Consider the following 72,089-nt stretch of genomic DNA (forward strand, 5'->3'; position numbering starts at 1 on the left):
ATGTATTGGTAACAGCGTGGTGATTTTTAGTCTGGTTACATTGAATTCTTTTAGTACAGCAATAGCATAATGCTTTGCAGTTTCGTTAGATAACAAAAGAATCCACACCTCCTTGTGCTTAAAACGTGCGATACTTAGGGACTACTTTTCATTTTTTTTAATTAAAGTTTTTTTAGTTAACTTATTTATTTTGGGACAGAGATAACAGGATGGGCAGAGACAGAGAGGGAGAGAAAGAGAAAGAGAGAATCCCAAGCAGGCTTCCACACTGTCATAGTGCAGAGCTTGATGTGGGGCTCCAACTCGCGAACCGCGAGATCATGGCCTGAACCAAAATCGAGAGTCGGTCGCTCAACCGACTGAGCCACCCAGGCACTCGTACTTTTCACTTTTTACATTTGTTTTGACATGATGGGTACGCGATAACAATACAAAGAAAAAACGTGGCGGTATAGTGATGTGCGTGACACTCCAAATGCTGCCTGGTTGCGACTTCATCCGTGTGATTTGTAGCAGCAGCGTGAAGCCCCGAGAACGCCACGCAGCTTGTCACCACCGCTCCACCAGGCACTGCGGCTGGAGTGTGAAAGAGCTGTAGGTAGCGCATCAGCACACAAGTACAGCTGTGTCCCAATAAAACTTCAGTTACGGTAAACGCTGAAATGTGAACTTCATACGATTTCCTTATGTTATGAAATATTTTTGTTTTGATCCCCCCCTCCCCCAGTCCCCGCCGCCCCCGCTATTCTGACGTCACAGGCAATACAAAAACAGATCTGGCCTCCTGGCCATAGTTGCCGACCTCTGCTGTAGCAAGGCTGTGCGTTGGATTCTGCTAGATCTCTGGGATTCATTCCAACCTAAAACAACTTCAGATTATCAGCCTGGAGTGTCTTGAACTTGATAATGCATATTCATACTCCAAATCCATGTGAGGTTACGGCTAGGGTTCTGATTTATGAGGGAGACTATTTTCCTTATTATTATTTTTTCTCTTTTTTCACATGGAGCTGAGCAGTCTCTGATAGACAAGTTACCTTTTGTGTTTCTCTTTACCAACAGGTATATTTTCTTCTAGCCTATTTATTTTTTTTTCTTTTTCTTTTTTAAAAATTTTTTTTTAATATTTATTTTTGAGACAGAGAGAGACAGAGCACGAACAGGGGAGGGGCAGAGAGAGAGGGAGACACAGAATCTGAAACAGGCTCCAGGCTCTGAGCTGTCAGCACAGAGCCCAACGCGGGGCTCGAACTCACGGACCATGAGATCATGACCTGAGCCGAAGTTGGCCGCTTAACCGACTGAGCCACCCAGGCGCCCCTCTTTTTATTTTTTTTAACATTTATTTATGTTTTGAGAGAGAGAGAAACAGAACGTGAGCGGGGGAGGGGCAGAGAGACAGGGAGACACAGAATCTGAAGCAGGCTCCAGACTCTGAGCTGTCAGCCCAGAACCTGCTGTGGGGCCGAACTCACCGCAAGATCATGACCTGAGCTGAAGTCAGAGGCTTAACGCACTGAGCCACCCAGGCGCTCCTATTCTAGCCTATTTCTTTATTAAAATTGTAGTCATCCTTCAGGGGCCCTTGCAATATGTCAGAAATCTAATCTAATTACTCATGCAAGAAATCTAATCCCCAATTTATGCAAGTCAAGCTCTTATCTCTTGGTCCCCATTTGATCATCAAACCTAGGGCCTCTATGGCTTTAAGAACTGCAGACTGCTCTCGTTGCATACAGATCTATTGTCTTTTGGGGGAAGGGATCTTTGCTTTCTTTTGAGTCCAGAAATATATTTATGAAAAGTTTGCAGTATTTTATCCAGAGTTTTATAAATTGTTTGCCTCAGGAGGTGTTTTTTTCAGAATAACTAGACTTACACATTCATAGATATGAAAGTCTCTTGTATTTTCTTAGCCCCCACTCCCCTTTTCTAGTTTTAATTCCTTTTACTTTGTCTAACTCGATTTCTATTTTAAGCCTTATATCCCATTAAGCTGGTGGAAAACTCTAACCCTAGTCGTTGTGATTTACCCCCAACTTTCTGGATTGTTCCAGGATCTTATGCAATGCTAACATTTAGAGTGGGATGACAGCATCTGGTTGTTGGGTCATCTGTTTTGAAATCCAGTCATCTCTTCAACATAGCTGTTCAAATCCAGGGGCTCTCTGTCGGAGTGGGGATGTAGGAGATTTTGCAAAGCTGCCTAGATTCTTATAAAGGTAGTCTTTTCATTACTGAAGTCTTTTCACTCCTCTAGTGGCTTTGCCTAGGACATGCCCTCTGTATTTAGACCTTTGGACCTCTCTGTTCTCATTATGCAAATTACACTCTAAAGTCTTGGGAATTTCTTTCCTGTTTTAAGGAAATCATTTTTCTTTCATGATTCTGGCCTAGATACTTTGCGCTCTATCTAATCTTCTAGTTTTAGTGATTACTCCTTTGGAAAAAAAGCTTGGGAGATTACCAAACTATTTCTAATTTTTGCTCTGCTATAGTCTCTTTGTCTCCGTCCCCTCCTACCCAGCTGGCAACAAAAACTGGATTGATTATTTGAATTGGGGCAAAGGAAGAAAAAAAGGACAGCAATAATTTTATTTTATTTAAAAATTTTTTAACGTTTATTCATTCTTGAGAGAGATAGAGAGAGAGAGAGAATGAGAGCACGTGTGCGAGCACACAGGCAGGGAGAGAGGGAGACACAGAATCCAAAGCAGGCTCCAAGCTATTAGCAGAGCCTGAAGCAGATCTCAAATCCACGAACCGCGAGATCAGGACCTGAGCAGAAGTTGGACGCTTAACCGACTGAGCCACCTAGGCATCCCTACAGCAATAAATTTAAAAGTAGATTAATAGTTTAAAATATTTTCCTGACACATGTTTTAAAGGCGATAGTAGATGAAAGTAGTTCTGATAAAAGCTAATGACGCTTAGGAGAGAGCTGGGGCAGTCAGGATGGAGGGATAAATACAGACTTGACATATATTTTGGAGGCAGAAAGAACAGGACTACTAACTGATAATGTGATGAGGCTGAAGACGAGGTTGGAATCGAGTGTGACGCCCAGATTTCTGTTGGACTATCACTTTGTGGATATTGACCAGTTTGGCCAATCTTGCATCTGTTTGTAAATTCACTTCAGCGCTCCTTACCTACCTAGAAATACATGGTTTTGGAGTTGAGTCAGTTGTAACATCTTACTGGTCCCCTCGTTTACTAAGGAGTTAAGTAAAACCTTTGCTATGCATTCATTTTATGAGTCATGACTTTTCCTTTTAAAATTGTTTTTAAAGAATTAATCACAACTTATGATATTATAATGTTTTTAGTCTAAATTCGTTTTTTAAAAATGTTTACTTATTTACTTTTGAGGGAGAGAGAGAAAGTGAGGGAGGGACAGAGAAAGAGAGAGAGAGAGAATGCCAAGAAGGCTGTGTTATCAGCCCCGACTTGGGGCTCTAACTCACAAACCATGAGATCATGACCTGAGCCGAAATCAAGGGTCCGATATCCAACCAACTGAGCCACCCAGATGCTCTGTCTATATTCTTGTTAGAATAATTATAATTATAGGGATGCCTGGATGGCTCAGTCCGCTGGGCATCAGACTTTGGTTCAGGTCATGATCTCACGGTTCATGAGTTGCAGCCCCACATTGGGCTCTGTGCTGACAGCTCGGAGCCTGGAGCCTGCTTCGGATTCTGTGTCTCCCTTTCTCTCTGTCTCTCCCCTGCTTGCACCGTCTCTCTCTCTCTCTCTCAAAAATAAACATTAAAAAAAATTTTTTTTAAAGGAATAACTATAATTATCATTAGTGTAATGAATTAATATAATTAATAATCTATCAAGGGTGGCAAAAATCTTGACAGCTTTATTGTCCACTGTCTTCATTTCACAGATGAGGAAACTATAGAACAGAGAAATGAAGTGATGTTACCAAAATTGTCATCGGTTTCAGAGAAAAACCCTCTCCAGCAACTTTTAGTTCAGTGCTTTTTTCATTCTACCCTTTAACTGAGCATACTTTCTTCACCTTCTTGTTTTTGTGAATGTGGGCAATCCATGAAGCTTGAGACAGGTTGCTTCAGAATGATAAATTTAAGCTCTAACCACTTTCTGTGTGCCTTCAGAAAAACAAACAAATAACAAAACAAAACAAAAAACAAACGTGTATCTGGAAAACAGAGGGGAAATTTAACTCTGAGGCTGAGAGGGAAAAAAAAGGTCATTCGATATATTTTCATGATATGTAACACTGTTACCACGGCTAACCCAACTGGCTTGGAAACTTATGTCCTTCCCTCTACCGTCTTTCCCTTTGGGTTCTATCATTGTGACTTTTTTGGTTGTTTTGAGCATAAAAATATTCTATTTATTAAAGCTACAAATGCTGAACCTTTTATATTCAACTTACAATTTTATTCTGTTTGTTAATTCTATAGACCTACGTAGACTATATGGCATTTTGAAAGTCTTTAGGTAATAGCCTCTTATGCAGAACAAGTTAAATATCTTAAGACATTAAATTCCATGGTGAATTTAATGTTTGTATTTCCCTTTTAGGTATTTCTGATGTCAGGCTCCATGAGCAAAACCTCTCCGAATTCTTGGATAATTCTTTTAAGACTAACAAGTTAAGTTTGCAAATAGTGACTCTTTAGTTCCTTTAGATATTCAGATAGTATGTAAACTGGAAAACTTTCTATTTAAAATCACCAATTTATTATTTATTTATTTATTTATTTATTTATTTTTAAGTTTATTTATTTATTTTTAAGTTTATTTATTTTGAGAGAGACAGAGTGGGGCAGGGACAGAGAGAGAAGAGGAGACAGAGAATCCCAAGTAGGCTCCATGCTGGCAGCTGAGGAGCTGGAGGTGGGGCTCATACTCAGGAACAGTGAGATCACGACCTGAGCCTAAATAAAGAGTCAGATGCTTGACCAACTGAGCCACCCAGGTGCCCCTAAAATCACCAATTTAAATGACCGATTTGTGTATTTTGAAAGAGAATTACAAAATGACTATACTAATAGGCCAAATTCTCTAAAGCAGTAGAAGTACACAGAATACAAAATATGTGGAGATTCCTAAACCACAAATATTATTATTATTATTGTTATTATTATTATTAGTTCATTATAAATGTAATTCTCTGACACATGTTTTTATACTTACCTTTAAATCTTCCTGGGATTAAAATATGTTTACCCACTACAGAAACATTTATCAAATCCTAAGGCATTTTAGGGATACCTTCTCACACATATGATGACTGAAGATATTAGCCAAGGTGATGACTGGATTCTTCTGTCAACACCAATTATTAGAAGGACTTCATAATGTAAAGTATTTAGGCTCCCAGTCCATGAAATCCACTTCTCTGCTCTGCTCATGAAAGCCTTCATTCCCATCCAGGTGGCTTAACTGAACCTGGTGTTTTCTTGACTGTTGACATAGTTGTAAATTCTTTAAACTTGACAGACCTTCTTTCAAATGCTTCTGTTTTGTGGAACCGTTCAACTCTTAAAGCTGTAAAAATGACATCCAGTTGAATCTTGGAAATCTGGTGCCTTTGGGTGACTATTTGATCACAAATTTTAAAGTCTAAAGCAATAAATGAGTTTGTTTGAAGGATATAGACCATCCAAAATTGAAGGAACATTTAAAGGTCAGGCCTCTGGAACCAGGAATCCTCCTGTGAACAGAAGGAACAAAAGGAATGGTTTTTGGCAAGGACAAAGGAGGTTCAAGAAGACTTTTCTTCATCCATTTTCAGTTAAGACTACCCACACGGGATTAAAAATCTTAGGTGAATGAGTTAATTGGCCTGCTCTGTGTCAAATGCCGTCCCTTAGCCAGCGAGGTCCCAGAAGGAAAACATACCCTAGGACCTGAGAAAAAAATCTGAAACTTGAGAGGCTAATGAAGATGGCCCTACCAGCTTCTGGGGATAACGATTGTTTGGACAGCTCTGATTTCTTTCAAGCCAATGACAATAGTCCCTTTTGGGTAATTGTTGGAATGCCAGTGCTAGTGTAAAACTAATCTCAATATTTAACCAATTTCGATGTTATTACCATTCTAACGGAACTCATGCTAGAAAGCAAACTTGGAGCAGTATAACTTTTCCCCCCAAATTGACTCCCATATAACTTAATCCTTAAAGCAGTAGCAAGTAATCTTTCCAGAAGAAGAGTAAGGTCACATAAATAATAAGGTCAACCCAACTGCCTTTGGCCAAAGAGCATAATAAATTGATTCCTTGAGGCCGAGAGGGTGTCACAAATCACCAGTGACCACATGAGTAACTGCGTCATCACCGCATCAGCAACCATTGGATGGGAGCATCTTGAGAATTCAGGAGAGCAGAAATGGTCCTCTTGGTAGCCACCGTCATAGAATCAGCATCACCTACTTTTGATGGTAAGCACTGCACATTTAACTTTTTTTTAATAATTTTTTTAAAAATTATTTTTGAGAGAGATACAGAGAACAAGCAGAGGAGGGTCAGAGAGAGAGAGAGAGAGAGGGAGAGAGAGCATCCCAAGCAGGCTCCATGCTGTCAGCACAAAGCCCAATGTAGGGCTCGACTCACGAGTTATGAGATCATGACCTGAGCCAAAACCAAGAGTCAGATGCTTAACTGACTGAGCCACTCAGGCACCCCACAGTTAACTTTTTAAATCAACGTGACCTCACAAGAATATTCTCCTTTGGTATTTGCATTAAAATAGGAATCCATTTCCCTATAGTAAATCCAAGGAAAGACTATGATCCTCAACTAATTTGTTTTGACTATTACTTGCAATATTATTTTCTGTTTATTGCACTTGACATTGGGGATACACTTGCTATTATTTAAGTGACATTTTGTGCCTGTAAAACATCCAAAGACATTAACTAGTAATTCTTGGCTTTAGATGTGGCAAGAGTTCACGAAAATCAATTAGAGATCCCTGTATTAGTTCTTCTCCTTGATGCTAAAAAAACCCATATTGAGCTATAGTTTAAAGCCCAGTGCCACCCAATTTTAAATTATTTACACTTTTATATGTTATTGCAAACTGTTTCTGGGTATACAGCCATGCTACATTAGGTTATACTACTGATAATTAAATAAGGGTAGGCTTGGTGATTAGAAGAGAACTTTGTCAGCCAAGGAAATGTTGAAAACACTTAGGTAGTTTTTTGCTGTATGTAAAATTTGACACCCCATTAAATAAAGCTATAACAATAACCCAATAAAGCTGAAACAGCTTCAAGGAGCATAAAGAGAGCTTTCAGGACTTTACTGTTAACAATGCAAAATGTCAGTATGAGAAAGGCCTTAATAGGGCCATGATTTCACATGCAAGATTGACTAGCAATGTGCGGATCCGAGAATTTGGGTTTCTGTGTTTTTGGTAGGGAGGGTTGTTTCGGCTTGAACTATCTGGGTTGGCCTGATTGTATGTTTGTGCTAGTTACATTTTAGACATCCACTAAGAATCTGGACTCTCTTTTTCACATGTCGTACTGTCACTGCAGGAAGGATGCTGAGACAAGGACTCCATTTCCCAGCACCTCTGCCTCCAGATACAACAGATGATTAATCCCTGTGAATGGAGTGTGATCAGAAGTGATCTGTGTTCCTTCCAAGCTGAGACTTTTAAAACATAGACGAGGCGGCTCTAACGCTCCCTTTTCTCCCTTCCCAGGACAGAGGGAGCCTGGGTTCTGACTCGCCATGGAGGAATACCTCCCCAACTAGGAATACCTGCATTAAAGTATTACGCGAGAAAGCCAAGAACTTCTATTGTATTAAGCTGTTATGATTTTGATGTTTTTGTTATCAAAGCCAGTGTTGCTTTGATTAAATACAGTATCTTTAGCAGGATACTTGTGCGACCGTCTCCTTTAATTGGTCCTATCCATCCGTTCATTCGACAAATATTTATTGAGTGTCTGTTATGTGCTAGGCAGTATGCTGGGCATACGTAATGAAGACATAGGCTGGATATTCTGTTGTTTGTAGTGTAAGGGGTGGATTCCTTGGAATGGACTGGGGGAAGAAAGAGGAGAAGACAGGTCTTTAGAAAAAGTCCGTTGTGGGAAGAGTGCAAAGAGAGCTACAGCTGCTAGGAGAGCATGTATGCAGGGGAACCTCATCTAATTAGGGAGTCAGGAAGGCCTTTCCATCAAAGTGGCCTCGGAGCTTAAGTTAGAAATGTGGGTAGGAATGAACCTGACAAAGGCTGGCAAGTAAGGGATGGAGGCAGAGGTGGGAAGCCCAGAGAGCGTTCTAAGCAAAGACAACCCTGTGTGTGAGAGCCTTTCGAGTAAGGAAAGAGGCGTGGCATTTAACAATCAAAAGGAGATAATGGCTAATCTATTATTTTATGTGTAGTGTTTTTTTTAAATAGACAAATTACAGCACTAACATTTTCCAAGGTGTTTCACGGGATGACCCATTCTCGTCAAACATCGGTAACCTAATCAGAGTAGTTGGTATGGCCTGATTAGCTGTGTCTTTCTTTTGTAAACTGTACTATTACTGTGTCAGACTAGGAACAAGGCAGCTAATTATGAGCAGACTTTCAGCAGCTGTCTTTTATTGGTGTGGCAAAGATGCATCTCTGATTCTCCAGCAGCGTCTGTTTTAAATATTTTGTCTTGTTATTTTTTCATAGACATGCACCTTTAAGTCAGAACCCAAATTGGTGAGGCCATGTTGATTCCACCTTATTATTTTTCCTGTGGCCTCCTCCTTTCTTACTCTTTCTCCTCCTTTTCCTTCCTTCCTTGCTCTCTTCAGTTATTATATTCCTCTGAGTAAAAATTATAGGCAAATACCAAAAGTACTGCGTTGTGTATCTCTAGGAACTCATAAAGAACAAAAAACAGTTAACAGTGATCCACGGAAGCCCCTGTCTCACCTAGTGGCTAGTATCTGGGAGCCTTGGATAATTGTGTACTAGAAATATTTATCATATCAAAAATACTTCTTAAAATGCGCCCCGCTACCGCCTCCCCAGACATTGATTTCCTCCTGTAGAAAACAGGCACAGAATCCAAGGGGGAAGCAAATCAATTCGGCAAACATCAGCACTGATTCATACTATAGCTTTCAAACCTATAAAAGCGCAAAGCAGCTGAAAGATTTGTCTCTCAGAGGAGAGTCAAGATGAATTTTATTAGACCTGGATTAGGTTGAGTTAACCCGAGAGAAACCAGTAATTCTCACTAGAGAGGTCTCCCCATTTCCCCCGGAATTACTCACTAGAGAGGTCTCCCCATTTCCCCCGGTCCTTTGTGGATCATAAACCCAACACTTATAACAGCTACCAGTGATCACATTCCCATGACGTTTGGGTTTCTGTTAAATTTCTTTTCTCCAACAACACAGGTTGGTTACCTAGCACTGAACGGGTCTGGCTAGTTTCCTGCTGCAGCCCCGGTCAAGAACAGGCCGAGGGTCAGTGACAGGATGAGGACATCTGTTGCTGTAATTACTACTTTCAGACAATGAAATTATTTTAACATTGGATATGTTAAAAATGACCTGTTTGGTTGTTATTATTTCAGGCTTATAGATGAAGAAATTTAGAGCTCGGAGAGTTTAAATGGCTTTCCCCAGTCACACATCTAATGAGTGACGGAACTCAGAAATTTCCTAAGCGCCTCTCCTCCACGTAAGCACTGCTGCTTCCTAAAGCTGCCGTTCACCAAGGGCCCCATGTCACTGTCAAGTGCTTTAGACATCTGCAACCTGGTTGAATTCCTCCTCACCTGGCCTTGCAAGAACTAATATGAGCCGAGGCAGCTGGTCCCCTGCCAGCTTTGGAGTAACTTCCCTCTCCAGCAGGTCCCCTTGCTGCATTCCATGACCCAAACCAGCCTGGCTTTTTAACCGAATACCTTTTTTATCAATTTGGATATTTTAGGTTTCTCCTGCTGAGATTTGGCAACTCAGCTTTTGCTTCAGCTTCTTGGCCCCCAAACCTCATGGTGTGGCTGATCTGGTTTTGGTTCTGGATTCCCTACTTGTGGGTTGGGCAGCCCAAACTCACCCCATAACGTGGAGACAAGACCCCTGGTTCCGGCTTTCCAGCCCTACAGTTCTTTTTTTTTTTTTTTTTTTAATTTTTTAAAATGTTTATTTTTGAGAGAGAGAGAGAAAGAGAGAGACAGAGAGAGACAGAGTGAGAGTGGGGGAGGGGCAGAAAGAGAGGGAGACACAGAATCCCAAGCAGGCTCCAGGCTCTGAGCTGTCAGCACAGAGCCCAATAAGGGGCTCAAACTTGCGAACAGTGAGATCATGACCTGAGCCAATGTCGGACACTTAACCGACTGAGCCACCCAGGCATCCCTCCAACCCTGCAGTTCTACTTGGTCCCTTCCCTGCAAGAGAGCAACAGCAGGTTGGCACAATAGAGGAGGAATGAGCTAGGAGTCAAAGTGCTTCATCTTTCCAGGGATCCACTTGTTATTTATAAAAAAAGAATAATAGTAATAATAATAATAGCCACTTTATAAGATCATTTGGAGGGTTAAAGAGGTGATAATTTTAAGTGGGTCCAGCACACAGCAGGCACTCAATAAATATTATTAGAATCACATAAAGAAGTTTACCTTTTCAAAGCGCTTGGAACATACTAAACTTTACACAAACGTGAGCTATTAATCAAACTTTGGGGGCCAAAAGAGACCTTTGAGGTTACCAAGTTCATTTCTGTTTTGTTATACTGGGAAATATTGTTTAAATATAGTGACACCTTGTACTTCCTTGTTTTATTTCGTAATTACAGTAAGAACATGCCTATATTGTTGAAGAGTGTGCATATTATAGGAAAAAAATCCTACCAACTTGTAAACGTCTGTTTACAATAAATGCACCAGGAATCAGCCACCTTATTAGGAACTATCCCTTTGCTCGCATCTTTGAAGATCAAAATCACATGGGATTTCACACTGCCATGCTATTTTACTTTAAGCACAGCACGTTGTATTGATACTAAGTCCTCTTTTATTTAGGCTAGTGAGATTTGGAGAACTGCTCAATATTAGTAAAAATTCTAATGAATGGCTCAGAAAAGCAGATATTTTGGCAACGACGCGATCAAGATGGCAGCATAAGTTGTTTCTGACGTCTGTCCCCCCAGTGGGCAGTGACCAGCCATTGACAAGACACCGCTGTGAAAATCTCAGAACATGGGTGAGGCTGGAGCACCCCCCTGGACCCTAGGGACCAGAGACAGTATTAGAAGGGTAAGAGGAATGCTGCACTCTGAGCATGTTACCCTCCCCCAGGATGGCACATCTCCATGCTGAGAGGGCCTGTGGGGAACTATGGTTTCTCTGGTGGGAAAAAGAGAACCCAGGGTGGACATGCTGCTCCCCTAGCATTGTGGCTTGCTTCCCTGGAGGCCAGTCAGGTGTGGCTCTATGGGCATCACGGGGAATCCGGCTGGACCACCAGAGATTAGATTGGTTACAGAGAAAGGGGACGGGGTTTACAGAAAAAAAGGCCACGTATGCTAAGTCCAGAGCTAACATCATAATCAGTGATGGAAGGTTGAAAGCTTTGCATCTAAGATCAGGAACAAGACAAGGGTACTCACTCTCACCGTTCTTTTTCTTTTTCTTTAAAAAAGGGTTTTTTTAAAAATGTTTATTCATTTTTGAGACAGAGAGAGACAGAGCATGAACGGGGGAAGGTCAGAGAGAGAGGGAGACACAGAATCTGAAACAGGCTCCAGGCTCTGAGCTGTCAGCACAGAGCCCGACGCGGGACTGGAACTCATGGACTGCGAGATCATGACCTGAGCTGAAGTTGGACGCCCAAGCAACTGAGCCACCCAGGCTCCCCAATTCTTTTTCTTTTTCTTTGTTTTGCTAGAGAGATAGAGAGCAAGTGGAGGAGGGGCAGAGAGAAAGGGAGACAGAATCCTAAGCAGGGTTTGTGCTGTCAGCCCAGACCCCAACCCAGGCTGGAATCAAAAAACTGTGAGATCCTGACCTGAGCTGAAATCAAGAGTCTGTCGCTTAACCGAATGAGCAACCCAGCTGCCTCCTCCCCCTCCCCGCTCCCACTCTCACGGTTCCTATTCAGTATAGCATTGGAAGTTCTAGTCAGGGCAATAAGAAGAAGAAATAAAAGGAATCAGTCAGAAAGGAAGTGAAATTGTTTCTATTTTAAGGTGACATGAGGGGAACCTGGGTGGCTCAGTTGGTTAAGCCTCCGACTTCAGCTCAGGTCATGATCTTATGGTTCGTGAGTTCCAGCCCTGAACTGGGCTCTGTGCTGACAGTTTGGAGCGTGGAACCTGCTTTGGGTTCTGTGTCTCCCTCTCTCTCTGCCCTCCCCTGCTTGTGTTCTGTCTCTCTCTCAAAAGTAAACCTTAAAACAAATTAAAAAAAATAAAGATGACATGATTTTATATATGGAAAGTTCTAAAGACTGAACCAAAAACCTGTTAGGTATAATTAATTAATTCAGTAATTTGCATAATACAAAATGAACATAGAAAAATCAGTACCATTTCTATATATTTGTAGCAAATTACCTGAAAAAGACACAAAGAAAATCCCATTTACAACAGCATCATAAGCAATAAAATATTTAGTAATAAATTAAACCAAGGAGGTGAAAGATCTCTATACTAAAAACTATAAGACATTGGTAAAAGAACTTGGAAGAAGTACAAGTAAATGGAACAATATTCTGTGTTCATAGATTGGAAGAATTAATATTGTTACAATGTCTGTAATGCCTAAAGCCATTTATAGATTCAATGTAATCTCTATCAAGATTCCAATGACAGTTTTTAATAGAAATTAAAAAAAACTATCCTAAAATTGGTTTGGAACCACAAAAGAGCCCCAAATCTAAAACAATATTGATAAAGGAGAACAAAGTTGGAAGCATTACACTTCTTGATTTCAAACTATAGTATAAATCTATAGCAATCAAAACAGTATGGTATTGGCATAAAGACAGACATATAGACCAATGGAACAGAACTGAGAGCCTAGTTTAGTGCTAAACCCACACATATGTGGCCAGCTAATATTTGACAAGGAAGCCAAGAATACTCAAAGAGAAAAGATAAGTCTTTTCTTTAAATGGTGTTGGGAAAAGCTCCTTGACAATGGTCTTGGCAATTTGTTTTAGATACGGCACTTAAAGCACAAGCAACAAGATAAAAAATAAATATGTGCAACTACATCAAACTAAAAAGCTCTGCACAATCTCAAAAACGATGAACGTAACGAAAAGGCAACCCATGAAATGGGAGAAAATATTTGCAAAACATATATCTGATAAGGGGTTAGTATCCAAAATACATAAAGCACTCATACAACTCAATAGCAATAAGCCAAATAATCCAATGAATAAATGGGCAAATGACCTGAATAAACACTTTCCCAAAGCAGATATTCAAATGGCCAACAGGTACTGGAAAGGATGTTCAGCATCAGTCATCATCAGAGGATTGCAGATCAGAACCAGAATGGGATATTATCTCCCACCTGTTAGGATACTGTCATCAAAATGTCAAGAGATAACAAATGCTGAGGGGCATGTGGAGAAATGGGACCTTTGTGTACCATTAGTGGGAATGTAAATTGTGGAGTTACTATGGAAAACAACACGGGGGGGTTCCTCAAAAAATTAAAAATAAGACTACCATATGATCCAGCAATTTCACTCCTGGGTATATATAGAAAGAAAATGAAACTGCTACATCAGAGATATTGGGACCCTCAAATGTATTGCAGCATTATTTACAATAATCAAGATGTGAAAACCATCTATGTGTCCACTGACAATGAATCAATAAAGAAAATGTGATACTTATATATCACATGGATGGACTTTGAGGGTATTATGCTAGGTGAGATAAGTAAGACAGAGAAAGGCAAATACTATATGATCCTAGTTATATGTGATATCTAAAAAGCTTGAGGAGGGCGTGGGTGACTCAGTTGGTTAAGTTTCCAGCTATTGATTTTGGTTCGGGTCATGGTCTCATGATTCCTGGGATTGAGCCTTGTGTCCGCTGTGTGCTGATAGCACGGAGCCCGCTTGGGATTCTCTCTCCCTCTCTCTCTGTCCCTCCCCTGCTGTCTCTCTCTCTCTCTCTCTCTCTCTCTCTCTCTCAAAATAAATAAATAAACATTTAAGAAAACATTAAAAAAAAACTTGAACTCATAGAAATAGAGAACAGATTGGTGGTTTCTAGACAAGGGGAAGTAAAGGGTGGGAGAGATGGATGAAGGGGGTCAGAGGGTATAAGGTAAATAGATTCTGGGGATGTGATATGCAGCATGGTGGCTATAGTTAATAATACTGTAGAGTATATTTGAAAGTTGCTAAGAGAGGAGATCTTAAAAATTCTCAGGGTAAGAAAAACAATTATAACTATGAAAGATGATGGATGTTAACTAATTGCAGTAATCATTTGGCAATACATATGTATATCAAGTCATTGTGTTATACACTTTTAACTTATATAATGTTACATGTCAGTTACATTCCAATAAAACTTGAAAATGTATAAAACAAGAAAAGTAGGTTTTTAAACTTTCAGATATACACAATAATTTACTTAGCAAAATACTTCTTTGTGGGTAAATAGCTTCAGTATTCTCCTTATCTGAATTATCAAGTATTCTGATTTTAAGAAACCAGTTAATGAAGTTTTATTATATATTTTCAAATTTCTTTTTGCTGTGACTTCCCCCAGGCAAGCATAACAAGAGATTTAAAAATCAAGACTTAGATTTAATGAATATCATGTTGGATGAACATAATTACTTATAGCCTTAAGGGCCAACCAATCTGGTTTTTATTGCAGTAACTAGAAAAGAACATCTCAAAGATGAAGATCGTCCTTAAAAAACTTCATCTGATCTTGCTCTAACAAATGCTCTTTACAAAATGCCTTCTCTGCTTAAATGTTATGTCCGTGTGCTATAGACAGAATGTTTGTGTCCCTCCAAAATTCATATGTTAAATCCTTATGCCCAGTGTAATGGTTTTAAAAGGTAAGGCCTATGAGAAGTGATTAGGTCATGGGATGAAGCCTTGAAGATAGGGATTAATAGCCTTATAAAAGAGACCTTAAGGCTCTCTCCTTCCTTTTGCCGTATGAGAACACAGAGAGAAGACGGCCATCTATTAACCAGGAAGCAGCCCTCACCAGAAGTCAAATCTGCTGACATTTTTATCCAGGACTTCCCAGACTCCAGAACTGTGAGAAAGAAATTTCTGTTGTTTATAAGCCATCAGCCTATGTTATTCTGTTATAGCAGCTTGAACAGACAAAGACACTGCGTTACAATAAAATACTTTTTATGAAGGGGTAAAAAAATAGATCTTTAGGCTTTGAGAAGCTATACAGATGGACAGCGACCAGACCATATATGACAACAGAACTTTAACCCACAACCTTGGCATCAACCAGTCCAGAATGGTCAGGATTTGGTCAATTACTGACAATTTCTGTATTTTTTTGCCTTGCTTCCACCCCAGGACCAACTAAGAAAAGCCAATATGCTCCCCAAACCAATTACGTATGATGCCTTCCTTCTGGTGAGCCTCTTTCCAGTTTCCCCATATGGACACCTTCCCAACATATCATACATGAAGCCACGCCTTTTTATTTTCACTATAAAACTTTCACATTCCCTTCCCTGTTTTTAAGTCTTTCCCGAACACAAGTGATGGTATTGACTCATTTGCTATATGGCAAACTTTGAATAAATAGCCTATGTTGCTCCCATTGGATGGGCTTTGCTTATTTGTGTTTTCTTTGTGGTCCTATCAAGATACAGTGTACGTTGCTCAATGCTGTGGATCCCCACCTTCAACCTGTCACAGTACCTGCAGAGTCCCCTCATGTCTTGCTGCTCATGGCTTGTCAAGTCCATGACAGGATGTTAAGTCAGGACCAGGTCTGAGCTCTGCTTTCTTTGCCTCAGTTATTTATTTACAGATCAGTACACGGGTTTGTTATTGGTTTCCATTTGTTTGGCATCCTTGGGAGAATCAAGTCCTTTCTTTTCATCCTGTTTTGCTCCCTCCATGATCTGTTTTGCGTTGTGCTATCTAATAGTGTTATTTGTCATAGATGGAGAACAAAAATGTGGAACAAAGGCACAGGAATTCCAGCTAGCCTCGTGACTGGGTAAAATTTGAAGTTGTCACTGGCCTGCTGTCCATTTAGATAGATTTTGGCATCAGACACCAATGAAACTTGCTAAGTTTCTCTTTTTGTCTTGACTTTTGGCCAGACAACTTGGCTTTGATTCAGAGAGAGCCCTGTCTCTCATTTTCTATCTGCTAGTAGTGGGTGGGGGAAACGCAAATTTTGGGGTCTGCATTCAAAGGTAGACAACCACAGTAGGTTAGAGGCCGAAGACACAAAGAGCATAAGTGTTGTTCGTTTGTTTGTTTGTTTTGTATATTGTTGGCAGCTCTCATTGGACCCTCTAAGTCTAAATCCTCTGCTCTTCCAGGGAAAATTCCTGCATCTTATATGCACTCTCCTTATCTTCATTATTCAGGCTACTGTATTTCTAAATAGCATAACTTCACCAAGGATGATTTGAGCCTTCAATGACCCCTCTGGGGAGCATTTGTCATAGACAAAATTGTTCATTGAGAGGCACCTCAGGAAGGAAAGGAAATAAGATTTCTCAAGGCTGATGGGCAGTATTCTTCATTTTAATGCAGAAACTTCCAAATCAAATGATCTCTGAAACAAAATAAAGCCTTTATTTAATAAATTGTCCCAGAGGTAATTCATGGAAGTGTAACCCTAAAATCCACAGATTAGACAGAGCCGTGAACCCTCTAAGACTCAATTTACATTCTCTCCCCCATGTTCACGTACAAGTCACAGAGGCAATCTCTAAAATCCTTGCTGAAGACTGATAAAGGTTCATTCCTCCTTTCCCTCAACAGAGACTTCAGAGCAAAACACTAGATTCTGATGTTGTAGATAAAAATATGTAGTGATGCAGAGCAACATTGTAACTAAAACAAAGCAAGTTATAGGGATTCATATTTCAACAAAATACATCAAAAGTAGTATTTGTAGATGTTGAATATTTCATGAATAAATTCCGAACTCCATTATCAGAAATGGTAATTGTTCTGACATTGTATTTAAATTTAATTACCATTTCATTTTCCGTTATTATAGTAAGAAAACTTGAGATCTACCCTCTTAACAAGTCTTTTAAGTGCATAGTACAGTATTTTTATGTATTTCTAATCAAATTCTAATTCTTTTTTTTTTAAATCAAATTCTAATTAGAAATTGTTTTTCCAAAAGATTCTTTGGCCAAAGCTAGTGAGCCATTTGACAAACTTAAGCAACAACCAATTACACCCATTTTTCTAATTTTTAAAAATGTTTATTTATTTATTTTGAGAGAGAGAGAGAGAGAGAGAGCCAGGGAGGGGCAGAGAGAGAGAGGGAGAGAGAATCCCAAGCAGGCTCCATGCCATCAGCACAGAGCTTGACGCAGGGCTTGATGTCACCAACCGTGAGATTATGACCTGAACTGAAATCAAGAGTCAAACACGTAACTGGCTGAGACACCCATGTGCCCCTAAACTCATTTTTCTAATGAACCCTCCCCCTTCTCCACCTGTTGCCTCCCTATATAGGGCATGCCTTACCTGAGAAGAAAAAATGTTCTCTCCTGATAAAGACCTGCAAACTTATCCTAGATCCCTCACAAAATGACACTTGGGAGGATTTCTAGGTTTAATTGGATATTGCAGACAGTGGACACCACCTTTTCTGCATTATTACACCTCTTTATGAATTCACAGAGTCCTCAGTAAGAGACTCTTCCTTCAGGGAGACCACACCTGATCAGGTCTTCTGGAACCTAAAGAAGGCTCTTCAACAACCTCCTTTCTTTGGAATCTCTATTAGTTTCCTGGGGTTACCGTAGCAAAGTAGCACAAATGGGGCTGCTTAGAATAACAGAAATTTATTTTCTCACTTCTAAAGGCTAGAAATCTGGGGCACTTGGGTGGTTCAGTGGGTTAAGCGTCTGACTCTTGATATTGGTTCAAGTTGTGATCTCACATTCCTGAGATCAAGCTGAGCGTGGAGCCTGCTTAGGATTCTCTCTCTATCCCTCCCTTCCTCTCTCTCTCTCTCTCTCTCTCCCCTCCCCCCTTGGCCCCTCTCCCACTCACTCTCCCTCTCTCTCTCTCTCTCACTCAAAATAAATAAATAAGCATAAAAAAAGGCTAGAAATCCGAAATCAAGGTGTTGTCAGGATCAAGTTCCCACTGAAACCTGTAGGAGAAAGTACTTCTTTTCATGTTCCTAGATTCTTGTGTTCTTGTGTTTGCCCTCAATCCATGACATTCCTTGGCTTGTTGATGAATCACTCCAATCTTTGCCTCTCTCATCACATGGTGGTCCTCTCATCAGTCATATTGTATTAAGGACCATATCTACTCCAGTGTGACTTCATATTAACTAATACATCTCCAACAATCCTGTGTTAAATTAAGGTCACATTCTAAGAAGATTAAGAATTCAGCACATCTTTGGGGGGGATGGTGAGGGGGACAGTTTAACTCATAACAGCATTCCCAAATCCAGACAGTCTTTTTGTCTATTTGTGTGCGGACAATATGGACAAGCATTTGTAGTTTTTAATTCAGCTTCCTGGGAACCATCACTTATTACAGCCTCAATATTGACCCAGTTGCAAGGACCCTTTTGTCCTAAGGTAGTAGGTACCACTGCAAAATTTGTTGAAACTTCTGCTGACGTAGTCCTAGGTTCCCTATTTGACTTCTCACACAGTATAGACATTCCTACTACTGCCTGAAAATACATAATATTTTTTAACCAGCCTATTAACTGCTTATGAGGTTTCATAACTTTCACCCCTGCACATTACTATTGACTGCTGTAGCATCCTGAATCCTGCCTCTACTGGAAGAAGGGGAATCTCACGATTGCTTGACATCTTTTCTCTGCCTCATTCAGATTTATTAGAGATTCTCATTGAGAACCCTAACCTAATACATTATTTGTCGATGGATCTTACCTTAAAACTGAAACTGGAGGTTAACAAATAGGATATGCTATTATTAATTTAAACTTTTCTTTAGAACATAGTCCTCTGTCTGAGGTAAAATTAGATCAGATGACAGAACTTTCTGCAATTCCCGGAGCTTGTTAAGCTATCCAAAGACCAGAGAGTAAACATATATACAAATGACAGATAGTATTTTGGAATAGAACATGCCTTTGGGAATCTTTGGAAACAAAGGGAATTTCTTCTGCTGGAACCTTAATCAAAACTGAATATCAATTCAGGAACTTTGAACGTACCCCTGCCTCCTGGAAAGGTGGCTATTATAAAAGTTGAGGCCCATGTTAAAAGGCATAATAGAGGAGGGGAAAGAAATGATCTAACAGATTATTATGCCAAACCAGCAGTCTTAACTAAACTTGTGATTTTGACTAAACACCCTAAGGATTAATATTTGGAGGAATTTAAAAAGACCATTATAAAATATCTACATTTAGCTCCTGATTTGAGAAAGAATAGAAAATTCTCCCTTTCACTCCGATCATCTCTGGCACTGTTAAGTTAGCTACTTGGTAACATCAGATGATTTCAAATGGATATTATTTAAATTGCTTCATAAAACTACTTACCATGATACAGACACATTGGCCATGTGTTATTAATTAATAATAAAATCTTGGGAAAACTGTAAAGATGGGGCATGGCCAGGAATTGACACTTAAGGACCCTCTTGGAACACCTGCAGATGGATTTTAGCCAGCTTCCTTTCTCCTTAGGATTTGAATGTGCTGTAGTTTTTACATATCTGTTCTCAGGATGGATTGAAGCATTTCCTTGCCAAACAGTTACAGACAGCTCTTATCGTTGCTGAAAAGCTGCTGGATTTTGTGTTTTAACCTGAGGTATACCAATTTTTATATCAAGGGACCAAGGGATACACTCCATGGGAATTATTATAAAATAATTCAGTAAGGCGTTACCTCTTACTCAGGAATTACAGTGCCTTTACCACCCACAATCTTCCAGAAATGTTGAAAGAACCAATGTTATTTGCAAATTAAAATTAAGAGCTTTCAGAAACCTTTGAGCCCCCCATGGCCAAAAGTGCTCTCCGCAGCCATTATGGCCATATGGTCCACTTCCTTGGGAACACATTGGTAATCCTTCTATGAATCAGTTACTGATTCAGTATGGGGAAGCCCATACATTTACGAATTTCACCTCTGCTACTAGACTTCCTCCTGCTGTAAACACACATGGCAAAATATTACAAAGGACTCAAATACTATACTCAGTCTCATCACCAACAGGTTAAGGCTACCTTCCTATGGCTTCTTCCCAAAGATCCCCTTCATGATTTTCAACCAGAATTTGTCTATTGGAAGAGACATCAGAGAAAAACTGTTCTCTAACCTCATTAGACAGAACCTTATTAGGTCTTATTAACAACAAATGTAGCAGTGAAACAGACGCAAGTCAATCCTTGGGCTCCACATTTAACAACTAAAGAAGCAATCGGAATTCCACATAATTAAAAGATTACTCTGACAAGAAACCTCAATCTGAAGATTTTCAGAGATCATCTAGAAACAGGTGATCTTCAGTAGTGGACTGCTGACCCAAGGCCTTTGGAAGAAGCTGATGAGTTCAGAGAGTGGACAGATTCACTCAAGATGTTGGACCAGAGCACCTGGATAATTCTTGTTTTGCTTTCCATTGCTTCCTTATAATCATCCTCATTTTCTATAGATCTATAAGATCTAAAAGGCATAATAGAGATCTATAGATCCCTGGTTGTCACCCACCCATAATGGTCCCTTTTCTCTTTTTTTTATGATAATTGTTAAATCAAAACAGAGCCATTCTAATGCCATTACTGACGAAGGGATAAAGAAATGTGGTTTATATACACAATGGAATACTACATGGCAATGAGAAAGAATGAAATATGGCCTTTTGTAGCAACGTGGATGGAACTGGAGAGTGTTATGCTAAGTGAAATAAGCCATACAGAGGAAGACAGACACCATATGTTTTCACTCTTATGTGGATCCTGAGAAACTTAACAGAAGTCCATGGGGGAGGGGAAGAAAAAAAAAGAGGTTAGAGAGGGAGGGAGCCAAAGCATAAGAGACTCTTAAAAACTGAGAACAAACTGAGGGTTGATGGGGGGTGGGAGGGAGAGGAGGGCGGGTGATGGCTATTGAGAAAGGCACCTTTTGGGATGAGCACTGGGTGTTGTATGGAAACCAATTTGACAATAAATTTCATATTTAAAGAAAAGTAGTCAGTTCTTTCCATCTTATTGACTGCTGGACATTCCATCCATCATTCTGTCACCATGACAACTGATAAATTCTCGTTTCATCAAATGGGATCATAGGGAATTATAACAAATAACATTTCTACTTCACCTTAAATATGGGCAAATGACCTTAAACAAATCTACCTGTGACCTTGCCATGTCCCTCTCTTCTAGGAAAAAAAAAAGTATTACAATCTACTGATAAAAACTAAGGTTATTCTAAATTTGAACTCAAACAACATTCATAGGGTGGTGTACTGAATACTTGCCATGGCAGGAAAATAATTGAGATCCAAACATGTAACACAACTAATGTAAGGTCTTGGTTCCGACCTTCTGTCATGAACCATTTCTTTTTTTCCCCCACGTCTCCATGTGCCCCTACTGGATACTATTTCCTTTTTGTCCAGGATGCCTGGTCCTGTTTGCCTCAGTCGGCATCTTATGCACTTTAGGAATAATACTCTGAGACTTGACTGTACAGAGAGGCCCTGATTCAATAAATCCTCAAGGCTAGAAATTCTGATTCAGATACAAGCTCCAAAACAATGCCACCCTTAATTATTCAGGTATTCTACCTGGGAGAATTACTGAGTCATATTTTATGCAAACAATCAGATCAGTGTTCCCACCTGTGGCAATCATAAAAATGGAAAAGGCTGTGAGAAACTTATCATTAACTTTGGCAGAAGTGATTAATGATACCATCTCTGCTTTCAGTGGAATACAGAGCAGTCTCAACTCAACCTGCTCATACAGAGCAGGTCCAAGTACTGATGGACAGCCACAGTGCTCTAGATTTCTTGTGGGCTAGTCATGGTGGCATCTGTGCCGCTGTTAATTCTTGCTCTACTTGTATCAATGATTGGACATGGCAGAATAGGTTATACATCACCATAATAAAAAAGCTACTTGTCTCTCTGAGGTTGGTCCTCATGAAATTGGTTCTTGGCCTGAGTTGGGCAATTGGAATTCTTGGTTTCATGCATTTCATAGGAACTATTAATTGTTCTTGTTTTTGTCATGATGGTCATTATGTTGCTCAATTGCATTCTGCCCAGAACAGCCAATCCCTCATCAGATGACTGCACTGACAATAGAACAGAAGGGTCAAGACTTCTGGTCTTGCCATGCAGTTGAATATGAAGGTGACTTAACAATCCCTGAGCATTGAAGGTTGGGTCTCTAGGCTTCCATGAATTGGTTAACCTTTCACAGGTGAGATACTGACCAAAAAGGGAGATGAGAGACTGACTATACAGACAGAGAGTGGCCAGACCAGACCATATGTGACAATAGAACTCTGATCCACAATCTGCAGCAAATAGCCTGGGAAGCCAAACCACAACCTCTGTAACAACCATTCCAGGGAGTGAAAATACAGCTGCTCCAGCAAGTGTTCCTTAGTGGGCTGGGCATGCTCAGTGGCTGCTTGCGTCCCTATTTTTTTGCTTCTGCTTCCAACTCAGGACCAATCAGAGACGGCCACACATGCTCCCCGCCAAACTTACGTTTGATGCCTGGCTTTTAGTTTTCCCCTTTCCGGCTTCCCAGTGCCAACAGCTTCCAATCAGATCATAGCTGAAGGCTTCCCTTTTGTTTTTTACTATCAAGTTTTTTCACTTCCCTGTTCACTTTTGAGTTTCTGCAAGTGATGGCTGACTTCCTTAGTACAGTAAACTCTGAATAAATGACCTCGTGTGTTCAGATTTCAGCAAGTCTTCACTTATTTTTATGGTTTTCAATCCACGGCAGCTTTGTTTTAGGATATCTATTACAATGGGCATAAAGGTAGTAAGATTATAAAGTCGGTCTCAGACATGCAGGGCAACTGTGAGGGCAGGAGGGAAGGTTCTTTTGTGACAATGAAGGAAAAGTGGTTTCTGAAAAATTTCCCGGAAATCTTCTGGAAAACATGAAGGGGAAGAAAATAAGTGATTTGTTTGGCTTTGTAAAGTGACTTGATGGGCTGGATGGAGTCCTTATTTTTTACAGCAAGAAAAGAAAGGGAAAAAAATGTTCATTGCTTTGTATTTGAGAAGAAGCTCTTTACCCAGGTTCTAAAAGCACTTTGCAAAAATAGTCTGGTGCTAAGTATTATAAATCCTTTTTCAAAAATGAGAAGTGCGAGCATTGTTGATTTTTCCGGGAGAGTAGAATAGAGATTTTGTACTTTTCGATTAAATATCCTAATAATTATGCCAGTAACATATTATTCCATAAACTAGTCTGTATGGCAGGGTTTTATATATTATGTATGCTGTGTAAACCTCTAACAATTAAAAAAATAAACAGTTTTTGACTTTTAAATTAGTCTGTTTCTCCTTACTATGTTCAGTGAGCTGGCACCAAAATTACATATTTAAACAGAGTGATTTCATGGCTTGAAGTAATCCTCACACTTCATATCTACTCTGTCGACAGCACTTTCTATCATCTTGAATTTACTCTCTTTGCCTTGAGTCTATAAATAAGGAAAAAAAACCCATTGCTTTAATTTTCATTTTTTTCTGCTTTAGTCTGAAGGAGTGCTTTAATATTATAAATGTGGCTTATAAATCTAAGTCTTTGAAGCAAGGTTTATTGCCTTAGATTCCATCAAAATGGTATGGAAAAAATGATTTAGGTGTATAAAATGCAAGTTCCTATCTATTATTTTAAAATTACAATTTACTACTAAAACAGTGACTCTTCATTTTCTTTTCTTTCTTTTTTTTATGTTTATTTATTTTTGAGACAGAGAAAGACAGAGCATGAACAGGGAGGGTCAGAGAGAGGGAGACACAGAATCTGAAGCAGGCTCCAGGCTCCGAGCTATCAGCACAGAGCCCAACACGGGGCTCGAACTCACGGACTGTGAGATCATGACCTGAGCCGAAGTCAGACGCTCAACCGACTGAACCACCCAGGCGTCCCAGTGACTCTTCATTTTCTAGAGGGACTCCAGTGTTATCTGAAAATGTCCAAAAGGTGTTAAGCACAACAGAAAGGATATAACTAGGTTGTTGTTGTTGTTGTTGTTGTTGTTGTTGTTGTTTAGCAGAGAGATGGGTAGTGAAATAAAATACCAACAAAGCTTTGTAATTCCAACAGGGTTGGCAGAGAATCTCCTGAATTTTGAAAGTGATCTTTCCTTTACAGTATTGGTTTCCTCACTACCAATGTTAGAGTAGGAAACTGGGCTTTGGACACTACTACTGACTTGCTGAATATTATATACCAGTTCAATCTGATTTTTTTTTTTTTTTTGGCCTCTGGTTTCCTGTTTGTTATATATGTTGCTGCTATCTGCCTTACAGAGATGATGTCAGAATTAATTACCTAAGTAACACTGTACTGTTGAGGCTAAGCTTATCAACTTGGTCATTATTTTTTTTTCATATAATCTGTGCATACTCCTATATTCTTTCATAAGGATTTCTTTTCCCTTTATATCTTACCTGCTCTCGATAATTGCAGTGTTACCCTCCCAGCTTTATTATTCATACTTTTCAGGAGGGGAACATTACATGTAAATATATGAGACCCTTTTCTGTTATAGGTCTTTGAATATGAAATGTAAGACACGATCTCCCGCTTTTTGATACTTTCTCACACCAGCAAGAAACTACCTAACCTTCTAGCCCTAATAAAATTGAACTGTTTTTTTATCCATGTATTTTTATCTATTTATTTAACAAATGCTTATTGACCACTTCCTATATGTCATACATATGTCAGTGCATGACATATAGTAAGTGGGACGTATATATAATCATACATACATCCGAGATGGCAGCTGGAATACCCTTTCCTCAGACTTTTAAAAAAATTGTCCAAACACTTATCGTACATCAGAGGAAAGGCACATTACTCTTAAGATTTCATTGCTGTTTTTTTAGATTCCATAGGCTCATATTCTCATGTTGTCTTCACTACAATTTCTGGATGACTTCAACGACTTAATTTTCCTTGTGTCTCTCAGCTTCCATGGCTGTTCTGTTTTCTATGCCTTCAACAGATCCAGATGTGGAGTTCAGCCCCCTTTCCTTGACTTCTTGAAAAACACAGGCATTCATGCGTTGGTATACTTTATTAAAGATTTGGGGTCATATAGTGACAAAGAACCACATACAAAGTAATTAAATGTCAATGTTACCCTACCCTCTTTTAGAATCTCTTACACCACCTTCATTACTGGTGGCTGGCTGATTTGGCTCCATTGGTCCCTACGTGTTTTGGTCCTTTGCTCTCTCAATAGTCTCCTCACATTTCTCCATTGATCTCCTTCCAATCCCCCCAATTCATACCCAGTTTAAATACAAACGATTTTGTTCTCTTAGTTTCACTGGACCACTCCAGGTCATACTCTCGCGGTCACGGCCACGGTGGACTGAGAATCTATTTTGTTAAATAGAAGACTCTGTAGAGAATTTTTGCCACTCCCTCAGGACAGAGGTGTCTGCAATTGATTTTGGTTTTAAAAAGCAGTGTGGTTTTCGGTTCCTTTGCATGTGTGGACAATATACTGTAATGTGATGGGATTTGCTACAGAGGTCTGGACAGAGCATGGTAAAATTGTTCAGGAGAGATAACTGGGAAATGCAGAAAAGCTTCACAGATATGGGATCAGAACTGGTTTTAAAACCTGAGAATGAATTTACCAATCTGAAAATTGGTGGAGAGGACAAGAGAATCATTTATCCTAGGTTACTCTATAAATATTTGTATAATTAGGGGAATCTATTACCTATAATTAGTAAGTGTGAGAAGTTATTTTTTCACCCCTCACATTTGAAAATATGTTGTTACCCTTTCTCAGCTCACCCCGCTATCATGTGACTTTTTCAAACCTTACTCTCATTGACTCTGATATTTCTTATTTCAACCTCTGCTCTTTTTTCTTCTTCTACTAGTCTTTGGACTCATTTCTGTCTTGGCCCGCCTTCCTACCCTGTGCTCTGCTATTTCAGCTATGTTCTCTTCAACAGGCTTGACTCTGTCACCATCTTCACCAGTTACATGACACAACTTGTCCGTTCTTAATTCTGAGTAATCCCACGTTTTTCCTTTTACTCCTGGTCCTTTCTTGCTGTCTCCAGAGAAAATTATAAAAAGAGGGCTGAAACCAAACAATTTCCTGTTCCTATGTTAACAGTAACTGGGTATAATTTCCTGTCCCTATGGTCAATAATTCTGAGAATAAGCACAGAATGCCCTAGCTCCTTGTTCTGGGAAATATTTGCTCCTGAGAAAGAAGACTGACAGGTTGACCATAAAGAGTTGCTTCAAGATGCTTGCCTCACTGAGCACATCATTCCCAAGCTATTATGTCATAGCTCTGTATAATCCCAACCTGCCTAAAAATCACCCAGCCAGGTTCTAAATCTTATAGATATTCCCCACTGCCTCTTCTCCACTGTCCAGCAACGCTTTCATTCATCTATTCTTCTCTTTTAAGCTTTCTCCCCCTAGATGTCAATAGCAGTCCTATATCCCTCAATCTCAGCAAGTGACCTAATTCCATCTTCTCTGTCCTTACGAAGATAGGAAATGAACCATGAGAACAGTTTCAGTGTGGTTTTCTTTCTTAGAACTCTCTTCTCCATTGGTTTCTATGGCTCCTGTGGGCTTCACCTCACTGCTACTCTTTATTGTCTTACTTACTCATCTTTTGCCATTTGCCCTTTAAATAAAAGTGTCCCACAAGGTTATTTTTTCTTTTAATCCTCTCTTTGAGGCCAATTTCATTCAGTTTCATAGCTTCGACAATGATCTCTCGGCAGATAGTTTCGCTAATCTGCTTTTCTATTCTAACCTTTTATATGAGCTTTAGACACAAAACTGTGACAAGAAGGAACCTCCGTCTCAACACAACTCACAATCCTCCTCTCTCCTACCTCTGCTGTTTCTCTTGTATTTCCCATCTCAGTTAATGACCATCCTAATGACCGTTCTCTGACAAGGAAAACAAACCAAGAACAAAATAATGGAATATCTAGTTGTGAGAGGAGTTTTGGTTAAGTGGAGCCCAATTTACTTTTCTTGGCAAACATAAAATGAATCCATGGATTTTTTTTTTTTTTTGCTCTACCATTCAGGTGTGCAAAGAAAATAGAGTTTCTTTATTTTCTATTTTGGATCACAGGGAGTGAGAGCTAACACTTAGATGTATGTGCCTAAACCTTATCAGGAGCCTTAAAAGTCAATGTGTTTCTGTTCACAGAGTCACAGAGGTCTGCCTGTCTTCTTCCTACAGAGTCCCTTCCTCAGTCTCCTCACTGATGAAGTACAGAAAAGAGCCACAAGAGATTAATATGGTGATAACCCCACCCAGGAAGACCAACTGCCCAGTCTCCTGTTGGAAGGATTAAATAGTCAATCTTATGCCGTTTTCAGCCTTCTACTCTAAATGACAATTTTGGTGGATGGATAAAGTAGACATGGAGGGAAACCATGTTGGAAAGCTACCATGAATGGTCTCTTGGCAGTGGGGAAGAGCTGTCCCTCAATTCAACAATGGCTCTGAGGCTGTATGGTGCAGCTGGGCTGCTGAGTTTTATTTTAGTCCCCCCTGCTACATGAGAACCTAAGACTCTGGTGTGCTGGCTTAGACCCTTTCTCTATCTCTGCAAGGGCTTTGTGCTAACATTTTTTACTCTGCCCTGTTGGTATCATGTTACTCTTACCATGAGGCCATGCTATAGTTTGGTCTTCTCCAGAATTCAGAACAGAACATGGTACAAAATCCTTGAGAGCTCACCTTTCCTATAAATTATACGCTTTAACTACCAGGTTTTCTGCCTGAGGTGTTATAGGGCCACCACAGAGCATTCAAGGCTGACTTCTGCTTCCTTTCTGTCCATTCTTCTCACAGACCCCTGGACTGGGGCTGTTCTGGCTTTCTCTTTCTTCCCTTACCATCTTGATGCCTATTTCTATTCATTTTCTTCTCTTCTTCTTCTTCTTCTTCTTCTTCTTCTTCTTCTTCTTTCCTCCCTCTCCTTCTCCTCCTCCTCCTCTTCCTCCTCCTCCTCCTCCTTCTTCTTTAAATTTTAGTTAACATACAGTGCAATATCAATTTCAGGAATAGAATTCAGTGATTCACCACTTACATACAGCACCCAGGGCTCTTCACAGTAAGTGCTATCTTGATACCCATCACCCATCCAGCCCATCTCCCACCTACCTCCTGTCATCAATCCTCAGTTGATGCTCTATTGTTAAGAGTCTTTGGTGACTTGTTTCCCTTTCTTCTCTTCTCCCCTTTCCATATGTTCATCTTTTTGTTTCTTAAACTCCACATATGAATGAAATCTTATGGTATTTGTCTTTCTCTGATTGATTTATTTCACTTAGCATAATACATTCTAGCTCCATCCACGTCAATGTAAATGGCAAGATTTCATTCTTTTTGATGGCTGAGTAATATTCTGTTGGAGATATATATATATATATATATATATATATATATATATATATATATCTCCCATATTCTTTATCCATTCATCATTCAATTGACATTTTGGCTTTTCTCCATACTTTGCTGATAATGCTGCTATAAACATTGGGGTGCATGTACCCCTTTGAATCTGTATTTTTGTATCCTTTAGGTAAATACCTAATAGTGCAAGTGCTGGCTCTATTTTCAGGTTTTTAAAAATGTTTATTTATTTTGAGAGAGAATGAGAGCATGAACAGGGGAGGGGGAGGGAGAGAGAGAGAGAGAGAGAGAGAGAGAGAGAGAGAGAGAGAGAGAATCCCATGTAGGCTCCACACTCAGCGCAGAGCCTGATTTGGGGCTCAATTTCACAACCGTGAGATCATGAACTGAGCCAAAATCAAGAGCTGGACACTAAACCTGTTGAGCCACCCTGGCACCCCTCTATTCATTTTCAAAGAGGAACACACTCTTCCCACCCTTCCTGAAAGATATAATGATAGAATGGTTACTAGAAAACATCATCTATGGAGGAAACAAAATCCACACCAGTTTAAAACATTCAGAGTACTATCCCTCCTAACACAAAGTTATAGATGTTATTTTTAAAAAATTCCATGACACTTGTTTAAAATGGTAAGGCGCACTTTATTCAGGACCATGGCAATAGGTGTGGAGACCACCATAATGGGTTTTTATAGTGGGAGAGAGGGATCGTGCTGAACCTCACCACAGCATGGGCCAATGGGAATTTACAGCCAAGGAACCGTGTGGTGGGAGTCAGTGAATGGAAAATCACTAAGAGGAAACATCAATGGTAAAAGGGGATTTCTGGCTAAACAGACGGTTGGGACTCTTGCTAAAGGCAGGCCAGGGGGATCATACATCACCTGAGGATGGTAGAGGATGAGGAATCTGATCAGAAAATCTGATCCAGAGTAGGGAGTTCTGGCAGAATTGAATTAGCAGGGTTCTTGCTGAAACTAGATTTTACAAGGAAGTGCATATAGGGGCCTAGGAAGATTATGGAGCCTGATTATAGTTTAATCAAGCAAAGAGCCTTTGTCAATATATATGAGTTTTCTGGGCCGGGGACTGGCACGCTTGCAAGAGGAGGCCAGGGGTATTATGGTCGCAGAGAGACCAAGACCCACTCCCTTCAGCCTGAATTCAAAGTTACAGGTATTCGGAAGGGTAGAAGGGATGTTTCTGACTAAGACTTAGTGGCAGAGGAGAGCTGTCAAGCCACACGTGGGCAGGTGGGAAGAAAGAAGCTGGTGCTTTGCCAAGGTATGTGATTGAAGAGGAATGTGGTCTGGGACCGAGAGGTAACAGCCACTGGACATGTTCTGGTCCAGGCTTCCCGGAGCATGTAGGTGTTCAGGGAGGTAAATGATGCCTGGGGGTCTGGGGACCATTTTGTTATGGTAGGAGAAAGGACGACACCATTCTTCTTTACACGTGGAAGCTTTTGTGTGGCCCGGGTCAGTGCCTGTGGCAGTGCCTGAGACAGGAGGCAGGGGATTTCTTGACTGTCTGACTACCAGCTCCAACACTGGTTCTCCAGTTTGGAGACTCAGTAGGTCATTTCAACATAACTGTGTCTTAGAGGTGTTTGTAGCATTCTCCAACTTTAAAGGGGCATTTCTGATTTTTGGTTCTGGTAGCAACGTGAGAGTAAGCAGGATTGGTCCCTTGGACATGAGTACACCTTTTGGAATTCCTGAGGATTACTATTAGAAAGAATGACCCAAGGAAGGAAAGAAAGGGGTGCTGCTAATGGTGTTTGGTGCGTTTAATTGCAACCTAAGTGGTGTGACCGTGCTTTACCAAGCTGTAAAATGGGTCAGTTGCACCATTACCCACGAAGGCCTTCTGCTTTCCCTGATTCATGTCATTCAAATTTACCTCCTATTTTCTGGTCTTGCTGTCCCACTTTCGACCCTGACTGTTGTTGTCCACTTCTGTCATTGCTGTAGCCACTGAACTGGTCTCTACCTCTAAAGTTTGGCTTTTGTGGTCCAATATCTACAGTGTCAAAGGGGTTACCTTCCTGAAGCACAGGAAGAAGCTTGTGTTCATCTTCACTTCCCACTATAACAAAGTCTAAATTTCTTGGTGCTATTCAAGACCTTCCATTTATTTCAGACCACAGCTTCTTTCCCAGCCTGGGCACACACTGCATCTTTTCTTGACCTGCGTCTTTCCATCTACCATTTCCTTCCAATACAGTTGACTGCTCTCTTTGCCTCTCCCCACATACACCCCCACAGGAAGACCTCTGTCTTGCTCATGCCTCATCAAATGTAATTCCTTTGTCTAGCTTTCCCCTATACCCATAACACGGGAGCCATGTGCTTTTATGGGTATTATGCACCTCTCAGATAACATTTCTATAATTCCACCGGCTATTTATTTACATCAATGACTGCCTCCCCTACAAGGCTGTTACTTTGTTTGTGGGAAGGTACTGAGTCATCTTTAGGTATCCAGAGTGGTCTACGTTGTATGTGCTACACAAAAAGTGCTCACAAATTTTTAAATGAATCGAATGGATAGACAGAGTGCATGAGTGGCATTGGGGTAGAGATTTGGAAGGAGCAGGTAGGCAGGAATGAGCAAAGGCGTCAGGGCTCTGGGTAGCCTCTGGAGTGGAGTGAGGGTGTTCATGCATTTCATCTGGCGGAAGGCAGAAGTTGTCAAAACGAAGTTTCTTATATCCCAGCTCCCCATTTTCCTCCATTGGCCTCTTTCTCCCGGTTTCCAGAGAACCACCTGCACAATCTTGACCTATAGCTCATCAGTTTCTAACAGACCCTCCATCTGGGGTTGGGGGGCGGGGAGGAGAGAAAGAGTTCTCAGCCTGAGAGTGGGAACAGACTTCAGGCAACAGGACATAAAACAGCTTGCTTTGCCATCACTGTTTACGTCACCCAGAAAGACAGTTTCCTCAGGAGTCTATATAGCTGTGAAATAAAATGTAATCATTTGATGTTTCCAACATCTGATTAAACTGATTTGCTCTGGTCAGGTAGCTTCCTGGCCATCTGTCACTGTCACTCCATTCTGTGGCATCAAAAACGTCTCTGCAGCCCAGGCAATCGCTGCTGTCCTGTCCTGTCCTGTTCCCTGAGCCTGGGGACGCTAGTCTGGGACTGACACTCAGGCTCCCTGAGAGTGATGCAGCCAACATCAGCGACGGAACTGAGGGAAGTGCCAGGCTCGCCAGACCTTTCTGTCCGGCAGCTTGGCTGATCACAGCTTCGTCACCTCTTCTGATGATGGGCATCTGATAATGCGGTTCTTGGGATTTCAGAAATGTGGTTGTTGTCCAAATAGAAATGGAAGGGCCGCTGTTCCTTAGTCAGGCTGTCAGATTTCATTACGAAAATATGGTCTCTGCAGTTTCTGATGTGGTAGTGGGAATGGAGTGCTAACGGGTGCAGCGTTTTCTGTTGTATTACCGTATTTCTCTTATTGTAAAACTCACCAGCAACCTAATAACATAGTTGAGATTAAAAACAAAGTTACGCTGTTTCTACAATGCTAAACATATGTGTTGATTGCGAGGTGTGTCCTGATTTCCGAAATGTTTAACTGACAGGAGAAACTTTCATTTAATAATCAAGGCCTTGCAAAGACTTTCAAGACAAGTAAAGGTTAGGTTAGCCAACAGGACTCATAGCATCTAAGGAGAAAACAGCTTAATTCACCTTCTGTGCAAATCATTGAACCTACTTTAAAGCTTTTTGGAGTAGCTCTTTCCCACCCACTGAAATGAAACTTAAACCAAGGCTCGTGAATTTTATGGCTACCCTTTTGTCCCCAAATGTAGTCTCAGTTCAGGACTTCATATGTCCACACCAAGCCAGGAGACTGAAGAATAGCCATGATCTCTTGCTTGAAGTCCATTTGGCACAAGGGAGGGAGACTGTTTCATTGGATTGCTATGGGACTCCTTCCCTTACCACCAAGGACCCAGTGAGACCCTTCTAGATTCTTTCTGCTGAGGTCCCCTTGACCTTCAGGTAGTCTTCTTAGACAAGATCCAAGAAGACTGCTAAGAAACCAGCTTTCTTGTGCATGATCTGTATTTATTCCCCAGGAAATATTCATGATTTTTTCACCTTAACAGACTCTGGGAACGCAGGTCAACCCCAGGGAAGCCACTATTCCTCCACTTCTCTATCAGAGCACGAACTAGTTGCAGTCTCTTGCTCCTTACATTCTTAGCTGTGATTCCGATTGCTGTCCACACACCTCGTTCCTTAAGTGGTTCCTAATTTGAGGTCTGGAGAAGGAAGATTATACTCATGTCCCATGAGATGGGACCTCACAGCACAGTGACACTATCCCATTTGGCACAGTCTTCCAAACTGATCAGCGAAGGGTGACACAACCATGTTTCAGAATTACTTTTTTAGTCTTAAAGGTAGTACACGGTGGAAGAGACAGATAGTATTTTTTGTTTTGGGGACCTCAGCTGAAATTAATGCCAAAAATTCTATTTTAACATGTAATCTTAGATTTCTCAGATCTCATCAGGCTGTATGTTCAAATTGGTATCATTTTTCTGGTTAAAGGGCTCACCAGTATTCATCACCACTATTACGGATACCATGATACTATGGTTTATAACAAGAAATATATATTTGGTCCTCAGCCTCACTCCTAAGTGATGGCAGCCATGAAGGTATCTTTGTTATGTTAATGAGGCGACTTTGGGGAGGCACTTAAGGATGGGGGCTGTTGGCCAGGAGAACGAACAGGGAGATAAGAAGTTTGGAACTTTCAGCCCCTCCACCCGCCCTTGAGCTCCAAAGAGGAGAGAGGGGTGACAGGTTGAATCACTCACCAGCGGTCAGTGAGTTATTTCAGTCATATCTATGTAATGAAGCTTCCATAAAGACCCAAGAGAACAGCATTCAGACGGCTTCCAGATTGGTGAATTCGAAGAGATTTGAGGAGACTGTCTCACTTGGAGAGGCACAGGAACCCTGGGTCCCCTTCCCCATACCTTGCTCTATGCACCTCTTCTATCTGCCTGTTCCTGAGTTATAATATCCTTTTGTAACCAACCAGCGATCTAGTCGAAATGAAATGTTTCCTGGGTTCTGCGGGCCAACCGAACAAATCAATCAAACCCTAGGAGGGAGACGTTGGAATCTATAGGGGTGTGTCAGAGGCCCAGGGAGACATCTTAGGCTTGTGATTAGTATCTGAGGTGGGGGACAGTCTTGTGGGACTGAAACCTTTCACCTGCGGAGTCTGATGCTATCTCCAGGTAGATGGTGTCAGAATGGAGTCGAATTGTTGCACGTCCAACTGGTGTTGGAGAATTGCTTGAAGGCGTGAGGAAAACTGCTGGAACTGAGTGTCAGAATATTGGCTACAGAAGATACAAACCCAGCTCACACTGGCTTGCCAAAATATAGACTATATTAATTCAATGGATGGTGCAGTCCACATGGAGGAGTAACAGGATTTAGGTATTGAAATGAAGTAGATAGGACTTGTTCTCCATTTCCTTTCCCCCCCTTCATCTCTTGTGTTAAAGTATACTTTTCTTAAAAAGGTAATTTTTGTTTCTCTTAAAAAAAAAATATTTTATTTACCTTTGAGGGAGACAGAGACAACCTGAGCAGGGTAGGGGCGGAGAGAAGGAGAGAGGGACTCTCAAGCAGGTTCCATGCTGTCAGCACAGAGCCCGATATGGGGCTCGAACTCCCGAAACTGTGAGATTACAACCTGAGCCGAGGCCAAGAGTCAGATGCCTAACCGACTGAGCCACCCAGGCACCCCCAAAAAGTAGTCTTTAAAAATAACTCTTAGGTGAATATAAAATAACCACGTGTCAAAGATTTTATTTAACTTGTTAATTAATGAGGGAACTATAAAGATATTAAAACCGGTCCACACATCTTTGAGAAGCTAGGCATTTATGCGCAACTCAATAAAGGCATAGCAAAATAAGATTTCTAGAGGAACCCAAAAAGTCATTAATATTCAGCAGGGCAATAAACTGAAATGTTTAAGATGATCTGTTCCACTGGACAAACATCATTTGCATCTCTACAAGTTAACATGGCACTCACTACTTCTGGATCTTTAATCAGTAGAAATGAGTGAATCAAACTAAGTTCATTTCCTCAGGTAGTCCTTGGGGGACCTTCATCTCTGAAAGGACATGTTAGTTACCTAACATTTTGCCTCGTCTCCAAGTTTTGCAGAATTCTTCACAGCACTTGGCTTTGCCAGGCAAGCGTTTGCCATGCATCAGTCTCTGGCGGTTCTAGGTTTCCGTTTTCCTGATCGTTTGCAATCCCAGAATGTCTCTTTTCCAAAAATTCTGTAAAAGTCCTGTCCTTTCATTTCATGGCCTGACTTTGGTTATGTGCCAGTCCGTAATATAAATCACAACAGCCAAAAGGAAGGAATAGATCAATTAGCCTTTCCTGGGACTCACGCCCACCCCGTGGAGCTGGGAAATGGATCAATTGTACTCAAACTACTAAGACCAAGGGTGAAGCAGGGGTGGTTTCCTGAAGAAAAAGTAGATTCTATTACAGGAAGAAGGGCACATGCACCTTGTACAGTTGAAAGCAATATTTTTGCTCTGGGTTTGTGTTCACTCAGGCCCTCTAACCTCTGCAAGGTCTTTCAGAGTCAATGGGAATCCTCAGAGCTGTCTCATGATAGCTCCAGATCTACTCTGTTTCATGCCAGGAGCTGCCAAGTACTGGGGACCATTTACTGGGCATCGCCCGGATGTCCTGCCTGGTGCAACTGTTGCTCTGTGGGCATCCCGCCCTCTCTGTGCATGGCTGTGCTTCCTCCAAGAACCCACGCGACCACATTGGAGGCCTCTCGGGGCCTGGATTCTGGGCTCTGGCGATGATAATAAGTTGAAAACACCCACTTTCCTTTTGTGACACAGTTTGTTAGAAGGTCACAAAACACTATGCTTTGGGGCGCCTGGGTGGCTTAGTTGGTTAAGCGTCCATCTTTGACTCAGGTCATGATCTCATTGGTTTGTGAGTTTGAGCCCCGCGTCAGGCCCCGCACTGACAGCTCAGAGCCTGGAGCCTGCTTCGGATTCTGTGTCCCCCTCTCTCTCTGCCCCTCCCCACTCTCTCTCTGTCTCTTTCTCTCAAAAATAGATAAACAAACACTTAAGAAAAACAAAAACAAAAAACACTATGCTTTGACTCCGTATTTTTTAGTGGTTTTATTTTTTAATGTTTATTTTTGAGAGAGAGAGAGAGCATGAGCAGGGAAGGGGCAGAGAGAGAGGGAGACACAGAATCCGAAGCAGGCTCCAGCCTCTGAGCTGTTAGCACAGAGCCCGATGTGGGGCTCGAACCCACAAACTGTGAGATCATGACCTGAGCTGTAGTCGGACGCTCAACCGACTGAGCCTCCCAGGCGCTCCAAGTGTTTGTTTGTTTATTTGTTTATTTGTTTGTTTGTTTTAGTGAACCCAGCCTTTCCGTTTTTATTCATTGATTATTAATTAATTGCTTAATTAGTCTTCACTGGACTTAGACATGGAGTTGGGAGACAGATAAGAATGGTAAACGCTGTCACGCATTCAAAAAACCACTTTTCTGTCAACTGAGGCTTCTGGAGTCTGGCTTCTTCTTCCTTCAGGATGAGCTCTTCCAAGAATGATCTGAGTCTTCCCGCTGCCACAATAGTCTGCCGAACACGCCCCGTCGTGTCCATGTGCTCTTTGGCCTCAAGCTGGGAGCCCAGCTTCCAGTAACACAGTCACCAAGCGTCACAACAGAAAAGAAGCTTGCGTGTTCAGATGTCTATCATCTGACAGAGGTAGCAGCAACCAAGATCGAGAGAGGTACAATAATTTGGCCAAGATCATCCAGCTTGTTAGTGACGGATGTAAGACAGATCCCGGGCTTCCTGACATCTTGACAAGTAATCCTTCCACTTCAGATTTCTACCTGTTCTTACCAGACAGTGATCCTGAAATTATACAGAGAGAATATTCTGTGGAGAAAATTACTTCCTGGTTTAGAAACAAGTAACATTATACTGCATTATTAAAAAAAAAAAGTCAGCAGAATTTAATTCAGAGCTATCCTTTATATGTGGGATGTCTGCTAATCCTAGATGGTAACTTGCCAATTGGAAAATATTCCATCAAAGAAAATATGTGTTCTCTTTCCCTCATCTCTTTTGTCTCTCAATTCTAATTACATTATGGGCTTTTCCAGTACTTCTCTTCAAATCTGAGGTAAAGTTTGGCAGATTTGGAACAATTACTTGCTTCATTATTAGTCCACATGAGTGGAAACCCTTGGTAAATTATGGGGGAGTTTTAAATAAAAGGGACAGGGGAGGCTGGGCGGCTCAGTCGGTTGAGTATCCAACTTGGCTCAGGTCATGATCTTGTGGTTCCTGGGTTTGAGCCCCGCATCGGGCTCTGTGCTGACAACTCGGAGCCTGGAGCCTGCTTTGGATTCTGTATCTTCCTCCCTCCTTCTCTCTCTCTCTCTCTCTCTGTCTCTCTGCCCCTCCCCAGCTCACACTCTGTTTCTCTCTCTTTCTCAAAAATAAATAAATATTACAAATATTTTAAATAAAAGGGTCAGCTTCTGGCTTTTCAAAAAGTAACCAAAGAAAATGGGATTTTTGAAGAGAAGACCCCAAAGTTTCAGAGGTTAGAGTAACAGCACCTTTGGGACATGTCTATGTGGATGACACTGAAGGCATCCCCACAGAGTCCTGAGCACCCCAATATCATGTGGGAATGCGGAGTAGTTTCTGAGTCCCTGGGAGCCTGCAGAAAGATTCCAGCCATGGGGTTAGAGGGAATGAATATTCTGAGAAGTGGAGGGCGCCATGGGCTGAGGGCCTCAGCAGCAGATGCTATGAGGACAGTGCAGGAGACCCAAGACCGGCAGGATGGGCCATGCCTCAGTGGAGGCTGGCAAGGACTGAAAACGGCATTTCTTGGCCCAATGTCGGTCAGTCTCCTCTGAGCCCTCTTTCCAACTTCACCTCTGCCTTGGTCCTGCCCAGCCCAGGGTTCACAAAGAGTCCTGCTGAGTCACCCCCCCCCCCCCCCACCGCTGCCATGACATCTGATCAAGCTCCCTTATTCCCCTCCTTTGATGTATGCATTCTTGGCCTCCTTTTAGCAAGTATCCTGGTAGGTCAATTTAGTAAAAATTCCCCCATCCTTGATGTGTCCTTTTAGTGATTTTCGACCTGACTACCCCTCACTCGGCTCCTTGGCTATAAATCCCCTCTTGTCCCTACTGTATTTGGAGCGGAGACCCATCTCTCTCCCTTATTGCAAGCTCTGATTTCAATAGTCCAATAAAATCTCCATTTTAACAAGTGTCAGAATAAGTTTTTCTTTAGGGGGTTAGATGAGAGCACCTAGACTCAACGCGTCCTGCCTACCCACAAACTTGTTCTGGGATGCTGCATAAGCTTTCCCCAAATCCAGATGCCACCTGGGGGTAAGGGAGGCAGGAACCCCTCAGCTGAAGAGAAATAAACCAAAGGAACCTGAACAATAAACCACAAGAATCCGGTTTCTTGAAATGATACCATTTGGGGCGCCTGGGTGGCGCAGTCGGTTAAGCGTCCGACTTCAGCCAGGTCACGATCTCGCGGTCCGTGAGTTTGAGCCCCGCATCAGGCTCTGGGCTGATGGCTCAGAGCCTGGAGCCTGTTTCCGATTCTGTGTCTCCCTCTCTCTCTGCCCCTCCCCCGTTCATGCTCTGTCTCTCTCTGTCCCAAAAATAAATAAACGTTGAAAAAAAAAAAAAAAAGAAATGATACCATTAAGTATTTCTGTTTGTGATGGAAATTGGGGCTGGTAAGCCACATTCGGGCATAGGAAAGTAAAGAAAGTTGTATGATTTTGTGTATCTCAGCTGCTTTCCTTCACTTGAGAACCAGAGGCTTCTGAAAAATATTATCTCTAGGATAATTTCTTTGACCCCGGAAAAATAAAATGTACCTTTTGCAGAGAATGAGCACTGTTGACAGAGCTATTTGTCTTATCCCGTTAACCCTCCCCTTCAAGAGTCAAGGGGGCAGCTTAAACCTATTTATTTCTGGAGGTCCTTCATGGCATGCATTTCTTGTTTAATAAAAATGAGACAGGGGCACCTGGGGGGCTCAGTCAGTTAAGCATCTGACTCTTGGTTTTGGCTCAGGTCATGATCTCACGGTTTGTGAGTTTGAGCCCCATGTCAGGTTCTGTGCTGACATTGCAGAGCTTGCTTGGTATTCCTTCTCCCTCTTTCTTTGTCCCTCCCCACCACCCTCTCTCTCTTTCTCAAAATAAATAAACTTAAAAAAAAATGAGACGGGGGCGCCTGAGTGGCTCAGTGGGTTAAGCATCTGACTTTGGCTCAGGTCATGATCTCCCAGTTTGTGAGTTTGAGCCCTACGTCGGGCTCTGTGTTGACAGCTTGGAGCCTGGAGCCTGCTTCAGATTCTGTGTGTCCCTCTTTCTCTCTGCCCCTCCCTGGCTCATGCTCTGTCTCTCTCTGTCTCTCAATAATAAATAAACATTAAAAAAAATGAGACAAGGGCACTTGGGTGGCTCAGTTGGTTAAGCATCGGACTTCGGCTCAGGTCACGATCTCAAGGTTGGTGAGTTTGAGTCCTGCGTCAGGCTCTGTGCTGACAGCTCAGAGCCTGGAGATTGCTTTAGATTCTGTGTCTCACTGTCTCTCTCTCTGCCTCTCCCAGGCTCGTGCTCTGTCTCTCTCTGTCTCTCAAAAATGAAGAAACATTAAAAAAAATTTTTTTAAATGAGACATTTATAGCCCCAGGTATGCTTCCTCACCACATAATTTTCATGTACTTAATCAGTACCTTATTTTTCATTCTTCAAAATACTCAGTCTAAATGAATACCTATGCTTATGAGCTCTCCAACTAATAGTTAGAGACGTCTGTCACACTCAGCCCAGCTCTGCAGAATCTAATAAGCCTAGTGAGCTTCAGACAGTAAATGTTAGGGAGACAGATTGCCAAATCCAGAGAAGCTTCTCCTCCCAGCAGTGAACACTTTTCAGATCATTTTGCTTTCAAGTTTTTTTTTTTTTCTTATTTCTAATATAAGAGGGAGAGGGGGAAAAGAGTAATGTACTTTCTTCTCTCAGATTTAGTTATAAGTCAATAGCTGTCCCCAATGCAAAGAGAATATTCATCCTGTTATAGCTCAGGTCTGGTAGATTTCTGAAAGGCCAGCGAGCATAAGAAACTCTCTTTGGAAGTGTAACTTTTTTTTTCTTTTTTCTTAAAGGACTATGGTAGTATTACAAAAGATTAAGGAGTGAAATGGGGTATCGCAAACATACATGTATTGCTATCTTTTGTAAATTGTGGAATGCTAGCGCTCTGATAGTTCTCTCTAGTTTCTGAGACATTCTGTATGCAGTTTGTCAGTGTGTATTTATAGTCACAAGAGTTTTTCTTTGGAAAGAGGCCCCTTGCCTCTGGATCCCTCTGGAATCTGAAGGGAAAAATGACAGTTTAAATTGGATGTATTTAAAAATAATCTGCTGAATCCACACATTCAGGGCAATGTGTCATCAGTCATTCTCACCCTCACTCTATTCTCACATACGGTCATATAACTGAGGGAAACTCCAAGGCCAGGGTTATGCCTTCAACTTGAAATGAAAACTCAAGGACTCACACCTTGCTCTGGTGTGAGATTGAACTAAATACCTACAAAATCCCTTCCAAATCTGAGACTCAGATAGTATAAGATCCTAAATTTTATTGGGAATTAATTATTTGAATAATTCATGTGATAACATTTTCAGGTATACGTACCATCCATCAACCAAGTTCTAAGTCATTGTTTCACTTGTAGCTTTCTTGGGCCGAACGAACTCGATTCCCATATGTTGTCTACCATGGAGCCTGGAGATGGTATTGGAATTCCGTCAATTATCAGACTATCATTATCCTTCTAAACCATTATGTTTCATCCTTCAAGCAAAACCCTTCTCTCTCTTGAAGCTCCTACACTCATATTTTATCACCATCCTTGGTGTCATTCAAGTCTGCTCACTCCTGGTTTTGCTTTTTGGACTCAGTCTTTCCAAGTTATCCCCTCAAATCCTCATCATGGGTGACTTTAGGGTCCATTTGACTTCACACCAGAAATATCTAAGGGGATAGAAGCAACTGTAAACAAACACACAACACAACACAACACAACACAACACAACACAAACCAAAACAAAAACCCCCCAAAACATCCAGAAAGGCACAAAGCTGTGCTCCAGACCTGGAGTTAGCCCAAAGATAGAACTGATGCCTACCGGTCTCTGCCATGAACAAGGGTGACGTTCTACAAGTAACTCTTGTGAGAATATATGAAGTAGCAACTTTTTATACAATGTACAATTGAGAGCCAGTTGGAAATTATCAAATCCAGGTCTATGAAACCCCTAGCATGCTTCAAAGCTCTGACCCCTTACAGGAGACCATTCAGGAAAACAAAAACAAAAACAAAAACAAAAACAACTTAGAAAAAATGCTGGAGATATGATACCTGACAAGCTTTTCACTCTTATAGAGGTGGAATGCTCAGGCGTCTGTGTAACTACACCAATAGCTGAAATAAATGACAACTACTATGAACTCTGACACTGGCAAAATGCCAAAACCTGGGCCAAAGAGTGGACATGTCTCTTTGAGACAGCTGGGGGTCTTACCTCTTTGGACTACCCAAAGGACCTGGCTTTGGTGTGCAAGCAGCTCTTTAATTAATTAATTAACTAGTTAATTAATTAATTTTAAGTTCATTTATTTTGAGAGAGAGAGAGAGAGAGAGAGGCAGAGACAGAACCCCAAGCAGGCTCCCCACTTGCCAGTGTAGAGTTGGACGTGGGGCTTGAGCCCACGAACCGTGAACTGAGATCGAGAGTTAGACGCTCCACAGACTGAGCCACCCAGGTGCCCTTCGGGTCTTTAACTTACCTTCAGTTGCAAATATGTCACTGGAGAAATAAAATATGAATCTCCTAGTTAAAGAAGGAGGTCATTGGCCTCTTTGAAATTCTTGACCCAACCATGTCATCTCAGTTGTTACCACCCTTGAATGATTTAATTTTCTTTCCTTTCTGGAGCTTTTAGTTAAGATTGCATTCCATTTACAGGAAATAGAAAATTCAACCAGTGGTTTAGTTTCAATAGGTAGATGCTTCTTTTTCTCATGTAACAACGAGTTTAGAGGTAGGACGTTACTATAGTAATTTGTATTGATTTTCTAGGGCTGCCATAATAAAGTACCACAAACTGAGTGTCAATTTATTGTCTCGCGGTTCTGGAGGCTAGGAGTTCAAGATCAAGGTGTCAGCAAGATGGATTCCTTCTGGGGTTAGGGAGGAAGAATCTGTTTCACGTCTCTCTCCCAGCTTCCGGTAGCTCCGACTTTGTCTCCGGATCTGTCTCCCTGTGACTTTCACTCATTGATGCCCACTCTGCAAGCATGAACGATGGGATAAATTGCATTGTGTTTTTTATAGGGCAATCGTTCAGTATTTGAATAGAATGATCACACTGTTACCTAAGTCTTCTTTCTCTTCAGGGAAATTCTCATTCTTTGCTGAAAGGACCAGGTTTTGAGACTCTATGATTCTGTTCTCTCTCTTACAGATGGAGTCCCATTTGTTATCTCCCCTCTTCTTTTTTTTTTTTTTTAATTTTTTTAAACGTTTTTTATTTATTTTTGGGACAGAGAGAGACAGAGCATGAACGGGGGAGGGGCAGAGAGAGAGGGAGACACAGAATCGGAAACAGCCTCCAGGCTCCGAGCCATCAGCCCAGAGCCTGACACGGGGCTGGAACTCACGGACCGCGAGATCGTGACCTGGCTGAAGGCGGACGCTTAACCTTAACCGACTGCGCCACCCAGGCGCTCCTGTTATCTCCCCTCTTAACAAAACACTCCACATGTGTTTGGGTTAGTTTGGGAAGTTTCCTTTAACGGGGCACTCGCTGCACTTCTATGGATGTAGGCTAAGAGAAGATTATTTAGTTCTTTTGCCAGCCGCATTATCCAGTTGTGATCTAACCTACCCAGCTGTCATCTACTTAACACATCCCATTTTGTACAAGTTAATTATTTGAAGGTAGATTCAGGACTTTCCTTTATCCTTGTTTTTTTTATTTTGTTTATTTTTAACACCCCTTTTGCCTGTATGAAAGGCTTATCACTCAACAGATGTCACTATCCTTATCCTCACATTTTTATTTTTTTCAAATATTTTAACGTTTATTTATTATTACTGGGAGACAGAGAGAGACAGAGCATGAGCAGGGGAGGGGCAGAGAGAGGAGGAGACGCAGAATCTGAAGCAGGCTCTGAACTGTCAGCACAGAGCCCGACGCGGGGCTTGAACTCACAAACCACGAGACCACGACCTGAGTTGAAGTCGGTCGCTTAACCGAATGAGCAATCCAGGTGCCCCCTTATCCTCACATTTTAAATGTTTTTGCCATAAAAGCACCAGTATGAATAATAAATCATCCTAATTTCCTTGGCATATTTTAGACTAAAGCCCCATTTAATTTTCATAATTTTGGCACAGTGTGAGGCACCTTTATGTTTTTCCCTTTTCATGTATCTTTTTCCCACGCAGCTGCACTAGGACACGAACTAGAATCTCCAACTGCACTTGGCTGGTGTCAGCAGTGGCATCACTGTGTTAGCCACAGCAAAGCTTTCTGCACGCACCAAGCGCCCTGAAAACAACTCTATCACATGTTTGGAAATTCCAAACACATTAGGGTGTGGAGCATCCTTTCCTCAGAAACAGGAAAAGGCAGCAAGGCACCATTCACCGAAGTCAAAAGAAATAATGATGGCTGTCCAAAGTCAGTATGGAGAAACATTTCCAAGTATCTGCTCCTCCTTGCTTGGTAACACTCCTTGTTTAACTACTAAGTAGAAAAACTCAAAGGCATCTCCTTAAACGTTTCATTTTACCCCAGGAGACTCTGTCTCATTGTGAGCTAATGAACAAGCACATGGGTTGGCATGAAATGTTTGCCTGCTTCGAAGGAAACCGAGGTCTACTTCTGAAAAGATTCAGCTGTGAGACCAGTGTATGAAGGTGATGTTAGGGAAACGTAAAGCAAAACAGATTATCAGCCCTTAACCTGAGGGTCATCGAAAGGCATCCGATGTCCTAGCGCTTTATCCAATTGACAATATTCATTCGTTTGTTTGTTTCATAAAACTCAATCTCCCTGGCAGCCTGAAGAAAATATAGGGTAGCAAAGTATACATAAGACTAAAAGAGTGGATTCCCCTTTTCCCCATCTAGGTCTAGTTCAGTTTGCTCTGTTTTAGACTGACATCTGGTGGTCATGAAAGATCAACCAATGGCCCTTGCAGGGAAGAATTCTATCAAAGCAAGGGTGTGGCCATTTTGTGTTCAGCTCTTGCCCATAAATATTCCACAGGGTTCCTTATATTCATTTTCTGTTGTACATAAATCAGAGTGGCTATCTGAATTTGACCATACTTCCCAAAGTCTTTAAAAATACTTAAAGCATGCTGACCTAGACCCACCACTTTTTAAAAATGTATCTCAAAGAAACATATGCAGACAGATTTATGAATAAGCATGTTCCTCAAAGTGTAATGTATAATAGTAAGTTTGGAACGCACCCAAAAGTTCAAAAATAAAGACTGTTAAAATTAGACTGTTCCATTACTCAAACTTTAGAGGATTATTTAATGACATGGGAAAATGTTTATGATATATTATGAAGTGAACAAAGCCAATTAAAAGACAAGTAAAACTTCACAATCTTGGTCTTCATTTTATGTGTGTTTCTTCCTTTCAAAAGTATGAACATGTAATATTTTTGGAGGCAGAAAGAAAAAAACAACACCCTAAATATTTTATATATGGTTACCTGTGCGGTAGAGCATCAGTACCAACTTTTTTCAGAGTAGCACTTCTTGAAGATATGTCTCCTGAAAACTTGTCAAGTAAACGTGCTCCTGTAGAATATTGGTGCAAAAGGTCAGAAACAATTACCTCGCTGTTCCTGGGATCAGGAATAATCCAGGAAGCTTTAACATGCAGCTGCTACATCCAGTTTGCTGATAGGTCTGTGGCTGAGACAAAAAAAAAAAAACAACCATGTTATTTCTTGCATGACCCTAAAGACTCATTAATTTGTTCCAAGGCTTGTATGTTGCTTCCAAGAGTTGTTGGTGGGGTTGCAGAAGAAGGTGCAATCCAAATCACTGTGCAGTGTGTATAATAGCCAGAGTTCTGTTTTATAATTGGACACAGTCCATTTCGTAAAGCATTTTTAAGACACAGCTTTGAGATTTTCCTTTGACACTGACCAGGTATAAATAGATTGATTTGCTTGCTTAGCCCGAAAAGAGAAAGGGATCTCACGGTTTTTCTTAAATGGAGCTCAGAACAGCTGCCCATAGGTCCTGGGAGCAGCTGTGTAGTTAACCAAACTTACCTAAGGTTTTCCTCTTTCCTTCCTCTTGCTTTACATTTCACATTTGTTTGCTTAATGCATTTGGACACGATTTCCACATACATGGTTAACATGTCACGTTTGTCTACCCTGAGGGCACCAGGTGGCAACCCCAAGAAGAGGAAAATCATTTTCAGAGCTCCCCGCTGGCTCAATCAACACTTCTCAGTTCTAATGAGATGGTTCACCTCTTTTTCCATTTAGCCATTTGGTCGACAAAACTTTGATGGCTGTTATAGGAATAGCTTATGATTTTCACACTTACAGGTATTAACACCATTGCTGTTAGATTGACAAACAGGAATGCAATTAACCCTCCAGCTCCAGCTGGAAATATACCTCCTTCTGGATCTTTTATTGCACAAATTCTGCTAAATTCCTGGTTGAGGCAAGGCCAATGATGCTACGTAGTCATTTTCAAAGAAATAGAAATGAAATGTACTGGTGTACATTAACCTGCGTGTGCTTCTTAAATAAATGTGCAAAGATAAATTGACTTAATCATTCATTGCACTGTTACCTGACATGACGTTCAAAATGAATATGCACAGCAGACTATGGTTAACTGTACAGTAAAAAAAAAAATAGAGTCGGGGAATGCGGCAGTGAAAGACAAGTAAAAATTTTTAGTTATTGAGTAGTTCTGCCTCTTGAGTTGGTCATGTTTTAGGAATTCAATAAATACTCATTGGATGTTTCATGTATTGGTGCTATTTTCTTTTATCTAAGTAAAACATTCCCAAAATAACACACACTGGGAGATACAATTCAATGCATAAATATTCACTTTACACATAGCCTTTTGGGAATGTAACACAAGGTCAAGTTCTGTGGTCATAAAGATCTTTAAGATGTGGATGGAGTATATCGGTGCCAGAGTTACAGAGAATCAAGGACAGAAGAATTTGCTTTTCAAAGTTAGATCTTGAATTCTCATGTGTTCTGACTTCAACTAAAGTTATAACCTTTGAGAAATTATTCCTATCCTTTCTGTGTAATGTACTTGGCTACTTCTTAGGTTTATAATTCATCAAAATTTGGGGGAAATGTTCTCCTTCCTTTTTTTTTTTTTTAATCAAGGAAACTATGCAGGAGAAAATGATCATTCACTCAAGTGTGTCGAGCCTAAATTGTTGACCTAGAATTTCAGGTGTTAGAAGTCCATGATTTAGAAGTAAAAAGCAAACTACATTTCAGTGGGTCTCTTTCTAGGATTTATAAGTTGAGGAATAAAGTGAGAAAAAATATAAACTTATGAGATATGTTCACATAATAGATCCAATTTATGGAGTCTCTACTATAGTTTCTTTTCCTCACTGTACAGTTGTTTATACATATTATTGCCATCTAAAGCAGTCCCTTACCCAAACTTCTCATCACTCTAGTTAACAGTGCCACCAATGGAACTTTCTGCAATGATGGAGAAGTTCTGTATCTGAGCTGTCCAACACGATAGCCACATGTGGCTATCGAGGACTTGGATTGTGGCTCCTTCAGCTGAGGATCTGAATTTTTAGTTTCATTTAGTTTTAGTCAATTTCAACTTAAGTTGCTATGTGTGGCTGGTGGTTTCTGTATCTGACAGCACAGCCCTAGTCCATTAACTGGTTTTTATTATTTTCATAGTACTTAGCACAAACTGCAATTATCTTTCTAATTTATTTGTTTCCTTATCGATTGTCTATCTTCTCTTTACTAGGTGTTAGGCTCCCTGAGAGACCTGGTCGATCTTTTTCTCAGCTGTATCTTTATTACCTGGAACAGAGCTTGGTGTGGGGTAGGAACTCCAATTATTTATTAAAAACATACGCAAATGTTATTGTTATGCATGCTCTAAAGATGATCAGGAGTAAAGAGGGAACATACTTGTGGAAGCTGGCAAGGGCTTGAAGCCTAGACTATCTGACTCAAGCTCAGAATCCTTCCCCTCTACCAATTGGCCACAACTGCATCTGTGGCCTCGCTTCAGACCCCTGACAGCTGAGCCCCAAGAATGGATGATGTTTGGGTTGGATTAACACCAAAAACTAAGAAGTTCATGATCTGCTTTGGTTGCTGGAATCCTGACCAGGAATCTTTCAGGCCTTCGGGTGAAGGTACTGTCCCAGAGGTTTAAATGCACAGATATTACTATTGAGGCAAAATATTCTAACCTAGACTTTCCCAGAGTGTTCACAGCAGTTAAGAATTCCATTGCTCTTTGAGATGTTATGAATTGCCCTGCTTGGGGAGGAAATGGTTCTGGAAATGTGTTTTTTCTAAAATGTATTTATAATATATACATTAGAAATGAACAAAATGCATTTTCTGGCTGTTCTCATTATTTTGAGATAATCTGCTGGAAAAAATGAGTCAAAAGTCCTGAGAACCTACACATAGGAACCCCTACACTGATGCAAACTAAGGACTTAGAAATAAATCTTCATGGTACCATAGACCATCAGTTTACGGCTGCTTGCCTGTGTTGTCTGATGTGATCAACTTACAACAACACATTTGTGATATTAGCACGTTTATTTTTTGTTAAACACTCATACTATACGCATGGATTTTTTTTGGTGGCTATCTGAGAGAAGCTTTAAACAGAGCATTCAAACTGACTTAAATAAACAAGTTAAATCTTTCAAAGAGAAAGCAAACAATTTTAGGGTCTGCTTTCTTTTAAAATATATTATACATAGGGGCTCCTGGGTGGCTCAGTCGGTTAAGCGTCCGACTTCGGCTCAGGTCATGATCTCACGGTCCGTGAGTTCGAGCCCCGCGTCGGGTGCTGTGCTGACAGCTCAGAGCCTGGAGCCTGTTTCGGATTCTGTGTCTCCCTCTCTCTCTGCCCCTCCCCTGGTCATACTCTGTCTCCCTCTGTCTCTCAAAAATAAATAAATATTAAAAAAAATTAAAAAAAATAAAATATATTATACATATATACTTACTATGGAAGTAAAGTTGACGTACAATGTTACATTAGTTTTGGGTGTGCAGCATAGTGATTCAACAATTCTATACCCTCCTTGGTGCTCGCCATGATAAGTGTAGTCACCATCTGTCACCTACCTAATTACAATATTATTGACTGTATTCTCTATGCTGTGCTTTTCATCCCCACAACTTATTTATTTTATAACTGGAAGTTTCTTAATCTCCTTCACCTATTTCTCCCATCCTCCCACACACTTCCCCTCTGGCAACCACCAGTTTGTTCTCTGTATTTAACAAACTCTGTTTTTTCCTTTGTCTCCTTTTTTCTTTGTTTGTTTCGGGGATTCCACACACGCGTGAAATCATATGGTATTTGTCTTTCTCTGTGTGGCTTATTTCACTTAGCATAATCCTCTCTAGCTCCATCCCTGTCACTGCAAATGGCAAGATTTCATTCTTTTCTATGGCGGAGTAATATTCCTTTGTATATATACCTCTGCTTTCTGAAAAAAATGAGAAATGTGCTTTACAAGATGAAATAAAGACTTTTTCAATGGCCAAATGCAAGACTACCTGACCACTGGGAAACTTCAGTTTTATGTTCCTATCTTTGCTACCTTATTTTGACTTCCATAGGACGTTATAATGAAAACAAAGTAGAGTTATGGCTAGGTCTGATACATGCTCAATAGCACTTCTAATATTAAATAATATGTAACTGCCATAAAATACTGTTTGCATTAAAAAAATAGCAAAACTATAAAATTAGTATTTTAACTTGAAAAATTGACATATATTATCTTTTTTTAGTAAGAGAATCAGTATTATTTAACATATTTAGCACATTTAATAGGTTAAATAATTAATTTAAGTTTAATATAAATACAAGGTGAATAATTGGATATATTCAATTGGTTTTTTTGTTCCATTATGAAGTATAAAGAAATGCACATGAGTGAATTTTCACTCATTTCTTAAGGTTTCAAATAAAGAATGTCTTTGACCATTTTTGCCATCCTTTTAATCTTAGTGTGCATTCCATCTCACAAGCTCCTTTTGGTGTTTTGTCAGTACAGTAACAGTTTCAAAGTGTTTTGTAGGAAACTTTGCTTTAGCCCCATAACATCCAGTAATTCAGCAGCACACATTAGCATTTTTGCTAGCTTTTTTCTATCCGGAAGCATGACTCAGCAAACCAGGGTGAGTCTGTTTGGACTGAAAATGAAAGGAAATTAACTAGCAGGCACTGAGGGTGGGGGGGTGGGGGGGGTAGGCAACAAGGCCTTGCTGAATTTCCCAGTGGGGGCCTAGGATGCTAAGTGGACACATGTGGACAACTGTGGGAGTGTTACAGAGAGAAGTCAGGGGTCTGGCCTATGTCCTTATCTCCCTTGTGAAGTAGTAAGGGGCATATCCAGGCTTGGGGTCACCGGGTGCTAAAGTGGAATATATTGGACAAGGTCATCAAGCGTGTCTTTACAGCTGGGGGAGCTGGTTGTCAGTGAAAATTCTTAGAGTGCGTGATGAATGAAACAAGTGCAAACAAGTTAAATAAGGTCAAAGGTGAGACCCCCCCCCCAAACTGGAGAAAGCCAAAAAGTGTGAGGCAATTCATTGCAATGAAAGCGAAGTTGGAAATAAAGTAGCTTGAAGCTAGCTGGGTGAGTGCACAGTCTTGGAGTTTTATATTTTAACTTGAAATAAGGATGTAGAAGATGGCAGTGATGGAATTGGAACCAACCCCAGGATTGAAATTCTTTCTCCTCTTCTCACTATAGGGTTCAAATTCTTTCTCTTTTTCCCACTAAAGGAACCTCATTGATGCTTACTTTCCTTTTGTATATAATGCCGATAATAATAGTCTTTATCTTGTGGGGCGTCTATGAGGATTAAGTGATTCTAAAGCCATAAATCATTTCGACCCACATCTATTACACGTAGTTCTCCATAAATATGGGCTGCTGTCCTTAAAACAAGGAAGGTCCTGGGCCGTGGCCATGGACAGAGCTGGAAGAAGGTAAGATACTACAGTAGCACACATGTGTTTTGGGATCAGGTTTTGGACAAGTTCCTCAACCCTTCTCCCTATTACAAAACCAGAGATAATACTCACCTCCTTGGTTTGCTGTGTAAGTGAAGTTCAAGGATATGTGTAAACTACCTAGCACGCTGCTGCCTGTTGCAAGGGGAAGGCTCCATAAGCCAGATACTTCTGATTGCTAAGGATATGAGAGCCTCTCATCATTAGACCTGTATTCCTACCGCACCCCACCCCCCTTGATGCAGCCTTCATATTCATTTGGGCTACATACAAATAGCAATAACACCATATTATCAAAGTCACACTTAGGGAGGCCTTTCAGAAGTGCCAACATTTGATTTCTCGTTCCAGAAAAAGGATGATTTGTATTAGGAAAAAAATGGCTGGTGGAGGCATCTGGTCTCTTCCCTTTGATGAATGCTATTTTTCGTATCTTTTTATTTTTGGAAGTTCATGACTTAAAAGGACCGAATTAGTTGGAAAGAAATCATATGCAAACGTGATGAACAGTTTGCTAGACGCAAAAGTCTTTGTGGTGAATTAAGGGAAAAGAGATGTTATGTCAGACACTAAACTTGAGAACTTTTGCCTCTGTGGAAGATGCACAGAACTTTACCTTTGTGTATGTCAGAAAATAGGAAATTATGAAAGGTGTGCCATTATAGAAATCCCTGGTTGAAGAAATTTAGTTGATCTTCTGGATATTTTCAAATATCCAGCTTGCATATTTTTTCTGTTTTTTGATTATTTACCTAATTTTTTAAATGCTTATTTATTTTTGAGAGAGGGAGAGACAGAGCATGAGCAGGGGAGGGGCAGAGAGAGAGGGAGACACAGAAAGCGAAGCAGGCTCTAGGCTCTGAGTTGTCGGCACAGAGCCCGATGCGGGGCTCCAACTCACAAACCTTGAAATCATGACCTGAGTGGAAGTCAGGTGCTTAACCGACTGAACCACCCAGGCGTCCCATGTTTTTTGATTATTTATCTAAATCACTGGCTTGAATATTACCAGTGTCATGACAGCCTTAAAAATAAATTTTTGACTTCTTGCCCATGTGCTACAGCTTAATGGTTTTGAATTGGTTTCTTTAAAGATTTAAAAAATCATTTTTAATAAAATACCTTAATCCAAAAAACCTCTTAAACAATGTAAGTTAAAGTCCTTTTGGGGGCTTTGTAATACATTTCCCAGAATTTGCTTTCCTTTATGTCTCTGTTTAGAGGGCACAGACAGATTCTTGTGTGGGTGTGGAGGACACAAGAAAGCAGCAGCCATCTTGTAGCTCACTGTGGTGATACCGATCTGAGGGCTCACATCCTTGGTGGGGGCAGCACGTGGGCCTGGACTGTCCCACTGCCCCCGACATGCTCAGATGGCTTCTCAGACTCCTGGGCTAGAGTATGTGTTTAAACTTGTAGCAAAGGGCTCTGGTTTCTGTTGGACACCTTTGCACAAAGGTCAGACGCCAAAGGATTTCAGTAAGTCCAGGCCATGCTTGTGGATTCTACCTTGTTCTTGCTCTTCCCCACCTCACATCCATCTTCCTTTCCAACTGCCAGGTTAAATGCTCATAACAAATCTGTGTGTGTGTGTGTGTGTGTGTGTGTGTGCGCGCGCGCACGTGAGTGTGTGTAATTTACATATATTTGGAGAATATATTTTATCTAATTATATGTGGAGAATATATTTTTTGCTAGTAGTCTGCTACCCTGATTGAACCCTAACTGAGCCAGTTCTCCTTGACCATGGGCCTTTCTCCAGAGATAACCCACTGTTACTAATGTGCCATGATCTAGATTTTTTTTTCCCTGTGCACATAACTAAACATCACATGTTTCTCACCGTGGCAGGAGCTTCCATATAATTTAGGAAAACAGTGGGGGCCCAGATTGCTTCTACAGTCTCTCTTCAAGTGTCACTTCATTGATACAGAGCTCTGCTTATGATTCCTCAGTTTTGTTTGCTGAGCTGACGGTGATGTTTCGCTGACGGTGAGGTTTCTCTTTTTGTTGGCGGTTAGTCTAATTAAGGTTTTCTGTGCATAACTTAGTTAAAATTTCTCTTCCATTGTTTATTCAGTTACTTTTGCAACCACCGAAAACCCATAGGTCGCCTGGATTCGCAAGGAGCATTCAGAACTCTCATGCGTCTGTCAGGTTGCTTTTTCGCTTGGTGATTTATAGTACTCCTTTTCACCTTTGAGTTTTGCATTTCCCAGTCCACTTTTTTTAGGTCCAGGGTGAACATTCCTAATTTTAGACCAGGAAAAAGCTGTCACTCTTATGTTTCTCTCTTTCTTTGATTTATATTGTTTCCAATTTTGTCAGTCTCAGGGGAGGTCCATGGTTTAGGGCAAAATAAAATTGCATTATTGAAAACCTAAATTATGTAAGGCATAGTAGCATTGTGGGAAGACAGAAGACAAAGAATCATCTCTCTCTTCTAGTTTATGAGGATAGGTATACATATGGAAAAACTGAATTCATAACAAAAGACTTAAATTACAGCCCAGAAAACTGATGAGATGTCACAAGATAGTATATAACAAATTGCCACAGTAGAACAGATTTGGAGAAGTCTTCAACTGGTGTTGAGATGGAGGCTGGAGAAGGGAGCTGAGAGAGAATGAGCCGGGAAGCTTCTTTCTAGCTCTTCAGCTGCCATTCCTCTTCCCCAACCCAACCAAGAGGCATTGGTTGAAGGAAGAGCACATCAAGTCTTTTTCTCTCTTGGGGCCTCTGGGTGACTCAGTCAGTTAAGTGTCCAACTCTCGATTTCGTCTCGGGTCATGATTTCACGGTTCATGAGTTCGAGCCCCGCACTGGGCTCTTTGCTGACAGCATGGAGCCTTCTTGGAATTTTGGGATTCTCTCTCTCTCCCTCTCTCTGCCCCTCCCCCACCTCAAAATAAAAAAAAAAACACACACATTAAAAAATCTTTTCACTTCTCTCTTTGTCCATATATATATGTATTAGCAAACCAAATTTCTCCTTTTGGAGTATGTCTCACCACTGCTTTATATACCTCCATAGCCTCCTCCTGCATCCTGGGTTTTTTTCTCAATTATTGAAACCACAAAAAGCACAAGTTTTGAAAGCACTTTTACTTACATTCGGTAATAGAATATCAGTCTGCTAGCTTTCTTTTAACTCTATTTTCTTCTTCGTGATTATTTTTAAACTTACTATTTATGCCAAAATATGTAAATGCATAAAATATGTATTTTTATGCAAAAATATGTATATGTAAATTTTGATTTAATTATTTTTGGAGGGTGGCTGTGACAATATCTTTACAAGTTCCTGGGTGACTTTTATGTGCAGGCAGGATTGAGAACCACTGTAATAAGCATGATTTGGGAAAAGTGGACCTGACTATAATTGGCTGTTTACATACCTTTTTCCTTATTTTCCCCAATAGATTGTAAGCTGTCAAGGGAGGGATCCAAGTTCTTGTTCATCTTGGTGACTAATGTATGTACTTACAGGAAGGGAGCTACTTGATTAACCCAGGTCTACAGTGTATTACCCATGATTCCATAATCTCAAAGCTCTGAAAATGGAAAAATATTTCTTTCTTTAAAAATTTATTTATTAAATTCAAGTTAGTTAACATACTGTGTAGTATTGATTTCAGGAGTAGAACCCAGTGATTCATCATTTACATATAACACCCAGTGCTCATCCCAAAAAGTGTCCTCCTTAATGCCCATCACCCATTCAGCCCATCCCCCACCCACCTCCCCTCCAGCAACCCTCAGTTTATTTCCTGTATTTAAGAGTCTCTTATGGTTTGTCTCCCTCCCTGTTTTTTATTATTTTTGCTTCCCTTCCCATATGTTCATCTGTTTTGTATCTTAAATTCCACATATGAGTGAAGTCACATGATATTTGTCTTTCTCTGACTGATATCGCTTAGCATAATACACTCTAGTTCCATCCACATTGTTGCAAATGGCAAGATGTCATTCTTTTTGATCACTGAATAGTATTCCATTGTATAAATATACATGTGTATATATGTGTGTGTGTGTGTGTGTGTGTGTGTGTGTGTGTATACCACATCTTTATTCCTTCATCAGTCAATGGACATTTGGGCTCTTTTGGGCTCTTTCCATACTTTGACTATTGTCAATAGTGCTGCAATAAATATTGGGGTGCATGTGCCCCTTCGAATCAGCATTTTTTATCCTTTCGATAAATACCTAGTAGTGCAATTGCTGGGTTAGAGGGTAGTTCTATTTTTTATTTTTTGAGGAACCTCCATCCTGTTTTCCAGAGTGGCTGCACCAGCTTGCATTGAAAATGGAAAAATACTGCTTAACTAATTTGAGAATAGAGGCTGATCTCAACTCAGATAAGGCTATTTATAGACTATCCCACTTTGTGTGGATATTTGTTTGTCTCACTATAGAATGGTAACGTAGTTGATGATGGGGTGCTACCCTAGACTTTTCTGGAGGTGTTACATATTTTAGTTCCCACATACACACAGACATTGGGTCTTCAAAAATATTCAGAAATCTGAAATACGTCTGACCCCAAGGTTTCCGAGAAGATGTTGTAGAGAAGTATTTATTGATGTTCCACCTGGGGATTTAAGAAAGCGGAGATCTTGGGAGACAGGGTAAAATTTGGAATTCAGGCCAGGGGTTTTCAGAACCCATAGGCTTACCTGTGCAGCTTTTAAAACCCAGCAGTGACCCTGGTACCACTTCCAGAAATTCTGATTCAGTTGACAGTTGACCTGGGGTTGGGCCTGGGCATTGGATTTTTCGGTAAACTTTCCAGGTTATTGTGGTGTGTGGCCAGAGTGGAATATCAGTGATAGACTAAAAATTCTCAGCTGGAAGCTTTCACACCTCTTCCCTTCATCAGAGGGACTTTCCAAATGTCATACAGATCTTTGGAGATATCCCTCCACCACTTTACACTGCTAACCTGAGCCGTCATCATCCACAAGGAGCATTGTATCTGTCTAGAAAAAATTTGAGGGCCACTGAGTGAGATATCAAAACAGGGAAAGGGATCCCGTTCGAGACACCAAGGCTAGCTCTGGTAAAAGGACAAAGACTGGAAAACACAAAGGACGTAAGGAGAATAGAAAGTAGTTTGGATTAACGGAAGGGTAAAGCCAGAGAACGACTTAAGCCTTCAATGTTAGGATTTTGTGTGTCTATTGTACCGTCATTAGGATACTTCTGTTATACCTTAAACTGGCCTTGGCTATATTCGTTGTTTAAATTTTTTCATTCGTCGGCTTTCTGGCAGTAAACAGACTTTTCAGAATTCGTCTAGCAATGCTCTCTGCTCCCATGGTGGTCTCACCGCAAGCATCTCGGGTCCCAGGTGCGGGATCTTGATGAAATGCTGTGAAAATTCACAACAGATGAGAGTGAATTATCCACTGGAGAGGGTGGGGGAGGTGTCTGTGTTGTGAAATAAGTGCGGCGCGTGCCAAGGAACACAAAAAGTTATCATACATAAGGTTTTACACGGCATGCTGGCTGCTTTCCACCTTCGAGAATGTGTGTTTCATGGGTAGAACGTCATTCCTGTGAGCTATGTGGGACACCCACCCTGCTTTAATTCATAGTGGCATGTCAGAGCCATAAATCATAAGCTATAAAAACCAGCCTCAATAATGACAAATGCATTGGGTTATGTAATGTGCGTTATTAATACAACCAAGCTGTGTATGTCTTCTGATGGTGTGCAAGAAAAGAAAACCTACAAAGAAGATTTTACCTCCTTTTTTGGAGTCTCAAAACTATGAATGAATGCTTAGAAAAGCTAACAAAAGTGCGTGGTTCAGGGTAAATGTTCAAACACGTCAATTATTGTCCCTGTTCATGGTATTGCTGTTGCCATTTATGGAGGTGTGGGGAGGTTGGTGGCCTGCCCGGGCTGTAGAGTTTGATGCTTTGGAGATTCGACAAAGTGTAGTTCTCAAGTGGGACAACACCCTCCCCATAGCTGTTTATCTATCTTCCTTCCTTCCTTCCTTCCTTCCTTCCTTCCTTCCTTCCTTCTTTCTTTTTTTCTTTTTTTCTTTCAGAGAGAGAAAGAGAGAAAGAGAGAGAGAACGAGTGGGGGAGGGGCAGAGAGAGAAGGAGACACAGAATCTGAAGCAAGCTCCAGGCTCTGAGCTACCAGCACAGAGTCCGATGCAGGGCTCAAACTCACCAACGGTGAGATCATTACTTGAGCTGAACTCAGATGCGTCACCAACTGAGCCATCCAGGCACCCTGCAGCTGTTACATTTCTATGCTCCAGTTTGCTAACTCATCCCCATCAGTTTTGAAATTGGGACCAACTATATGATCAGCAACTATATGATCCAATTGTATGATCGGCAGGGATGCCTGCGTATCTAAACTTGAGTGGTTTGGTGTTGGTGATTTGAGAAGAATAATCTGTAAGAGGCACCTCAATGTAGAGGGAAAGGTCCAGGATCAGGAGTTAGAACCAAGGTCTTCTTTGGGCTCTGCTGCAGTCTAGGACTGAAGGCATGAGCAGGTTGCTTCAGAGCCTCGGACCGTTTCCTTACGGCGACATGGAAAAGTCAATTAGACAACTGCTAGCACCCTATCCATCTCTAAAGCTATTCAATTATGAGTTCAAAGAAAGCCAAGATTAAATTTAAATGGTAGGGGCGCCTGGGTGGCTTAGTCGGTTAAGCTGTCCAACTTCGGCTCAGGTCACGATCTCGTGGTTTGTGAGTTTGAGCCCTGCATCGGGCTCTGTGCTGCAACTCAGAGCCTGGAACCTGCTTCAGGTTCTCTGTCTCCCTCTCACTCTGCCCCTCCCCTGCTGACGCTGTCTCTCTTTGTTTCTCAAAAATAAATAAACATTAAAAAACATTTAAATGTAAATGGTAGACTCTGAGGGTTTGCAACCTGGAGGCCCATACCAGGGGTTGGCAAGCTGTGGCCTGAAGGACCAATTTAGATTGCCACCTGTTTTTGTATGAACTGAGAGCCAAGAACGATTTTGTTTTTGTTTTTGTTTTTATGATTTTGAATGATCATATTTTACATGGTTATATACTGACATCATATCCTCAATTTTTCCTCTTGGTTGCAAGGCCTAAAATATTAGTATCTAGTCCAGTAAATTTTCCTGACTCCTGCATTATTCACACCCTACATAAGCAATTAAAATAGAAATCTGTGTGATGATCATTAGGTCCAAAGAGAGTTTCCACTCCAGCACACTCTTTAGGGTGGACGACTATCTTCTATTCTCTAGTGTGTTCCATTAATTATTGTCTTGGCTTTTTTAAAATTAGTGCTTTAAAAAAAGCATTACGTTGTTATTTTATCAGAAGAATAGCAATCATTTTTATATGTAGTTCTCAACAATTCTAAGCCATATGCTCTCTGTTTGACTCTTTAGATTGGCCATGGTCTCAGCCTTTTTCTTTTTTGGCCATTGAAGGAGAACATATTTTTTTCTTTCTTCATGATTTATGCAGCACAGCCCCCTTTTTGTTTTTGGAAAAAGCCAACACAGTTCATTCTGCCTCGGGATCTGTGCTCGAGATGGGCAACACGTCGCTTTCTATTCTGATCAACGTGAAGACAAGAGTGTGGGGCTGTCAGTGGCCCTGTCTCCAGCCTGGGGGTGAGGCCACCCTACAGGTATAGAGGATGAAGCAGACACAGGGAAAAATCAGGGTGCATGAGCAGTACAGCAAGGGAGGCAAGCTGGCAGTACTGGGCCCCTGCTTCATACCACTGTTCTTTCCACTTACGTGAGCCCCAATTTCCCCCTTTCATCCAGGTTAGCTCACCATGGGTCTGTGACTTGCAGCCAGAGTTGTTCTTGACGGAGAAGGCCCTTCAGTTTTCTCAGAATGTGAACCTTAGAACCTCAGAACGCGACCTTATTTGGAAATAAGGTCTTTGCTGATGTGATTACTTAAGGATCTTGAGAAGAAATTATCTGGAATTTAGGGTGGGCCCTAAATCCAATGAGATCATGATGTCCTTATAAGATGCCCTCTTCTTAAAGGACAGAGAGGTGTAGGAGAGAAGGAGACCTTGTGAAGGCGCAGGCAGAGGTTGGAGGGAGGCTGCCACAAGCCAATGGACTCCAGAAGCCACCAGAAACAGGAAGGAGCAAGGAAGGTTCTGCTGTTACAGCCTTTGGAGGCTCTGCTGACACCCTGATTTCAGGCTTCAGGCCTCCTGAACTGTGAGGGAATACATTTCTTTTGCTCTAAGCCGCCCAGTTGGTAGTCATTTTATATTGACAGTCCTTAGAAATCAATGCACTCTTCTCATATCTGGTCAGAGAGAACAAAAGCACCTCTTGGTTTTCTTGTTACATAATGAGGGTCACGGCATCATCTGTATTACAGCAGCCGTCACACTGCCGTGTAATGACAAGCTCCCACCTCCCTCCTTTCCACTAGATTGTGTCTCCTGAAGGATGGAGAGCCTGCATTGTCCTCTGGATCTGCCCCCTGTCCTAGCACAGTGACCGATCCATCACGGATGTCCAACAAAAACGTGTTGCATGAGTGAATGAATGAACGAATGAGTATGTTCGTCACTGTGCTAAGCATCAAGGGAGAGACATACAACTATGAGACTTCTCTGGGAGTCTAAAAGCCGAGGTAGAGAGGAAAGACAAACCAGAAACAGATATCCTGTAGCAGAGTTCATGAAAACCAGTCTAAGTGTGACTGCAGGAGGGGCCAAGGAAGTATTCAATTCATAAAGCTCTCTACACCCGCCCCTCCCTCTGGCCTCTATAGCACAGGATTTTCTCTGGAATCAGACTGGCTGCCACTTGGGAAGCTGTGTGGCTCTCCCAGCCAGATCTCTCAAGTGGGGCCTGGTTTTTAGGGGTTTTATGTGGGTCAAATAAGATAATACGTGTAAAGTGCTTAGATAGCGCCAAACTCCAAGATAAGTGCTCAAAAACTGTTAGCCGGTGATTACTATTATTATTCTAGTCCTTTCTCTCCAGGCCCCGCTGCTCATTTCCACAGAACACTCTGCTGTCTCCTTGAACATGACACTTCTGAAAGCCAACATTACCTCCCTCCCCAAGCTGGCCTCATTCTCTCTTTACCTTAGAGTGCATCGTCTCCCTGCCAGGCTTACTTAAAACCTTAAGGCCACACTTAACTTCTTGCTCATGTGAATACACCAGCAAATTCTGTGTAAAGTCTTTCCACTTGTCATTTCCTTCTAGATCCTGAACATTCTAACTCGAAGTAGAGAGTCACCAGCAACTCACACAGGACTCAGAGTGTCTCTACTCCTTAAGGTGGCTATAAATCAAGGTTAAAATCATGTGTCTGTGTGAATATAGGTACAAATCTGCAAATGTACTGTAGATATGACCGGTGCTATTTCTTATGCAGTGTGTTCCTGGAGATCCTCAACATTTATTGTAAGATTTCAATTTTCTTTTGTTTTAAAGCAAAGATGATTTCCATTTAAAATCCGTGTGTTATTGGGGCAACTGGGTGGCTCAGTCGGTTAAGCATCCGACTTTGGCTCAGGTCATGATCTCATAGTTTGTGGGTTTGAGCCCCATGTTGGGCTCTGTGCTGACAGCTCGGAGCCTGGAGCCTGCTTCAGATTCTGTGTCTCCCTCTCTCTCTCTGTCCCACCCCTGCTTGTGCTCTGTCTCTCTCAAAAATAAATAAACATAAAAATAAGAAAGTAAGTAGGTAAGTAACTAAGTAAATAAACAAATAAAATCCATGTGTTATTTTGTAAGGTTTCAATATGTGAGAACCATGTCTTATGTTTCTCTTGTCTCCCATAGAGCAAGTAGTAGTGTTGGGAATATTCTGGGGAGTTATTTAGTTATTCTGGGGCTCAAACTCAAGGGAATCACCCTCTGTGTCTCTTGGCCTGTGTTCCCACCTCCAAGATACCAGCGAGTCCTGCCAGTTCAACCGACAAATGTGTCAGCTGGAGTCACATTTCCCCTTCCCACTGCCACCTTGTGGTCCAATCACCTTGCCTAGAGCACTGGAAACATCTCTTAATGGTAGCCCTCCCCACCCATGTCTCCTTTAATTCTATTCTTTACACAACACCCAGCAGGATCTTTTAAACTCCCTATGGCCTTGGGGGTTAGTTGGACAGCCCTGTTTCAGGCTTCGGATCAGGTCGTGGTGAGCTCCGCGTGAGTCTCTCATTCTGAGAGCCGCAGCCCCCAGCGCTGCCACCTTCTGATGACAGATGGCAGGAACACGAAAGACCAAGCCAAACTCATACAGGAATGTGCAAAACTTCTGGACAGGTGTAATTTTATTACATCCATTCCCAGACCATTGGGCCAAAAGCAAAATGCACACCCAAGCCTGCAGTTTAAGGGGGGTCAACTGCTCAGAGAGGAGCCACAGGAAGGGTGGGGAAGGAAGAACAATCGTAACAAGTAATTCTCTCTGGCCGTTGGCCTCAGGGACTTTGCTGCTGCTACTACTTCTGTCTGGGCTGCTTTTCGACCATATTTCATTTCTTCATTTTGGTCTTTGTTCAAATATTACCTCATCGGAGAGACCTTCCTTGACCTCCCCTGAGGCAGAGTCCCAGAAACCCAGTCATTCTCTGATACTCATTTGCTTTAGTTGTCTTCTTAACACTCACCTCCTCCTGAAATGATATATTTATGCATCCACTCTTATCCTGGTGTTCCTGCCATTCTCCCTGAGGGCAGAGGCCTTGTCGGTCTCTGTATCTGTATCACCAGCGTGTGCAATAGTGTGTAATAAATATTGGTTAGGTTAAGGAGATTAAACAATAATGATGATTGCCGTTCTTTTATTAGAAGGAAGATTAATTGAATAAGCAAAATTACAATCAGAACTTATCATGCCAGGAAGGTGATATCATTTTTTCTTTATTTAAAGCTGTGTGTGTGTGTGTGTATGTGTGTGCAGGAGTATGCGTGCTTGTTTTCTGCTTTTATTGGAAGTTTACTTTAATGCATTTAAATTTCTGTGAAGGCTTAGATGCCTAATTAATAGAAAATTTATAATTCTGTAAGGCTTTTTTTTTCATTAAGAAATTTTTTGCTTAATTTATTTTTTGTAATTTAAATCCAAGTTAGTTAACATACCGTGTAGTCATGATTTCAGGAATAGAACCCAGTGATTCATCACTTACATATAACACCCAGTGCCCATGCCAACAAGTGCCTTCCTTAAAGCCCATCACCCATTTAACCCAACACCTCACCCAAAACCCCTCCAGCAACCCTCCATTTGTTCTCTGTATTTTAGAGTCTCTTCTAGTTTGTCTCCCTCTCTGTTTTTATCTTGTTTTTGCTTCCTTTCCCTTATGTTTATATGTTGTGTTTCTTAAATTCCACATATGAGTGAAATCATATGATATTTGTCTTTCTCTGACAGACTTATTTTGCTCAGCATAATACACTCTAGTTCCATCCATGTTGATGCAAATGGCAAGATTTCTTTCATTTTATTTATTTATTTATTTATTTATATATTAAAAAAAATTTTTTTTAACGTTTATTTATTTTTGAGACAGGGAGAGACAGCATGAATGGGGGAGGGTCAGAGAGAGAGGGAGACACAGAATTTGAAACAGGCTCCAGGCTCTGAGCTGTCAGCACAGAGCCTGATGTGGGGCTTGAACTCACGGACCGCGAGATCATGACCTGAGCCGAAGTCGGATGCTTAGCCGACTGAGCCACCCAGGCGCCCCAAGATTTCTTTCATTTTAACCACCCAGTATTCCATTGTGTATATGTGCCACATCTTCTTTATCCATGCATCAGTTGATGGACATTTGGGCTCTTTCCATACTTTGGCTATTGTTGATCGTGCTGCTATAAACATTGGGGTGCACGTGCCCCTTCGAATCAACATTTTTGTATCCTTTATATGAATACCGAGTAGTGCAATTGCTGGGTCGTAGGGTAGATCCATTTTTAACTTTCTGAGGAACCCCCATACTGTTTTCCAGAGTGGCTGCACCAGCTTGCATTCCCACCAATAATGCAAAAGAGATCCTCTCTCTCCTCATCCTCGCCAACATCTGTTGTTGCCTGAGTTGTTAATGTTCGCCATTCTGACAGGTGTCAGTCAGGTGGTATCTCATTGTGGTTTTGATTTCTATTTCCCTGGGGATGAGTGATGTTGAGCATTTTTTCATGTGTCGGTTGGCTATCTGGATGTCTTTGGAGAAGTGTCTGTCTATTCATGTCTTTTTCCCATTGCTTCACTGGATTATTTGTTTTTTTTTTGGGTGTTGAGTTTGATAACTTCTTTATAGATTTTGCATACTAACCCTTTATCTGATATGTCGTTTGCAAATATCTTCTCCCATTTCGGCGGTTGCCTTTTAGTTTGGCTGATTGTTTCCTTCACTGTGCAGAAGCTTTTTATCTTGATGAGGTCCCAATGGTTCATTTTTGCTATTGTTTCCCTTGCTTCTGGAAACATGTCAAGTAAGAAGTTGCTGCGGCCAATATAATTCTGTAAGTCTTAGATATGTTTTACAATATTTGCCCTCAAAATCAGCCTTTTCTTCTGATTTCCTCATTTTCCTCAAGTGAGACTTCTATTCTTCTAGACTTAGAACTCTAGAATTACATTTGACATTTAATTTTCTCTTTTCCTCCTCATTTAGTGAATGCTTAGATGTGTAGACTCACTGGCCCAACATCCTTCGCACTCTGTTCCTTTCTTTTCTATTTGCATTTCTGTCTCTGAATTTCAGACTTTTCTCCTGCCTTGAACAGCAAGATCTTAACTGATTTGGCTTATCTCTATCTGTGGTATATATTATGTGCTAGAACTCTCATCATGGGGGAAAGTTCTGATTATATGACTCCTATATTTTAAAACATTCAGTTCCTTCTAGTTGCAGACTACATTAAGGGGGAAAAAAACTATGTAGAGAATGTAGGTACGCTGCTGCCTTAAAATATGTCACTTTTCTTCCCCCAAAACAACTGGAGATAATTATTTGCTTTGGATTAAAACAGATATCAGTGGGGCGCCTGGGTGGCTCAATCGGTTGAGCGGCCGACTTCAGCTCGGGTCATGATCTTGCGGTCCGTGAGTTTTGAGCCCCGCGTCGGGCTCTGTGCTGACGCCTCGGAGCCTGGAGCCTGTTTCGGATTCTGTGTCTCCCTCTCGCTGACCCTCCCCTGTTCATGCTCTGTTTCTCTCTGTCTCAAAAATAAATAAAACGTTAAAAAAAAAAAACAAAACAGATATCAGTGATCAACTCTTCAAAAAAGCTTTAAAAATTATTTGTTGTTTATCTGAAATTTAAACTTAACCATGTGTCCTGTATCTTTATTTGTCAAATCTGGCAATTCTACCTTGAAGGCAAGAACAGAACATTCTTCAATTATTATCATTATTTTTTACCCTTCTGGAATTCTTAAAAAAAAAAAAAAAAGCAAACAGACAGACAAAAAACATGAAAATCTATCATACAATTCTCACCTCAAGGGGACCATGATTATTTGGTTTCCGAAGTCTTCGTGCCGGCTTTAATACCTATCCCCCTGAAGGAATTGTGTACCTAAGAAATTTTTGTTAACGCACATCCGGGTAGTACACTGGTGGTGTATTACAGGTGATACGGCTGGTGGTGACGTTGTCAGTAGGATCTTTTGTATTGAACGATCAGTTCAGATTTAGTAGTGCCTCCTGGGAATTTGAAGTTGTCCCTAGAATCAGTAAAATAAAATAAGCAAAAATGGTCTCATGCCACCACACGGTGTCTTTCTTATTAAATCCTTCCAGAACCGTAGAAATGGAACATTCCCATCCACCATTCCCATTTTGCACATGGCAGAGGCCCAAGGAGTCAGAAGGGGAGCCTAGACGTCTGGCTTCATCTAGCCCTCAGACGCTTCCAAGCACATTGCTTCGTGCGCCTTCCACAGGGTGCTCAAAGCATAGAGTGTGCTCTCTGAAGGGAATGATGGCAGGGACGGCAACAAGAAGGCCTTCCATTTATAGGCTGGTGACAAACACGAGTTCATGTGATCCTCATAAAATACTTGTGCGGTAGGTATGACTTCCTTTTTACACAGGAGGGAATTGCATTCAAAATGGGAGCAACGTAGTTAAAAAGTCACTGGAATAAAAGCCTGTATTATTTTGTAAGGCAAAGCAATTAAGTGACGAACACTAATTTCCTTGAAGCTGACGTAACCTTCCCCCTATATAATAATGCCGGTGACGCAGCTGCAGTGCCTCGATGGAAGAGGTCCAACTTTCTAATTTGCTGATGAGGAGTAACTGAGAAAATGATACTGACCTAATTTTTAGCAGTATGGACATTGAAATAGAACTAATGTGTGAGAGGTGCTTTCTTATTTGTCTAATAATAGTACCAGTACCATTTTTCGAGCTCTTTTGTGTGCCAGGTACTGCTAGGTACTTTCTAGCAGGTTATCAGAGTAACTCTAAAAGGTAGGTGAAACTCATCACTAGTCCATTAAATACTTATTACTTTAGCCAGGATGCTCTGTTTTACCAGCCTCATGGAACTAATGGGTCAAGTCTCTCTTAATTTCCCAGTTAATCACTGTAGCATCCCATTATCAGGAAGGTCTCTTTTGATCCTTTGACCGCCCCCCCCCCCATCCCCATGGCCCTGTTTTCTGTTACCACTATTCTTATCTGGCTTAAAGGGCAGTCCAGTTTTCACAGGCCAGGCAGAAGGAGAAAATTGCCAAGTCTTGTCGGTCCACAAGCACCCAAGTTTCAGTTCTAACCCCATGGTGCCTACATGCTTGAACACTGGCCCTGAATGGTCCCATGTGCAGACATCCATTCTGTGGCTGAACTCTTGTTGACCCAGGTGTATGTTCAGCCTGTGGTTCTGCCTATGCTTGGTTTTCAGAGCTCTCCGCACACTTACATGTTTGGCCAGTGTTCCTCATGTTACAGTACCATGTCAAGACGGCTAGATACCTGATGTGTAGAGGTTTCCAGACCCAATCATGTTTTGTGCTGGAATCAGCCTCTCCTATAAAGACTCCTGGCCTTATGCTCACCCTGGATCATCAGCCTGAACTCACCTCTCCTTCCTAGTGTGTTCTCCTTACCTTTCATTGGGGTCTCCATCTGCCAATAGACCTTGGTCAGAGATACCCTGTGCTATCTGATAGATTTCCCTTACTCAAATTCTTGGCGAGTAAGGTTGTTCACTCATTCGTAAATTCATTTATCCATGCAACATGTATTTATCATGCACTTACTATGTGCTGGGCACTGTTCTTATCAATAAACAAAATAAAGTCCATCTTCATTGGCATCTTTTGAACAAAAGCGGAAAACAAATAAAAATTGAGTATGTAGAATATCATATGTAATATGGAGAATAATGAAGTAGGTGTCGGAGGAAGAGATGGGGGCTGGTGGAAGCTGCTGTTTTAAATAGAGTGGTCAGTGCAGGATCCATTGAAAAGGAGATGTTTTATGAAATGCTTTAAGGGCTGGAAGGTATTGCAGGCAGGGGGAACAGAAAGAACAAAAGCCCCGCGGTGTGAATGTGCTCTGTGCATTCTGGGAGGAGCAAGGAGGTGAGGTGGCTGGAGCAGAGTTGGTCGGTGCATAAGTAGAGATGAGAATAAATTTAGAGGTAGTGGGGAGGGAGGAGGGAGCCAGACTACAGGACTGTGCAAGCAGTTTAAGGATTTTTTATTTTACTCAGAGAGAATCGGGAAGCCATTGGAGGGATCTGAGCTCGGGAAGACTATGATCTGACTTAAGCATCAACAAGGTCACATTGGATTCTGGGGGGAAATAGGCTGCAAGAGAATATAAACAATAAAGAGAAAAAGAGTAGACTTCTCATTAAATTCAGAGGATTGAAGATGTACATTTGTCTTGGGTCTCTCCTGAAATAGCGCTAAAATGACAGCATAGAAGTATAACAATAATATACTCATAAGGAGAGAGTGAGAGAGAATGAGAGTGAGAGACAGAGAGAGAGAGACTATGTTAGCAGTCACAATACCTATATCATTTATCTATCTATCATCTATCTATATCATCTATCTATAAGAAGATAGAGCATACGTCCAGGCATTCTTTGTAGCGAACGAAACAGTATTTCTTCTTTCATCCAACTTTTGGTTGGATGGTTCCATTTGGTGGAAGGGTGGGAAATAAATTAAAAAAAAAAAAAGTAAAAATATATCAGATCTTGCAACTTAGCATCTTGCTGAGGAGGCTGAGGACCAGGAAACCTGTTCACTCCAGAGAACCCCAGTGGGGCTCACAAATGGGAGGAACTAGTTACCTCAGAAGACTGTGGCAGGCAGAAAGTTGCAAAGAGGGGGCATCAGTTGAAAACCTCTACGTGAAAAAAGAGGTTAGAGTGGGAGAGAGCCAAAGCATAAGAGACTCTTAAAAACTGAGAACAAACTGAGGGTTGGTGGGGGGGGGGGGGTGGGAGGGAAGGGAGGGTGGGTGATGGGTATTGAGGAGGGCACCTTTTGGGATGAGCACTGGGTGTTGTATGGAAACCAATTTGACAATAAATTTTTAAAAATATTGGAGGATAAATAACATGACTATAGGTATCCTGCTATAGAATAAATAAATTTGGAATGTGTTAAAAAAGAAAGAAAGAAAGAAAGAAAACCTCTACGTGGAGTAGATGGATCCCTGCTCTCCTTTCTTTTACCCTTAAAGGAAAGTATGGGTTTACTCTTTAGAAAAATTGAGAGGCCAGGGACATCAGCATATGAGAGGGCTGGAGTGAAAACTGGAAATTAACTAAATGTCCACCTGCTGCTCCCACAGCCCTTTCCCCCTTTCCCCAAAAGCTGCAGCCAGAGGTACACCCCAGCCGGAAGTGTAAAGGATTAGTATCTGGAAGAAACTTTGCTGAAAGCCCGATGGGCCACCCAAAGAATTTATATGGATGTAATTTAGGGTTTAACTAACATTTCTTGAGCAGCCAGCATTACTGTATGGATGTTGGAGGGGAAAAAAATGAGTCAGGCATGTTCCCTGCCCTAAGCTCAATTCTAGTGAGGGAGAAAGGCCCCCGAAAGGTGAGGAGGGTTCCAGGCAATGTCAGTGTGGTGAGAGGTACCATGAGGACTCAGAGCAGGGCCTCCTGAAGCTAGGAGGTCAGAGAGGGTATCTTGGTGATGGGAGATAGAGCCTGTGCTGAGTTCTGAAGGCGGTTGCTGTGGCCGGTTGGGGTACAGAGGATTCCTGGCAGAGGGAACAGTGTGAACGAAGTCTGGGAAGCATACGTGTTCAATATTGGCGTCTTGCCTAGTGTGTGTGTTGGGGACGGGGTGGGGTGGGGACATGAGATGAGGCTCCAGAGGCTGTCGGAGTCAAATCAAGGGGAGCCAGCCATGCCATTGCCGGAGTGAGTGGAGAGCCCTGGAAGGGTTTTCAGAAGAAGAATGACATGGTCAGATTTTAGGAAGATGGCTCTAGTCTGTCCAGGTCCTGGGGAGTGGATTTCAGCAGGGCAAGATGAGGAATGGGGACGGACTGTCCAGATGAGAGATGAGCAAGCAAGGGGTCACATCAGCAGGAGAACTTGCTGAGTGAGCGGCCATAAGCAGCGGTGTTGTGGCAGTGTAGCGTGGACCCGGGTTCTAACCCTGGCTCTGCCAGTCACTCCCTGGGCAAGTAACTGAACCTTCATATCGCTCAGCAGATCACCCTTTCGTGTTCACTTTCTTGATCTTTACCCGCCTCAGTTTGCCTTCGTGACTCTGCTGATACAAGTTCCTTCTGTTGTTCCGTGTTTCCCCAAGATCCTGAACACCCCTCACACCTGTTCTGTCTTTAACTCCAGGCTCACTGACCTGCTGTCAGAGTCACATGGGTTCCTAAGCAAGCCTTCCCTTTCTTTCTCTTCCAAGTATGTGTGTGACTGTCTGTGCCAGTGTGGGTTAATGCAGAGAGCAGCCTTGCCTGATGATACAGGACTTGGCTTGTTAGTTGAATCTCTACACTGGTCCATATGCTTCCAAATATTAGTTGGTGTGCATGATGTGGATAGTATCTCCTTAGATGTGGCATACTTGTGCAGTGCACAACCTGAACATATGTACCGGAAGGGGTGGCTGGTTTTTCAATACCCAAGTATTTTAACAGGTAAGCCTTTGGGTATACTAAATTTGGTACTTAGAAGATCATACCTTAGAAACGAAAACTTACCCAATATGTGTCTTTAGTGATGGCAGATCATTTGGTATATTAGAACTGGCAGCCTGTGAAAAGCACGTAGGGCTCTTTTTCTCTACTTGGATATCTTTATAGTGTACATTTTCCCAGTTGGGCTTAGATATTTTCAGAACTAGGCAATCTTAGCGGCATTTGCCTAGGAATAGCCCACACTTCTTACTTTAAGTCATAGCAATCAGAAAAGGCCTATCACCCCTAGCAAAATGTATGGCTAATACGTTGGCACCGTGGCTCTTTGCCCAGCCTCCTTGGCTGAGATAACTCAGTCTTGGACATTAGTGCTCACTGCATTTTCCTCTGGGCCACTCACAGAGGCCACACCTCTCAGGTGTAGTCAGTTGCCTTCTGAAATGACTGTCACCCTGGAACCATAACATCGTTAATGACATACGCTATCCCATATGCTACTCAAGTCAGTGTGACTTTAATTATTTCTCCTGGGATGAGCTCAAGGGTTCAGAGATTCTCAGAAATTGTGGAATAAGACTGTGACTTAATATGCAGCCAGACAGGGCGTGATGGATCCCCAGTAGGGCTTAGCAGCTGTGGCCCATCTACATTGAAACAGTGATGCACACAGATGTCACCATGGTGACCTCCATAACTCAGAGGGTGTGGGAATTTAGAGATTCCCAGGGGAACAGTGCAGTTGCACTCATAAGGCCCCTGTAACCTGGCACTCGCAGGCTTTCAAATATAAGTTGTCCCAATTAAGATTTCTAAAAATCTGGTTCTCTGGTATCCATGTGCCACAACCAGGTGAACTTTAGTGGAGGAGTGGAGGGACTTACGAGCCTGAGTGCACGTGTGTGTGTGTGTGTGTGTGTGTGTGTTATGAAAATGTGGTGGGAATTTTACAGTGTTTGTATTAATGTCTCACAAGGCATAATATGACCCATGAGCTCCCTTTGATCGACATTTCCCAGAATTATAAGTTTCTGTAGTATCCTCTTCATTTCCAAAAGTTCAAAAGTTTTTTTCTCTTTATGCTCTACGATTCCTCATAGTAATCTTGACTACCGTGTCTAAATTTTGATAATTCAATTGATTTATCTAAGAAGAGTTATTGAATACCTACTCTGTGTATAGAATTATGCTTTATGGTTAGGTGTCACATGTGAAAAATGGTATGAAGAAGAATTAATTTCGGGTGAAGCAAAGGTATTTAGTGTTCCTTGTGCAATTTCATCATTTAAAATCTCTACCTTGAAAATCAAAGTGTCTGATTTATGCAGATAGGCAGAGGCAACATGAGTCAATTTGTCAAGTTTGCAGATGAAGGAAATTCTTCATCTGGTTGACAGTAAATTAGTCCTCAGACCCAGATAATCAATTAATCAAAAACCTCATTCATTCATTCAACACATATTTATTGAATCTACAGTCTGGCCAAGATAGGCACCTGGGCATACGATGATGAATGAAGCAATTGGAGGCCCTATTTTCATGAGCTTATGGTCTAGTGAGGAAGAAAGACAATAACTGCTTAAACTCAGATGAATATATAATTACAACTTGAAAAATACATTCAAGAATTAAATAAGACAATGTGGTAAAGAGTAGCTGGAAACTTACTTAAATATACATGAAATACCGAATGTAAATGCATGTATGATTAAGAACACAGCACACACAGGCATGTCTGGGCGGCTCAATCAGTTAAGTGTCTGATTCTTGGTTTCAGATCGGGTCATGATCTCATAGTTCGTGGGATCCAGCCCTGCATTGGGCTCTGCACTGACAGCATGGAGCCTGCTTGGGAATCTCTCTCTCCCTTCCTCTCTGTCTCTAGCCTCCTTAAAATAAATAAATAACCTTTAAAAAAATAGAACATAGCACACAGAGATTCATTTCAGGGGTAGAGTAAAAGGACAACTGTATATTTGTACATTAGGGACACATGCCTGCCTAAGATCATGGTCAACTGTATTCAGGGCTTGAGGATTTAATATTTGAATGACATAGGAAGATATGGGAAGAGAGAAATGAATCTGTGGCTTCTTCTAAGACCAAAATGAATTTACTTTCTCACCCGGGAAGTGAGAGAAAACTAAGGGGGCAGTAGGGGTGGTGTTAAAGAGTTAAAGATGCATCTAGCTTTATCAAAGATGCTGGAGAATCAGAGTTAGGGTTTTTGTGGGACCGATTCCTAGGTCCAAACAAAAAAAGAGAAGTTGACATTTTTCGAATACCCACCATGTACCAGGCACTTTTCATATTATCTCATTTATGCGTGGGTATTGTTTCTATTTGGGAGATTAAGAATCGAGGCACAGGAAATTAAGTAATTTGCTTGAATTCTTACAGCCAGTAAGTTAAGAGTCTGGAATCCAACACTTGGTCTGCTTGACTTCATAATTTTCTAGTCTACATTGTTTTGTTTTGCTTTGTTTTCTTTTTACCACCTCTATGGTTACAAACAGGCACAATCCCATTTATAATTTATAGGACCAACTTATGTTTATATCTTTTAAATAAAACATTTTATTTACACTTGTATATTTCTCTGTAGTATAACAGTAGGTACTATAATAATTTAACACAACTATTTCATTTTTTATTGATTTTTATTTTTTTGATTTAATTTATTTTTTAATTTACATCCCAGTTAGTTAACATATAGTGCAACAATGATTTCAGGAGTAGATTCCTTAAAGCCCCTTTCCCATTTAGCCCATCGGCCCTCCCACACCCCCTGCAGTAACCCTCTGTTGGTTCTCCATATTTAAGAGTCTCTTATGTTTTGTCCCCTCCCTGTTTTTAGATTATTTTTGCTTCCCTTCCCTTATAACATAACTATTTTAAAGCATCTTTAGAAAACTTAGGATACAAAAAGGTCGAGAAAGACTATGTTCATGGATTAGTGAATCTATATTATAAATATATAAATTTGCCCCAGATTAATCTATAAATTCAATATAATCCCAATCATAATACTAGTATGATCTATTTTAAGGAAACTTGAGTCATTCTAAAATTTTTATGGATGAATACGGTTCACAAATAACTAAGAAAAAAATAAAGAACACGGATTAGCTGTGTTTTGTAACTAGTGTGATAACAATGCAGGAATAGTGTCCAGAAACAGAGCCACCTTTATGTGGATATTTATTACGTATCAGGGATGGTAACACAAATCAAGACAAAGTAGCTACCTATATGGAGAGAAATATAGTTGGATTTCTCACACAGCATTAAAGAAATGGATTCAAGATTTAATTATAAGAGAGAGGGCTACAAAATTCTTGTTGACCTCAAGTAGATTCAGTGTTCTTAAGTAAAACCTTAGAAGTTCAAACACTAAAGGCAATCAAAACAAAACAAAGCAAAACAAAACAAACAACCCCCCCCAAAAAACGCTCCAAAAATAAAATGAAAAAACAAGCCAGTGGATTTGACTAAATAAAGCAATTTTAAATATTTTTTTTATAATGAAGAACCCCAAAGATAATTAACATTAGGGCAACAGATTGGAAGGGAATATTTCCCATACAGGTAAGAGATTAATATTCAGTATATTGAAGAAATTCATACAGGTGAAAGGTACTATCTCATTATGGTTTTGATTTATAAATCAACAAGAAGGAAGAAAATTTAAAAGAAAAGTGGCAGAGGTTATGAAGAGGCAATTCA

At 41.1% G+C, this 72,089-nt stretch overlaps 1 pseudogene; it reads left to right on the forward strand.

The window, feature by feature from the left end:
* The first annotated feature begins 457 nt into the window (after positions 1–457).
* Positions 458–41,559, forward strand: LOC113600727 (NADH dehydrogenase [ubiquinone] flavoprotein 2, mitochondrial-like; annotated as a pseudogene).
* Positions 41,560–72,089: the final 30,530 nt, after the last annotated feature.

This window comes from Acinonyx jubatus, chromosome B1, assembly GCF_027475565.1.
Source record: "Acinonyx jubatus isolate Ajub_Pintada_27869175 chromosome B1, VMU_Ajub_asm_v1.0, whole genome shotgun sequence".
NCBI lineage: Eukaryota > Metazoa > Chordata > Mammalia > Carnivora > Felidae > Acinonyx > Acinonyx jubatus.